The 72,089-nt window shown below is 38.1% G+C and overlaps 5 protein-coding genes, 3 long non-coding RNA genes and 1 pseudogene across 10 annotated transcripts in view; 6 read left to right on the top strand and 3 right to left on the bottom strand.

The window, feature by feature from the left end:
• Positions 1-981: 981 nt before the first annotated feature.
• LOC138943909 (uncharacterized) lies at positions 982-1,756 on the top strand. Its single transcript, XR_011448582.1, has 3 exons — positions 982-1,273; positions 1,353-1,535; positions 1,638-1,756. It is a non-coding gene; the product is annotated as an uncharacterized lncRNA (long non-coding RNA).
• Positions 1,757-2,854: 1,098 nt separating this feature from the next.
• On the top strand, positions 2,855-6,601 carry LOC138943904 (uncharacterized). 3 transcript variants are annotated; one of them, XM_070314812.1, is made up of 5 exons: positions 2,855-2,936; positions 4,442-4,674; positions 5,095-5,254; positions 5,588-5,769; positions 6,514-6,601. In XM_070314812.1, the coding sequence occupies exons 1-4, from the start codon at positions 2,864-2,866 to the stop codon at positions 5,734-5,736; spliced, it is 615 nt and encodes a 204-aa protein (XP_070170913.1). In that variant the 5' UTR covers positions 2,855-2,863; the 3' UTR covers positions 5,737-5,769; positions 6,514-6,601. The 3 variants fall into 3 exon arrangements, with proteins under 3 accessions (XP_070170913.1, XP_070170915.1, XP_070170912.1); XM_070314814.1 differs by lacking the exon at positions 6,514-6,601 and having other exon boundaries at positions 5,612-5,917; XM_070314811.1 differs by lacking the exon at positions 6,514-6,601 and having other exon boundaries at positions 5,588-5,917.
• LOC138943905 (uncharacterized) lies at positions 4,418-6,295 on the bottom strand. The gene is made up of 4 exons (XR_011448578.1): positions 6,144-6,295; positions 5,818-5,983; positions 5,088-5,235; positions 4,418-4,666 (listed from the first exon to the last, which is right to left on the bottom strand). It is a non-coding gene; the product is annotated as an uncharacterized lncRNA (long non-coding RNA).
• Positions 6,602-12,802: 6,201 nt separating the features above from the next.
• Positions 12,803-18,067, bottom strand: LOC138943903 (uncharacterized). Its single transcript, XM_070314810.1, has one exon. The coding sequence runs from the start codon at positions 18,065-18,067 to the stop codon at positions 12,803-12,805; it is 5,265 nt and encodes a 1,754-aa protein (XP_070170911.1).
• Positions 18,068-42,719: 24,652 nt separating this feature from the next.
• Positions 42,720-43,998, bottom strand: LOC138943908 (uncharacterized). The gene is made up of 3 exons (XR_011448581.1): positions 43,554-43,998; positions 43,095-43,244; positions 42,720-42,998 (listed from the first exon to the last, which is right to left on the bottom strand). It is a non-coding gene; the product is annotated as an uncharacterized lncRNA (long non-coding RNA).
• Positions 43,999-46,467: 2,469 nt separating this feature from the next.
• On the top strand, positions 46,468-47,300 carry LOC138943901 (uncharacterized; annotated as a pseudogene).
• A 1,401-nt stretch (positions 47,301-48,701) lies between these two features.
• Positions 48,702-49,325, top strand: LOC138943900 (uncharacterized). Its single transcript, XM_070314809.1, has one exon. The coding sequence runs from the start codon at positions 48,702-48,704 to the stop codon at positions 49,323-49,325; it is 624 nt and encodes a 207-aa protein (XP_070170910.1).
• Positions 49,326-50,168: 843 nt separating this feature from the next.
• Positions 50,169-50,907, top strand: LOC138943899 (uncharacterized). Its single transcript, XM_070314808.1, has 2 exons — positions 50,169-50,231; positions 50,398-50,907. Exons 1-2 carry the CDS (start codon positions 50,169-50,171, stop codon positions 50,905-50,907), a joined length of 573 nt encoding a protein of 190 aa, XP_070170909.1.
• Positions 50,908-68,836: 17,929 nt separating this feature from the next.
• The window catches only part of LOC138943898 (uncharacterized), a 5,265-nt gene continuing 2,012 nt past the window's right edge, over positions 68,837-72,089 (top strand). Inside the window, exon 1 of the mRNA XM_070314807.1 lies at positions 68,837-72,089. This exon is cut by the window's right edge and continues 2,012 nt beyond it. Within this exon, the coding sequence (XP_070170908.1) occupies positions 68,837-72,089 (3,253 nt within the window).

The raw sequence follows: 72,089 nt of genomic DNA, 5'->3' as shown, positions 1-72,089 counted from the left end.
CTCGATATTAGGCATCTTATTCCAAAAGAATTTGCAAGAAGACCGCGAGAAATTCAAGATTTTGCACAGTGGAAAGCAACCGAATTAAGACAATTTTTGTTATATACCGGTCCTGTTATATTACAAAAAGAAGTAAATCCTGATATATTTTCAAATTTTCTTACTTTACATGTTGCTGTTCGGATTTTATGTCAAAATAATAGTACAGTTGAATATATTGAATATGCGAATAAATTATTGAAACATTTTGTTGAATGTTTTATCAAAATTTACGGGCCCGAATTTGTATCCCATAATGTTCACGGTCTTCTTCACATAACTGACAGCGTAAAACAATTTGGGCCATTAGATACTTTTAGTGCCTTTCCATTTGAAAATTTTATGAAAGAATTAAAATCTCTTTTGAGAAAATCTGAGAAACCATTAGAGCAAATTAGCAATCGTTATGCGGAAATGAGTTTTTATAAAATCAAATCTGACGATGCAGATATATCAAAAATAAGTGTAAAGAATTCACACGAAAAAGGACCGTTGATATCAGGTTGTTTCAATCCACAATTTTTGAAGGTTGAATTTCCCCATTTTATTATTTCAATCAAATCTTCTGATAATTGTTGTCTCATAGAAAAAGATATTGTCTGTTTGGAAAATATCGCAACGTCGAGTGAAGGTAATTATATTGCAATAGGTCGTAAATTCAAAATTGTTGAAGAACTTTATAATAATCCATGCAGTTCTATTCATTTGGATATATTTAAAGTAAGTCAATTATCTGACATTCAAACCTGGCCTTTGCATAAAATCAGTCATAAATTCGTAAAATTGCCATACAGGAATGAAAGATATTTCGCAGTAATACCGCTTATAAGCACTACATATTAATAATATTTGTATATTGCGCTTTAATTTGTTTAATAAAAAATTAAAATAAATTCTGACAATAAAAGCAAAATAAAATATGACAATAAAATAAAAAATTAAAATGATTTCTGATACACAATAATCTATACAAATTGAAATCTTGTTTACAATATTACTCGTAGAAGCTCTTTTGTATAATTTCACAGGAAGATGTCGAATCGAGGATTTATCGTCGTAGAATTCTCCGATGGTATCCAAGTAATACCCAAAATTTGGTTACAAAGTGAGGATGTATGCAAATATCCTTCACATTTCAAAACGGATTTAAGACTGCGAAAGGCAATTGAAAAAGAGGAAATACCAAATTCTGATTGGCCTTCCTTTAAAATTAATCGGATTTTTGGCGAGTATTGTAAGTATTTCAATAAAATAGCTTTTATTGCTGTTAAGTTTTACCTATTCATAATACTAAATGTTTACAACATTTTCAGCGTCTTTACAAAAGGCTGATGCGAAAGCAGAAAAGGCCTTATACACGTCAGATATGGATACTGAGAAAGAAGCTAAATCTTATAGAAAATATAGAGCGAGGAAAGTTTTATCTTCATCCGAAAGCGAAGAAGAGTCATGCACAAGTGCAATTTTGCCACCTGCTCCATGTCCTCCTGCAAAACGTAATTATAAACAATTCTAATCGCGTATATATATATATATATAAAATTCATATATATCTCTCTTATATTTTAACATTATATTTTATTTTATCAATATGAAAGGTCAACGACTGTGCAATACAAACGAAACAGTACAATGTGAAAGTGCATCCATTACACGTTCTTGGGATTCTGCAAAAAAATACAAAGTATCATCACAAATTTCAAACTTGAGCTCCTACTCATCATCCTTGCAAGGTGAGCAAATTTATTACATATCTCCATGTAACAATGCATATAATATTATATAAAATTTCATACTTATAATTAATATTATCAGTAAGTATAAATTTAAAAATGTATACATAATTTTTTACATACAATATTTAAAATAATACATATACAATATTAATAATATTTTAAAAATTGTGTGCCTACATATTCTATCTATACATATATGGATATACGACGAAATATACATATATGTATATATAGAATAATATATATATGTACCATACTCATATAGTTTACATATATAACTTGTCAAAATTCCATTTTCTTTCTAACTCCTATTTTGAATGCTAAATGTATTTATAATATATTTTATGTGCAGATGCGAATGATTATGGTACTTTGTACGAAAGAGATGAAGAAGCGCTTAACATTGCTACAAGAGAGAAAAATCGAGACAATTCAATACACCGACATATGAATAAAATGGAGGAAGTTGGTCGATCTAACTGTACGCAAGGAAACCAATATATAAAGGAAAAGGAAAATAATAATTTAAATCATCAATTTTCACAAGCTGCGATTGGTAAGTAAATGTAATGCATATAAATATAATATATACACACATACACACGCCCACACACACACACACCACGCGCGCGCGCGCACGCCATTAATTTTATACATATATATTTCATATTTATCATTAATATTATCAGCAATTATAAATTTAAAAAAGTATACATAATTTTTTACATACAATATTTAAAATAATACATATACAATATTAATAATATCTTAAAAATTGTGTGCCTACATATTTTATATATACATATATGGATATACGACGAAATATACATATATGTATATATAGAATAATATATATGTGTGCACTCATAAAGTTTACATATATCTTGTCAAATTTCAATTTTTCTTCTAACTTCTATTTTGTATGCTAAATGTATTTATAATATATTTTATGTGCAGATGCGAATGGTTATGGTATTTTGTACGAAAGAGATGAAGAAGCGTTTAACATTGCTACAAGAGAGAAAAATGGAGACAATTTAATACACCGACATATTAATAAAATGGAGGAAGGTGGTCGATCTAGCTGTATGCAAAGAAACCGATATGTAAAGGAAAAGGAAAATGATGATTTAAATCATCAGTTTTCACAAACTGCAATTGGTAAGTAAATGTAATGCATATAAATATAATATGAACACACACACACATACGTACGAACACACATGCACGCACGCACACACGCACACGCATACGCACACGCATGCACCATTTATTATATATATATGGACCGTTTATTTTGAAAGTGGTGCGAGTCCATTTTCTTTTGTTTCGAGAAAATTAAATGTTAGCAGATCTGACAATTAAAAAATATAGGTTAATTATGTGAAGTCTGGGAATGTTTGTACTAATTTATCAATATGTAATTTGATTATATAAATTTCTTTTAGGCGAATTTAACTAAAATAATATATATTTCCAGGCTGCAAATGGACTTACACCACTTTCATAATTAGTCAATTGTAAATATCATTTAATTTCAATTTTGAAATAACAAATATCACTTAAAATATATTTCATATTAATCCAATTTTGTTTATAAATAATAACAAGAAATAAAATAGAATTTGTATTTTTTATTTTGAACGTTAATTATATTTATATATTGTTAAACTTAACACAAGATATTGGTATTATTAATTATTTATGCTCTTCATGTGGCAGTGTTTTGAAATATTCATGATGCACAGGAGGTATATAAGGTAATAGCTGCTGCATATCCTTATATTTTTCGTATGTAATAGGCCTGGCATCGTGATGGAAATTGGACTTACACCACTTTCATAATCAATGGTTACGCAATTTCTTTTACCGGCCAATTTTAAATTGAACAAAGCATTGGCATTTTTTAAGATATTAAATACTAACTAGTTATAAACAAAAAATTTACACTAAATTAAGAATAAATTACGTCATATCTCATTTTTTTAAAAAAAGGACTTACACCACTTTCAAAATAAACGGTCCATATATATATATTTGAAATAAATGGTGTACATATAGAAATTTTGCAACTGTAATAGAGTTTAGCAATTGTGTATTGTGAGCAGATTTAGCAATTGTAAGGCCTTTATTTATACGTGTTAAATTGTTTTCTATACAAATTTAAAAATAATAGGTATTACAACTTTTACCTATTTCTAAAATTTTTAATAAAATCTATTATTATTATTATTTTTTTATAGTTTTATATAACTTTTATATAATAGATATGCGAAAGATAACAATAATAATAAATATTTTCATATAGAACTATCAATTTAAAAAAAAATGCAATAATCTACATTTTATTTCTTTCATTAGTAAAATTGTATAGTATATCGAAATATAATATATGTTCTTGTCTGCTATATTTTTTGAAAAAGCAACGTATGTAATGCCACTAATTTATATGTTTTATATACAATTTATATATTTAATTTACTATACTTATTACATTTTATTATATTATTATATACATTTATATACATTTATTTATATATATTATATACATGTATATGCTATTTATACATTATAAGTGTATATATATATATATATATATATATATATATATATATATATACCATATATATATATAACCGTTTATTAATAATAAATGCTATTTACAGTGGATCATTTCAAGAGATTAACAAGAGAAATAGTGACTATAAAATATGATATGAGACAAGCATTGAGCTTATTAGATATTTTAGTTGAAAGAACTAATAAAAGCACAGAATGTGCAAGTACGAAATTTTCTTTTGGTGACGCTGAAAATCGGTTTCCGTTGCAAACTGTAGCCCAATTAGCGGAAGTTGAGGAGATTTTGAAAGTTTCAGATTCCCAACATAACACTGAAATAGTAAGTTAACGCATATAAATTTATATACAATATAATAGTCATATATATATATATATATATGTATTTCACAATTATTATCAAATCTTTTATAAGTACATTATATAATCAATCTTAGGTAAACTTTTCCACAGTAAAAACATTGTATGTCCTTTTCAGAAATTTTAATCCCTATTTTAATTTTATACATATAAATAATCCCAATTAAAATAATTAAGCGTAAAAAGCTGGTTTTTTTTACTTATAAGATTATCACATTTCATGAGATGTATTAATCATTTAAAATTATTATTAATTATTTATTAGATATTATCAGAGATATTAATCACTTAAAATTGCTATAGAAAATGATTGAAGATTGTTAAGAAAAAGACATTACTTTATTTAATCTAATAATATATTACTTTTACTCTTACCTTATAGCGCGTATATATCAAATCTATCGGAGGAACATGCGTCGATGATGCCGTAAAGAGAACGTTGTATAAAACATTCTCAAATAAATTGGCGGAGAAATATAACTGGGAAGGCCGACGCGGAAAAGAGCCACTGCATAAATTGGAACTAATAAAAGTTATTTTCAGTAAGTTATTTTCAGTTGTTTATATGTAAATACAACTGCAAAATATCTTCTGTTAGAAGATATTTTATTTTTTTTCCTCTCTATATGCGTGTAAAAATGACAGCTAATTAGTTTCAATAACTTGCCATGGAACATTCTGTATCATATATAGATATATTTATGATTATTACTTTAATCAAATTTAAAAAGTTTTTGATGAATTAAATTTTATTTCCATTTTTACATTGTATAACTTAGAAATAATTATTAAACAAAGATAATACACTATGAATTACTATAGTCATCAATCAATTAGTATAGAAGAAAAAGTTAAAATAATGAAAATATTTTTAGGATCCATACTTTACAATATCCCAGATTCCGATCAGGGCAAAATACAACGAAGGGTTATGGAGTGGTTTCGACATTCAAAAGCGAGACATGAAAATGAGAAGAAGCGGACCCATAGATGCGAAGGCAACGTTTCTAATTTATCAGAATAAAGAACTGGAAAGGTATATTAATAATGTCAAAAGGTATGAAATATTAATTATTTTAATCATTACTGGCAACATATTACATACAAATTCTATTGTACGTTGTGTTATAGAATTATTTGCATATTTCGCAGTTATTTTCACTTGCAATAATGTACGTAAGTTCGTTTTCAGCTCTTTTTATGAAACAGTCACTGATGAAATGCGATGTGCAAGTTTCCAATAGCTTATTATATCGCAAGTCTGAGACTTCCTAAAAAAAAAAAAAAATTAATCCAAGATATGAGTAGATATAGCGAAAAGATAAGAAGGGGAGAAATATATTATTGTTTTAACACACAATTTTCTAAACTCGTATTCAGAATAATGTTTATTTTTTATATGTTTAGATTTTTATATGTATCTATACTCACCATTCACGCTCATCACTGTATATTGAAATTAAATTTGCATGGCTCTTTAATTATAGATTATTTCCGACACTATTTGTACACTACTATTGCTTATGTTTCTGTAAAAGCCATTGGCTTTAAGTAGAATGGACTGGGTTTTGATATTCACTGCTAATATTGAAAATCAATAGTATATGTTATGTAAATTATAAATTTTCAGTATTGAGAGCCATTAGAAAAATATAAAAACAGTAAGATTTAGACGGTAAACAAATTGATCAATCACAATTGAGTACTCTCGAAATAACCCTAGTGAATCTCGATTATGATTGGTCAATTCGCTTACTGTCTAAAAATAAGCCTATTATAATAGATTTTACATATGTTTCAGATGTGCATGGACAATTTACATCCACATTTTAATTAATAATAAAAGTTATATAGTTTTTCGAGTTACGCGCATTATAAATATATTAAGATTGCATATAATAATCGAACATATGCATCTGTGTTAATAAAAATTTTTATTTTATGAAATTTTTATTGACACAGATTCGTGTGTTATCATCAATTACTGCAAAATATTTCTTATTTATATGATTTGTATTTGTTATTGGTTTTACAATAAATAGAAAAAGGTTTTTCACAATTTTTTCATTTTTGTGTGTTTACAATTATCTTCCTTTTACTATTAAGATGAAAATAGAACCGACTGATCGAAAAAGTGCGAAATCTTTTTAATTTATTAATTGTACCGTTAAAAATATTTGCAATTTTATTTCATATCGGTTATATATGATAATATATACAATTATAACTTAATTCAAATTTATCAATAAAACCGAAAAAATATTTTTCTTTTCTATAAAAAATTATATACAATACATTTACAGGCAATAACTAAAAAAAAAAAATTTTTTGTAGAGATTGTTGGATATGTATTATTTATTCATTTTTCTGTTTGCGTAAATAATTGTATTAAAAACAATTAATATATTTTTGATTTGGCGAAATATATTTCTTGTATTTGGTACAATTAGTACACACATAAAAATGAGTAAATAATATAAATTCAACAATTTATGAATGATAGTTTAGTTTCTAATTTTTGTGGAAAAAGCATCCATAATGAATCTATATAACCTCTAGTTAATGTCTATTATTTATCCATCAAAGTTCCACAAAATATCTATGATTACACCATATAACGTTCATGTTACATCTATGAAGACGTCTAATGGATGTTGAATGGAAGTAAGAAATGCGGAACTGTGGATGTCTAATAGATGTCTATAGGAGATTACATGGACGTCTAATAGAGGTTTTGAATCTCCATGATGAACGTCTACTGGACTTCCATTAGAGGTTTTTGTTCCGTGTGGGATGTACACATAAGATGTTAAATACAGACTGTACTCATAAGATGTTAAAGCCACTTAACAAACCTCCGGTTCTTGAATGCAAATCTCCAGTTTTTAACATGAAAACGGGGTTTAATTTTGGAAATAAATCATTTAAAAGTACATATGAAATGATGGGTACAACTCCACAAGAACTGGCTGAAATAGAAAAGAAGCAAAATGAATTAAGAAAAACATTTCAAAATGCAAGAAATTTAAATACTAAAAAAAGTATAGATTTAGAAGAAAAAAATAAACCAATAACTTCTAGACTGGATGAAACGAATAAAGAAATTAACATATTGATTGATAAACTGGACTCGAGTTTAAAATCTACACCTGAAAGGCACCTGAAAAGCGTCCAAGAGACGCTAAGTCCGAAGGACGCCACAGATGTACAACCTTATCAAGATACTAAACTTGAAGAAATAATAAAACTCCTTAAAGGTTATACAGAGACTGACGATAGTGATGAAGTATTTGAAGAGACCTTCGAGCGTCCTTCGGACTTAGTCTGTCAGACGCACCCTTTGGACGAGGTACAATCTGTTAGCTCGAGCCATTCACATCAAAAATCAGCTTTTCCAGTGTCACCAAGAATTAAAGAAGAAGGGGGCCCCTTATGGAATAAATATAAAAACCATCTTTATGATGAAACGTTTGGATTCTGGCGTGACAGAGACAATGATGATAGGTTAATGATAGGGAATAAAACTGTAAGAGTAACACAAAATGATAATCTTGTTTTTTATGATGATAATAATATAAAAATAGTAACTCAACTTACTAATCCTTTAATAAAATTATTAACAGAAAAAAAGTACCATATAATTTCAAAGATATTTATGGTGAAGATGCTATAAAAAAATATAAGAATATAGTTTATAAAACTAATGCAATATATAAAGATAATGATCCTAGTAAAGGACCAGCTTCAAATAAATATACAAAATGGGAATATATTTTGAGATATTTATGGGAAGAAATGAGTGAGTCAAAAATTAGAAAAGCACCTGAAAGGCTATGTCCAAGGGACGGAAGTAAAAAAGGAGGTGGTTTTATTAATAAATTTTCAAATAAACTAACTAGAAAGGTTCCAGAAATGCATTTACTGGGATATAATGCTTGTGGGCCTTTTACGAATGTTGAGGAGAGATTAAAAAAGTGGTGGAAAGGAATAAATCCTTTAGATGAACATTGCAAACAACATGATCTTTTTTATTATACAAACCCAAATGTAGATTATAGTGAAATAAAGAAAGCAGATAAAACTTTACAAGAAGCAGCGTGGATGAGAGTATTGTCACCAGATGCTAGTAAGTCGGAAAGATTTTGGGCGTGGGTTGTTACAAATGCCATGAAATTAAAAACAAAATTAGGAATGGGATACATGAGTAAAAAAGATTTGTTATCATTATTAAAGAGGGCATTGGAAATATATAAAAAGAATCCACAATTAGCTAAGAACATTTTAAAATATTATGAAGATCAAAATCATCCATATAAAACAACTGGATTGATGTCAAGCAAACCTTCGGTTCTTGAATGTGAAAAGGACGCATTCCGCAAAACTATTGAGAACTTAGTGGGTTTTCCTTGGTTAGCAGCTCTCCCAATGATTTTCGCTGGTTTATATTATCTTATGAGTTCGGGTATGGATATATATAGAACAGTTAAAGAGAACAAATTTCTGGATGAAACATTAAAAGAACAGATTAGAAATAATAAGGCATCCGAAGGACGCGAAGAAGGATTAACCCATGTAGATAAAACTCATGCAGATAAAATGATGCCATTTGTACATTATAATTTCGATATCCCACGTGAAGAAACTTTCAACACATCAAAATATCAACCATCACTCTTTAAATATCGTTATTAAATGGAATTAAACCTATCATCTTATCAAAAACAAAAATTGAAGAAAGCTTGGTTTTATGATACAGGTGAAAAAATTAAATTGAATTCAAAACATGTTAAAAAAACAAATACTGATTATTATGGACTATTTCCATCATTATCTATTAGAAATGCAAATAAAGTATTTAGACAAATGGAAAATAATAAAGATGCAGAACTCAACCTATCTAAAAAAGAAGTTGAAAATTTAATATTAAAAGCTTTATCAGATGATGATATAAAACAATATATAAAAAAACTTAAAATACCTAATTTTAGAAACGTCTATTTAAATTTAAATGAATTACCTAAGAAAATTAGAAAAAATGAGTGTGGTATTGTTAATCTTTTTTTTCATTGGGTTTGCTATTTCAAAAATAAAAATCATATATATTATTTTGATTCTGTAGGGGGAGATGCTCCTATAGAATTGAAAAATTATTTCAGAGGAAATAGACTCATTATAAATACAAAGAAAGTACAAAAGAAAAGTGATCCAGCTATTTGTGGTTACTTATGTATAATAGTTCTTTATTTGTTGGGAGTTAAAAAAATAAAATGGAAAGATATAATAAAAACAATTGGAATAGGTGATATTAAGGATGTTTTATACTATAAGCGTCCCTTGGACTAAGCCTTTTTAAAAGTAAATGACATTGATATATTACCTAAAGTGTAAGACAAAAACAAAATCAATGCGTGAGCATAAAGAAAATAAAAATGTAAATGAAGATTACATACATAAAATATAACATATATTTTAATAGCAAATTATTACAAATGTGATTCAAAAAAATCATAGTATATAAAAGCTCTCAAAAAATAAATCTTATAAATGGCATCAAAACATAGTTCACATCAAGACCTTTTGTTTGAAAAATATCATGATAAAATTGTGAAATTACAATACAAGTATATTTATCCTGAAATTAAAAGGCATGGCAAAGAATATGATTTTCATATAAAATTTAATGATAAACATGGTTTTATGCCAAACAAAACAAGAAATTTACCAAAAATACGAGTTACAAAGGAAGATGGAAGTGCTTATCCTAAAGGTACAACTAGCTTTTTAGTTAACAATTATTTTGCGTACATGTGGAGTTTGATTAAAGTTTCAATGTTTAATACTGAGTTGGATAATAATTATAACGTTGGTCATGTTAGTACATTGAAAAAGCGCGCTAATATTTCAAACGAAGGTGAAGGAAGTGGTCAAGCAAGTGGTTTTATTGCTGAGAAAAAATATGGTTTGATTAAGGGTGATGGTTTGTTTTATCCTACAATTGATATGGGAGATTTAATTCCTGGTTTCTTTGATGATATAAGTGGGCCTATATTTGGTGTAGACATACACATTGTAATGACTTTAAAAGATGATTTGAGTGACTCATTGTTTACATTTAGTGACGCCGAAATAGCCCCACCTCGCGGAAAAATTAATTTAGAAAGTTATCGTTTAAAAGTTTGGTATATTGAATATGATGAAATTACAACGACAAACTTGATAGACGAATTGAAACATTTTAGTTTAGCTGGTAAATATGGATTTACATATAAATGCTTTCAGTGTGTAGAATATCGAGGATTACCAGATTTAAATATTTTACGTATGCCCTTAAATGATTTTGTTTTTACTCAGAAACCAAACTGGGCATTTGTTTTCTTTATAAAAGATAAATTTCTGTACGACCAAAATGAGAATCCAACAAATTGGGACCATGCTAATATTAAAAATATTCAAATATTGTATGGAGAAGAAAGACATCCTTCCGAACCTCAAAATTATGAAATTGAAAAAGGAGATTATTATGAGTTGTATCGTTCAAGTTCAGAATACGATGAAGCATTATATGGTCCTGATAGAATGATTTCTCAGTTTCACACGGTTGGCAATTTTATAAAATATAATTGCTTTTTTAATATTGATTTGAGGAATAAACCAAAGAGTATTTCCACTGTGGAGAAATTACCAAAAATTTTAATTGCTGATTCTTCCAAATCTTTCAAGGGATTAAATTGTTATGTATTATTTGTAAACCAAAAGACTATAGCTTATGATATGGTTATTGTTCGGGAGTCGACCTCGACGAAGTCGCCCGAATCTTTAGAAACGCTCAGAGATGAGCGAGAAGCAGTGTGTTACGCGAATCCGTAGATCCGCTGGAGGATAAGGAGAATGAGAAACGATTTAAATGCGGATTATTTTGATTATTCGTTTATTTTGAATAATCGGAGCGAGCGACGGCACGTATTCCGCAACTCCGACGGATATCTTCAAAATGTCCTGTTCATGACCGCCTTCAACGCGTATCGGAAATCTTGTAGAGTTTCTTGCTAGAAGCTCTCACGAGAACGGATATCTTGCACGCGGCCGCTGGATGTTGCTTGGCGCTAGGCAGAGGACATTCGCGGAACGGTGAACGCGCGTCGACTCTCGGACTCCACACGCTTAACACTCACAAACTCGAAAAGTACATAACAGGTAGGAATACAGACACTGAGGCGTCTTTCGCACTGAGTTCGATTCTCGATAGTCTGCGAGAATGTCGATTGAGAATTTCCAGCGAGAATGACTAAATCGCATATGACACGATCGAGATTAAACAAAACAGCGCGAAGTTCACAATAAGTAGCGCGAAACGACACGAGCGAGTATATGACACGAGATATTATGATCGATTGCTATCGACCAGCTTGAATCGTCGTAAGCGGCAAAACTCTTCGGACCGATTTTGAGACGAGTACTCCCACTGAGTAAGCGACACGAGCTCGAATATGCGAAAGAATATCATACGAGAAATGATGATATTCGAAACTATGATCGATTGCTATCGACCAGCTCGTATCGGTGTCAGCGTAAGACTAATTCGACCGACCGCTGAAACTCGCGCTCTGCCGATGTGAATAACAAGTTTTTCCGATTTCGAACCTTCGAGAACTAGCTGTTTGTCACAGTTTTTCATTCTAAAAGGAATGCGATCACGCACCTTTTTCTTTGTTATGATCAAGCGATCACGCGCCGATCGGCTGATCGCGACGATGCTTACTCTCGCTCGTGTTTTTATTTTTCGAGGCAATCGTGTTAATTTAACGGCGACGTTCGTCGATTGAAATTTAGACATTGAATGTTTCAATTTTGAACATACCGCCCGCCTTGGAACGATAGTTCCAAAATAATCGGGATAACAATGGTAGTAAATGATAAGAGCGCACGCCACGAGTAACATGAGACACATGAGCGAAAAGACTAAAAGTTACGCGACGAGTACTCTGCGTTGATACCACTGCTTCGCCTTGGCGGAATGACGCTCGCATCTTGACAATTTTGATCTTATTATTATGAATTACAATAAATGGAACGCAACGCAGAGAAGGTTTCTAATTGCTCGTTGCCTCACTATTGACCGGTAAAACGCACAACTTTACGATCGGTCTTTTAAATTCGGAGGTGGCCGTCTTTACGGTGACGACCCGTACGAGGTCGTCGGAGCCGGGATGACAGTGTGTAACTCGACCCAACTCCCATTTGCAGGGGGGTAAGAGCGGATTTCTCAACAGAACGAGTTGCCCGGTTTTGATCGGCGGCTTGACCTTTCGCCACTTTGCTCTTTGTTGTAACGTGTTTAAATAATCGTTACTCCATAACTTCCAAAATCGCTCGGTAACGTTTCGGACGAGCTGCCACCTCGAAAGCCGATTTTCGTGGAGATCGAGCAATGATGGTTCCGGGTTTACAGTAAGCGCTGATCCGACAAGGAAGTGGCCGGGGGTCAGACTTTCGTAGTCCTCAAGCGTATCTGACAGGGGCGCAATCGGCCTAGACTTTAGACACGCTTCGATTCTGCATAGTAAAGTCGAGAATTCCTCGAATGTGAGCATGTGATTCCCCAAAACGCGACGCAAATGAGTTTTGACGCTCCGTACGCCCGCCTCCCACAATCCGCCGAAGTGTGGGGCGGAGGGAGGAATAAAATTCCACGATATTTTATCGGAGGCTGTTAAGTTCAAGAAATTCGGATTGCGTACTGCTGACTGGTACGCGACGGTCATTTCTCGGTCCGCTCCGACGAACGTGGTCCCGTTGTCCGAATACATTGATTGTGGTAGTCCGCGGCGAGCGCAAAATCGAGAGTAAGCATTTAAAAATGCTTGAGTGGAATAGTCGCTTACTAACTCCAAATGTATTGCTTTTGTCGCAAGGCAGATAAATAGTGCGATATATGCCTTACGCGACGTAATACCTCGTCCAGCGGAAGCGCGAACTTGCACGGGTCCTGCGTAATCCAGGCCGCAATGCAAAAAACAGCGGACTGTCGCTGTCACGCGAGTTTCGGGAAGATCTCCCATGACTTGTGTGGGAGTGGCGGCTCGTTCGCGAGCACATACAACACACTTGTGAATGACAGACTTTACCATGTTACGAGCGCGAAGTATCCAGAAATCGCGACGCAGAATATTTAGCGTGAGTTGCGGTCCGGCATGTAACGCTCGTAAATGAGTTTGATTCACAATCAATGTAACGAGAGGATGAGATGAGAGAAGCGTCGGATGTCGAACTGACGTTGGCAACGGGGCTTTGTTAAGTCGTCCACCCACACGTAGAATCCCGTCCCGATCGAGGAACGGTCGAAGTGAGAGAAGTGAACTTCTCGACGAGAGGCTCTTATTTTTTGAAAGCGTGTTTATTTCCGTCGGAAATAATTCAGCTTGAATTTTCTTAATCCAGAAAAGTCTGGCCGTGTTACAATCGGATGCAGAAAGAGCGATGCTTCTCGATGCTGGATATTGAGACGACAGGAGCGAGAACGTCGACGAGCGGTTACGATTACACAAGCTGATGAATTTAAGTATATACGCGGTGACGCGAATAAGTTTGGGCCAAGATGAATATCTTGAGGCGAGGTCCCACGTAACGTGAGGTTGAGAGCATTGAAGAGAATTAATTTTTTCTTCAAGAGGGGCTTCCGGTGAAAAGTACGATTCGTTGCGCGGCAATTGATGGGAAGTGGATTGTAGCCATGGAGGGCCTTGCCACCATAGCTCCCGATGAATAATTTCATCGCCGTATATTCCGCGCGATGCGCAATCCGCAGGGTTTTCCTCCGTTGGCACGTGTCGCCATTCGACGTCTGGAAGACGAGTTTGAATGTCATTTACGCGATTTGCGACAAAAGTCTTCCATCGGGATGGAGGTTGACTTACCCATGCGAGCACGATCGTAGAATCTGTCCAGCAATAACACGGAAGATTTTTGTAACCGTTCGATTCGCGAACAAACTCGACAAGTCGCGAGAGTAACACGGCTGCGGATAATTCCAACCGTGGTATACTGAGAGGTTTTAACGGCGCGACCTTTGATTTTCCGACGAGCAGCGTTGTCGTGATGTTGCCTGCTGACGAAATGGTTTTAAGATAGACGCATGCGGCATAGGCATATGTAGATGCATCAGCAAATCCGTGTATTTCGGCGTGATTTGTGTCCGATCCGAGACCGACCCAGCGCGTTATTCGCGAATTACTGAGATGCGAGAGCCGAGAGTAAATTTCTATCCATTTAGTTATGTGTGGCTCGGAAATAACATCATCCCAATCGATTTTTAGTCGCCAGAGTTGCTGCATAAAGATTTTCGCGGTAATCGTAACCGGAGTGACCCAGCCGAGTGGATCGTAGAATTTGGCGATCGCGGACAAGATCTTACGCTTGGTCTCTGGGACATTATCCGTCAATGATACGCGAAATTCAAAAGTATCGTTTGTCGGATTCCATCCGATTCCGAGTATTTTAATTTGTTCGTCTTCAGCCAGAGGTTTTTTCGTTGCTAAACCGTGATCCGCTCTATCGATATCCTCAAGAAGAGAGGGTGAATTGCTAGCCCATTTCCGTAATACGAATCCGCCGCGTTTTAACATTGAGTTTAATTGATCGCGCGCTTGCCGAATTCGAATCGTATCGTCAGCTCCGAATAGCAAGTCGTCGACATAAATGTTATCGCGTAGGATAGAAACCGCGAGCGGAAATTGCTGACCTTCATCTCGGACTAATTGTTTTAATACCCGAAGGGCAAGAAAGGGCGCACAGGCCATTCCATACGTCACCGTGAGAAGTTGATAATCGATAAGCGATTCCGATTGCGATCGTTTCCACAAAATAAGCTGATAATTAGTATCGCGAGGATCGACCAGAATTTGGCGATACATTTTCGCGATGTCGCATGAATACACGTACTTATAGCGTCGCCATTGTAATATTACCGACATGAGATCGGTTTGTAATTTAGGACCAGCGTGTAAGTGGTCGTTTAGAGATGTTCCGTTTGACGTAACGCTTGAAGCGTTGAAAACTACGCGAAGACGCGTGGTTGAGCTGCTTTCCCGGATCACCCCGTGATGCGGGAGGTAGACAGCTGGTTCTTTGTCACCTTGCGGCATCGGCACTGGCCGCATGTGCCCAAGACGTTCATATTCGGAAATAAAGTCGAAATATTCTTTCGCGACCTCGGGTTTATCGCGGAGTCTCCGGACTAGCGAATTTAACATTTTTTCGGCGCGAAATCTTGATTTACCAATATCGATCGGAGGGCTCGTTTTGAATGGCAGGCGTACAATGTACCGGCCGTCGGAGTCGCGATAATGCGTCGAGCTGAAATGTTCTTCACACTGTTTTTCTTGCGGCGTAAGAATTGATTGTCGTGGGAGTTCTTCAATCTCCCAAAAGCGACGAAGTTCCTCTTCGAGAGAGGGAGAGCTTATAGTATGATGAGCGGAAATGCGACCGCGATCGCAATGACCGAAAGTCATTGTCGATTGAGAGGGATCGTTCCTTTCGAGCGACGTGAGAGGTCCCGAGATTATCCATCCGAAAATGGAATTCTGAGCGAATGGTTGCCCGACGCTTCCTCTGCGAATACCGTCGCGAATGATATCGCTATAGAGATCGGCTCCGATTATGATATTTATAGGATCGGAACTTGTAGGATCCGAATCTGCTCGCGGTAAGTCGGAGAGGTACGACAGTGACGAGAGATCCACGTGTCTTCTCGGGGTGTAAGAGGTTAGCGACTTTAGAATGAGTGCGGTTGTGGACAGCGACGGAGCGAGAGATTTTCGATGAGAAATAAAGATGTGTGTCGCATGTTGAAAAGTCCCCGCGTTTATCCCGCCGACGGCGGAAACGGAGATCGGCATGCGAATTCGTTTTAAGCGCAAGATTTGCGCTAAACTTTCCGAAATGAATGTCATTTCAGAGCCCTGATCGAGGAGAGCTCGAACGACAGCGGTGCGGCCCGACGGACTGCGAATTGTTACCCAGGCCGTCGCCAAGAGCACGGGTTTCCGTCGTCGCATTACAGTTGAGGCGCTTAACGAATTTACCTCCGGCGCCGCATCCGACGCTTGAGGCGACGAGCAATTAGAAGGTGCTTTTTTCAAAGCACTTGAGCTAGAGTCCGAGTCAACGTGTAGCATCGAATGATGCCTTTTGTGACAAACCCGACAAGAATATTTACTTCTGCATTCATGTATGGAATGCCTTGCGCTCAAACAATTGAAACAACGTTTTTGTTGCTTGACGATATCGCGACGTTGACTCGCATTTTTGCTCCCGAACGTAGGACATGCATGAATAAAATGTCGAGCTGGACACAGCGAGCACTGCGATTGTGCATTAGCGGATGCGGTTGCGGCATGAACTCGCGAGGCTGCGATTGGTTTTACACCGGGTTTAACGGCTGACACTGGAGCGGATGCCATTAAAGCGCGAGTGCGAGACTTAATAAAGTTGCTTAAAGTCTCGTACGACGGCGGGACATCTGTATTGCTTATGCTTATTTCCCACGCTTTTCGCGTTAACGGATCTAATTTTTGTACAAGGATATGAACGACAAGATCTTCCCAGAGTTCCTCCGGTTTTCTATCGAGGGCTTTTAATGATGCCATTGCGATACTAGCTTTGTCGTATAAAGTCTGCATTTCGGTGGCAGATTCGCGCGAGATGGATGATAAGCCGAGCAATTTCGAAAGATGTTTGTTTATCGACCGCTTTTTGTCGTCGTACCGTGAGGTCAACGCTTTCCACGCTATCTCAAAATTCGCGGCCGTTATAGAAATATTCGCGATACAGTCCAGCGCGCTACCCTTAAGACACGATGATAAGAAGTGCATGCGAGCGAAATTATTTAGATCCGAGTTTTCACGAATTAGTGTTGTAAATCGATCGCGAAATTGTTCCCATTCGTCGTAATTGCCGTCGAACGGAGGCAATTTAATGGGCGGAAGATGCGATAACGAAAACGCGGACGCGTCCGCGTGCAGCCTCGTCGAGGAAAGAGATGGGTTTGGACTCACGACCGGCTCCATTTCCTCCAGGATTTCCGCCATGTGGTCCAGAGCATTTTGGTAGGCTGCGTAGGTCGAGTCGAAATGATTCTCTTTGAAGTAGCTAAAGGACGACCGGGTCGCTTCCGGGATCCTCTGCATTACGTCGGCATGTCCGTTAGAGAATTGAATCCAGACTTCCTTTAGCGATGAAATCCTCGAGCGCACCTTAGCTGGAGTTAGATTGCTTCTCCCGATTTTTTTGAAGTTCTCGAGGTAGCGTTCTATGGAACGCTGATACTGCTGCTGAAGTATGAAGTGCTCTGCCATCGTGAATGTGTCAAACTATCACTCACTCGCGAACGTATCCTCCACACACGCTCCTATCCGGCTCGAAGGACCAATATGTTCGGGAGTCGACCTCGACGAAGTCGCCCGAATCTTTAGAAACGCTCAGAGATGAGCGAGAAGCAGTGTGTTACGCGAATCCGTAGATCCGCTGGAGGATAAGGAGAATGAGAAACGATTTAAATGCGGATTATTTTGATTATTCGTTTATTTTGAATAATCGGAGCGAGCGACGGCACGTATTCCGCAACTCCGACGGATATCTTCAAAATGTCCTGTTCATGACCGCCTTCAACGCGTATCGGAAATCTTGTAGAGTTTCTTGCTAGAAGCTCTCACGAGAACGGATATCTTGCACGCGGCCGCTGGATGTTGCTTGGCGCTAGGCAGAGGACATTCGCGGAACGGTGAACGCGCGTCGACTCTCGGACTCCACACGCTTAACACTCACAAACTCGAAAAGTACATAACAGGTAGGAATACAGACACTGAGGCGTCTTTCGCACTGAGTTCGATTCTCGATAGTCTGCGAGAATGTCGATTGAGAATTTCCAGCGAGAATGACTAAATCGCATATGACACGATCGAGATTAAACAAAACAGCGCGAAGTTCACAATAAGTAGCGCGAAACGACACGAGCGAGTATATGACACGAGATATTATGATCGATTGCTATCGACCAGCTTGAATCGTCGTAAGCGGCAAAACTCTTCGGACCGATTTTGAGACGAGTACTCCCACTGAGTAAGCGACACGAGCTCGAATATGCGAAAGAATATCATACGAGAAATGATGATATTCGAAACTATGATCGATTGCTATCGACCAGCTCGTATCGGTGTCAGCGTAAGACTAATTCGACCGACCGCTGAAACTCGCGCTCTGCCGATGTGAATAACAAGTTTTTCCGATTTCGAACCTTCGAGAACTAGCTGTTTGTCACAGTTTTTCATTCTAAAAGGAATGCGATCACGCACCTTTTTCTTTGTTATGATCAAGCGATCACGCGCCGATCGGCTGATCGCGACGATGCTTACTCTCGCTCGTGTTTTTATTTTTCGAGGCAATCGTGTTAATTTAACGGCGACGTTCGTCGATTGAAATTTAGACATTGAATGTTTCAATTTTGAACAGTTATGAGTAGAATGATAGTTCAATATTTTTAATTAATTAAATTAAAATCTTTAGATATACATAAATTTATAATTTATAATTGCTAATAAATGCTGTACAAACTGAAAGGAAATTTAAAAGATGGTGTATCTTTTAGTTTTGATAAACTTAAACACATAAAGTTTGGTGAAATAGGGTTGGTAGATATATATATTCCTGGATATGATAACACGTCAGAAAGTCTAAGCGTTAAAGGGGTGTCTGAAGGGCACCTTAAAGGCGCCGAAAAGGTATTTGAAAGACTAAATCTAAAGGATGCGTCTGAAAGACTAAGTCCGAAGGACGCTAAGTCCGAAGGACGTTTAGTCCAAGGGACGCTTAGTCCGAAGGATGCGTCTGAAAGACTAAGTTCGATTATTGAGTCGGGTAAAGAAACTGTATTCAAAGGTGAAAACCAGAAGGGAGTCACTCTTAGTTCAGGTCAAGCATCTGAAAGACTAAATCTAAAGGATGCGTCTGAAAGACTAAGTCCGAAGGACGCTAAGTCCGAAGGACGTTTAGTTCAAGGGACGCTAAGTCCAAAGGACACCATTGATATGTGTGTATATTCAAATTTTGTGGAAGGACCAATATTTAGATTTGTTGTAAATAAATTACCTGCTTATATTAAACCTATGCATGTAATGTATTTTCATTTTGAAGATAACATAGGTCTATTTGATAAATTAAAACTTTCGAAGGAGAAGGTCTGAATTTAACTCAGGTCAAACCCTTAAAAAATGTGAGCGTAATGATTGACTTACATGAAGTGCACCCTATGGACTAAGCGTCCTTCGGACTTAGCGTCCCTTGGACTTAGTGTCCCTTGGACTTAGCGTCCCTTGGACTTAGTCTTTCAGACGTTCTTTCAGATGTCCTTTCAAACGTCCTTTCAGGTTTTATCTAGTATTCTTATAACCAAAAGGAGACATTTCTATATTATTATTTAAATATACTTTATCGTCGTATGCTGATAATGCTATTTTATTTGTTTTAATAGTGTAAAGTTTCAGTTCTTTTGATGTAATATTGTATACAGTTTCAGTTGTGCTTTTACCTTCAAACAAACAGTTTTTGTACATATCAAATTTCATTTTTTTTATATTTGATCTTTTTATTCCTTTACATACTTTTTTCTCTTTTATTTTTGTTATAAACTTTTTAGTATTTTTGCAAAACTTTGTTTCAGTTTCGTCATATCTAAAAGCATACATTTTTTATCTCAATCCAACCTATTCTCTTAATGGTATTCCGAGATATTCATCTTTGAATAAACCGATTACTTTTTTATTTACTTGTGGCATCCAATTGATTTTATAATCACTCGTATCAAAGTATTGTATAAATTTTTTTATATCCAAGTAAAGATCATCTGTTTCCACATAAATAATAAATGAATCAGTATCAGTTCCTAACAATTTAGCTTTATCACCATAATTCTTCTTCAAAAAATTATAATAAAACTTATACATCAATAACTTTGATAACTCTAAAACAACAAACCCACCATATATGGGTTTATTTAATGTTATTTCTTTCTTTTTTCTATATACAAGCACTTTATCATCATCTATTATTTGTTTATCTTCATAATTTTTACATCTTGCAAAATTTTTATATGAATAAAACAGGTCCACCTGACATCTGTTTCTTACCTGTTCCATTTGTTTTCCATATACTGAATTATTCATGAGTTTAAAAAAGTCCTTTTCAAATCCATTTTTAGCTTCTTGTCTAAGTTTTGTGTTTAAGTCAATGTAGGGTTTCAACCAAGCTTTTTGCCTAAATGATATTACTTTTTTTATGTCTTTTAAGATTATTCCTTGATTAAGGCATTCTTGCAACATTCTATAATCAATTAAATAATTATTCTTTGATTTTAACGTGCACATAAGTTTAGTGCCAATTGGTATTTTACCTATTCCTTTAGATATCATTTCTTTTTGATATTCGGATTATTCATCATAACTAGGTACATAATGTTCAGGTAACATTGGATAATTTTTAAATTTGTCATGTAATTCCAATGGGATATCTAAATCAACGAGAAACGAATAACCATATTCTCCGTCATAGGGTAAGCTCTTAATTGTTTCAATAGTGAAATCATTTACATCTTCATATTTAAATTCTCCTATAGGAAGGGGTTGACTAAGCGCATACCCATATAGATTATTAGCATCCAAGTATAAAATATAGCTAACATGTTTTTTACTGTTATATATACCTTTTTCTATCGCTTTTTCTTTGGGTAGTTTAACAGTCTTTCCAATTTTATTATCATAAAAGTAACAATTATTAGCTGGTGCATATCTATGTGGAATCATAGATATTCCACCTCTTATTCCAGTTTCATATGTTTCGTATATTTCCCTATCTGATAATAATTCTAATGTTTGTTCAGTGTATTTTAATGAAGCATTATTAGCAAAATGTGGAGCAGATATATAATATACAGGGTCAAGACCATATTCTTTATAGAATTTTTCTCTGAAATTGTCAAAAACATCATGTAATAAAACAGTATCTAATTTCAAGTATAAATTATGATATTCTTTTATAGTTTTGCATTTAAAATGTCTGTATACTTTATGTGCAAATTTAAGCTTAGAAGGGCTCACATTTTCATCATTTAAAGTTGAATACCATTCTTTATTTTTGCTGGGTAAATATAACTCATACATTTTAGCATAAGAGTCCATCCATTCATACATATAAATTCCCTTTTGTAAAACTAAATGTAAGTCTTCTTTTTTAAATCTCTTTAACATAGTTTTAAATTTGGAATAATCAACTGGTTTAAATACATTCCCATTACACTTTTTGCATCTCCCAATCATTTTAAGTACATCATGTTCGTTTATAGGAAGTAACTTCATATTTGTTATTTCTTGGACAGATTTGCAATGTGAACAAAAACAGTCGTTTACATCGAGTAAGTTTTTAATTAATGAATCTAAACTTTTGTCCATAAATCTAAATGTATCAATGAATCTCACCTCCATATGTATATTATTAATATCTCCTTTCTTTTTAATGATGGTTTTCGAATTGCATTCTTTACAGGTTTCAATAATTTCATTCTTATATTTTTTATTACATTCTTTACATTTTGATACGTCATACTGTTGTTCATATTGATCAACAACTACGTTATTTATGGAAATTGTAACATAATTTTCTTTTGTGTTTGGTATTATATTTAGGGCTTTTTTATTTTTCCGTGTGTATTTAGCTCCTAGTTTAAGAATCCATCTTAGAAATAATTTAGAATCATATTTCAAATTATGAAATAATATTGGTACAAAATTTGGTAATTTTAGTTTCAAGTTGCAGTTGGTATAGACTGCCCCGCGATAACGTCCTGTATAGTGATCATGATCTCTTACTTTACTTTCCTCGTCAGAAAATGTATCATTACAAATATGACATTTTTTAGCTTTTCTGAAATTGTCAATATCTTCTTTTGTCATTGCTATTGGTTTATTTACTTTTCTAAGTTCATAATATCTTCTTGCATATTTAACGATAAGGTTGTTAAATTCATTCATTAACTGTTCAACACTTCCATTATTTATTAATTGTGTTTCGTCTATTGTATCAAAGCAGAAACTATTTGACTTATGTTCATGAATGACATTCTTCATAATTGATTTTTGTAATGTTGCTTCGAAATCTGAACTAACTGTATATGGATGATATTGCTCTGCACCTATGGAAAAATATTGTCTATTTAATTTAGTGGGCATTTTTATTTTTTGTTTTTCATATATACACAAAGCAACATGATCATTATACTTTTCTTCTTTCTCAAATGAATCATTGCATTTTTCGCACAAGTATCGCTTTCTACATTTTTTTATTATTTGTCCTTTTAATAAAGCACTCATATTTTTAATTCCAACTACATGCTCTTTGTATATTAAAAGATTTGTACATTTTCTATCTTTATAATTATCACTTACAATAGCTTGACCAATAGTAAACGACGAATCATTATTCTCATCTACTCTAAAAACATTTATAGCTATATTAAAGAAATCTTCGTATTTTTTTATATTTTCTTTTATAATTTGTACAGGATAATTCATATTTAACACTTCATACCTCGATATATCATATTTGGAAGATCTGTTAGGGTCTTTATTAACTGGATTAAGTATACTCTCTAATGCATACTCAACATCTAAGATTTTCTTGCTTCTCGCATTTAAATTTATTAGTTTTAGTATTGTTAACATTAATGCAGCATTTTTTTGCTATAATATAATTAGGTAATTTAACATAAGTTCCACTTCGAATAGGGGTGTATTTATCGGATTGTAAATCAAGTTGAATAACTCTATCGAATGTAAACTTGGTGTTTTTTGCATTAAAGCTAGCAAATTTATTTAAAATGATATTATGCATAAAATTGATTATATCTGATATATATGATATCCTCAGATAAAATATGCTCAACGTTACTATGAAAATAATGTGTGTGTAAGTCAAATGTTTCACATTCAAGAACCGAAGGTTTGTCAAATACATTACCACATAAATCCAATACATGATATTGCACCTTTGCAACTAATTTGACTGTTACTGCTGTATGTTTTCTAAATCCAGTTCGTATTTTATCTTCTATGTATGGTTTGGTTCTTCTAAGAAACATACCTAAATCACAACTATTTATATCCGAGTAGAATGAATAATCAACAAGCATCCCAGTCAGCCAGGTCTGTTCTAACAGATATTGCCAAGTGCTTGCTACAAATTATTGTCAGCAAAAAGGCTACAAATTTGGTACAAGAGTTGTTATTACCGATTAAGCTGGCAGATTGCCGGCAAGAATCAAGCAAAGCTTGCTAACGTAACTACACAGCAAATTGGAGGCAGAAACCGAGCAAAGCTTGCTGACATGACTGACATCAGATTGTCGGCAAAAACTGAGCAGGATCTAGAGTGCGCAATCTGATGGCAAATTGGCAGCAAAAACCGAACAAAATCTGCAGCTTATTACAAAGTATTATAAAATAGTTCAGTCGCTTATCGCTATGCGGCGCGTTATTCCTTATCTATACCCGTATTCAAATTCTTGTCATGAGTGTATATAAAGCCTACAAAATGCTAATAATATTATAATATATATATTTCTATCAGTTCAATTTTTGACACAATTCTTATACAGGAAATTCAGATATTGAATTGATTTTTTGCAAATCGGACAGAAATTGTTCGATTTTCACTTATTCAAACAATTTCTGTCCAAAAAGATCTTTAATTTTATAAATTAAGTTATTTGAATTTACCTATATGTTTTAACATATTAATATATGATTTTATATAATGTCTAATTATCTAATGGTCATTTTATGACCAAAACTTATCATCATTTTGTTACTTAGGGTTAAGGCTTTAAATCTATTTAAATATATACATTTATATAAATGGCCAAAAGCTGCAGAATTTGTACGGTTTTTGCTGACAATCTGCTATCAGATTGTCTTGCGCAGATCTTGCTCGATTTTTGCCATCAATTTGACGTCAAATCATGTCAAGCTTTGCTCGGTTTTTGCCGTCAATTTGCTGTCAGGTTATGTCAACAAGCTTTGTCACCAAAACACAAGCTTAATGCGGACACAGATGGCACTGGATTTGTTACCAAGTTTTGAGCGAATTTGATGCCAATTTGGCAATAATTTGTTATCAAATTGCTTACTGGGATGTTATTCCACACGCCTTTAGCTCTAACAATTTTTACTTCTTCTTCTTCATTGCAATAATTATTTGGTAATTCTTTAAAGTCTTTTGATTTATTTATAATCCCATCTTTCCTTTTTCTTGGTTGAGAAAAAATATTTTCATGAAAAGGAAATTGTTCAAATAATGATCCCATTTATTATGGGAAATTTTTATCAATATATTTTTTTTTTTTTGAGTTTTAAATTTGTGAAAGTTGTGAATGTAATTCATCATTTTCTCGTAATATTTTAATAATAAATTTCTGTAATTTCATATGCCATTCTAGTTTAAAATGTCTAGTCATGCATCGTTTTGGAACTTCTTTTAAACATACATCACAAGTAATTTTTTCATTTCGAAGTTTCTTACATTCATAATACGTGTAACTGATTCCATATTTTAATTTTTTTGCTTTAACAAAATCAGAATGTGGTTTATTGATTTGACACGTGGAACATTTTCTTTCCATTTATTACGGGAAATTTTTATTAATTCATCACTCTATTTTGTATACACTATAAAAAGAAAAGGAAATAAAGTTTATGTTAAATGGCTAGGCTTTGATAATACACATAACCAATGGATAAATAAGAAGGATCTAATCACTTCGTAAGCGTCCTTCGGACTTAGCGTCCTTTGGGCTTAGCCTCCTTGGACTTGTATTATAATTGGTCTTAATTTATAATTAGTCTTGATTCAGAATTTAACACTCTTGGAATTTAGGATTTTTGCCAATATTTTAGAAGTTCTTCTTTTTTTGTTGCTTTTATGAATGATTTTGGTGTTTGTTAGTTGATTTTGATATAGGAAAAAATCTGCGCTAGAACATACCCTTTTGTATACTACTCGCGTGCATAAATATATTTTTATGATCGTAAGTAGGTAATGGGGTTACCTTTATTATATCATATATTGGTTGTGAGATTAGTGGGAATCGCAATACAGTAAATATGATTGATCCTTCACGGTATGCAGTTATTTTAATATATTCTTCTATTGCTAACCATTCATCGTTTCGGATTTCGAAAGGAAAATATAAACCGTGAGGTAATTGGATCGCTGCTTCTTTTAACTGTGTCATAATATCGCTAATAGGTGTTAGTACGGGGTGCATCGTGCCCTTGCGTACATACGTAAGATATTCTATTACATCTTCCGCATCTCGAATTAAATCTGTTATCATCGCGATGATTACCGTAAAATGTTCGGTTATTTCTTCGCGAGTACTGTATTCTCGAACATAATGGTTTAATAGTTTACCGTTATGATCTATTATATTTTCTAGTTTATCTAGATGTATTAGTACTATTTAAAATTTTTATTTGATTTTCCGCGACATGTTAAATGGTTTGCTGATTATTTTGTAGGAGATTTAATTGTTCATTTATTAACTCTCTATCATTCGCATCCATTGTACCGAACAATGTTTTCGCTATTGTGCCTATTTCGTCGACGAGACCTCTACGTCCGTTCGTCCGTGTCTTATATGGCGTATTTATTAGAGTCATCAATTTTGTTAACTGTTTCGACTCGTTTTTTACGATTTCCTTTAAATTGTCGCAAGTAACTAACGATAGGATTGCGTAATAAGAAGCTCGTGTATCAGGGCCGGCTTTTCAACCCCTATTCCGTATGTGCTGAAAGAAAAGACAAAGCGAAAGATCAAGTGCTCGACGCCACGAAGAACGCGACGGGGGCTAACAATGGCCGCGCCGAAGCCCTTCTATGGTGCAAACAATACGGCTTACTGCAAGCAACCACCAGAAGAACCCTAAGACCAACTCCAACATTGCATATACGTATAGTATACCGATTCAGGGCCGGTTTCGAATTTATTTTACATTGCAAATAAAATTGGATTATATACCAGCACTCTCATCGCACCTAGCGTGACTATTTCGTCGCCTAATAAATTTAAATTTAAAATATCTTTCCGAATGTTTTCTTATTATTGTGCAAAGAGATGAACAAAGAAACACATAATACACATATGTTATGTGGAAAGCTGATTAACAATAAAATAATTCAAATATAAATTAATAATATATCTTACTAATTGGAAATTGTATGTGTGTGTTTCATAGAATAATGATTCCTTCGTCTATGACTTGGATTAAAAAGAGAGCAGATAAAGAAATGCGGAATAAAGAAAGTTATATGAAAAAGTTTATGGTGGAATTCCGATTTTATTTGTTCGCACATCTAGTTGGTTTGTTGGATGTATTGGTTTATTTGCCATGCTCGTTTAGCATTGTTATATCTAATTTAATAACTAATTTCCACGTTTTTGTAGCTTGTTGTAATTGTCCGATTTTCTCGAAATATATGCCGGGGTTGTATAGGAATTCTTGGATTTGGTAAGCCGAATCTGTTTCATGTTGCCCCGTGCGACTCTCGGCCTGTCGGCTGTTCCAGCTGACGAGTATCCTGCAATTTTATATTAAAATGTTTCATATAACCGTCTTATCGGCTCTTATTTTATGAGTTTCAGCTTTCTTCTTGCTAGCTCTTAGCGTCGTGTGGTTTTTTATTCAGTCGCGTTTTATTGAGTATCCGACTAACATGGTTTGCGTGAATTTAGTCGATCGTTCGCGTTATCTGCCTTCTTTGGAGGGCGAGGTTGACGATACTGGTGATGGTGCGGTGTTAGTTATTGTGCCTCAAACTGATATGAATATGGTGGACGATGGGTTCGACGATGCCTTTTGGGTTCCTCGTTATGAACCTCCTGATGGGTTCATTCCATTGTTGCGTCGACTTTGGTTGGATGTGCCGGTACGCCTTCGAGGGCGCGTTTTTCGCAATCATCTCCGTCCTATCTTCCGTAACTCCGAAGGGCGAGGTCGGGCTACGGTTGAGCAAATGCGTCGCGCTTTCGATCGAATGCGGTCAATTGGTCGTTCCAGTAACTAATAAGTAAGTTCTTATTCTAATTTTCTATAAATTGTTTTAATTTATTTGTATGCATGCGCACCGCTTTTCTTCCTTTCTTAATTGTATAATTCACGTCTGAATTTTTCTGGATTATTACGTACGGTCCGGTCCATAGGGATTCAAGTTTCTTGGATCGTCCGCGTCGGAGCGTCTCGTCGTATACAAATACTTTGTCGCCGACTTTAAATTTGATTTCTCTAGTACCTTTGTCGTACTGTTTTTTGGCTTTAATTTTTTCTTCTTTAATATGCTCTTTTGCGAGCTGACTCGTTGCCCTTAATCTTTCTTTCAATTCTTGCGCGTAATTGTCGTAATTGTATGTCGGTTTAGGCGGTCTCGTCAGTGACGTAGGTAGATCCGCTTGGTGCCCGTACACTAATTCGAAAGGTGTATACCCCGTAGCTGTATGTGGCGTCGTGTTATACGTAAACATTGCGAACGGTATCCATTCGTCCCAGTCTGTCTGGTCTTCGTTTATGTAGTGTCTTAAATATTCCGCTAATGTTTGATGCGATCGTTCTAACGCGCCATTACTTTCCGGATGATAGGCAGTTGTCTGTATTTTATTTATTTTTAGTAATTTACATGTATTTTTGAATACTTCGCTGAGGAAATTTGTGCCTTGATCCGTTAAAATTTTTTCCGGTATTCCGTGTTCAAGTACAATTTTTGTAACGAATTCCTTACTGACCGTGTTTGCTTCTTGGTTTGGAATCGGTATCGCTTTGCTGAATTTCGTTAAATTGTCTTGGAATGTTAAGAGATATTTATTTCCATTTGTTGTAATTGTTAACGTCTCTGTTATATTGCAATTCTGCTCCGCTCGCGATAAAACTCTGCTGGCGTAAGCAATTGGTCGGTCATTATCTACTTTTCCTTGTGACAATATTGCTCCCATTGCACAGTCGGAAGCATCTGTGGTCACTATAAATTCTTGATTGAAATCTGGATACGTTAGCACTGGCGCAGTGATTAATTTTTCTTTTAATATTTCAAAAGCATTTTGCTGTTCCATTGTCCACTCAAATTTTTCCGTTTTCTTTGTTAATTTCGTTAGTGGCTTGGCTATTTTTGAAAAATCTTCTATGAATTTTCTGTAATATCCGGCTAGTCCTATGAAAGATTGTATATCTTTTACTTTCTTCGACGTCGGAAATTCTTTTATTGCGGTTAGCTTTCACGGGTCCGGAGATATTCCATTCTCCGAAATAATGTGACCTAGATAAATTACTTCTTTGCGCAAAAACTCGCATTTATCTGATTGCAATTTTAGATTATTTTCTCGGAGTCTCTGTAGTACTTCCTTGAGTCTTCTATTGTGGTCCTCTACGCTCGATCCGTATATGACGATGTCGTCTAAATAAACTAGACATTTAAGTTCTTGCATTCCTGTTAGAATTGAATTCATCAATCTCTGGAATGTTGCTGGCGCATTTTTCAATCCAAACGGCATTCTATTAAATTCATAGTGTCCGTAGGGCGTTGAAAAAGCTGTCTTTTGTTTATCTTGCTCAGCCATCGGTATCTGGTAATATCCTGACGCTAAGTCTAGTGTAGTAAAATATTTAGCGTTTCCTAGCTGGTCCAGTATATCGGTGATATTGGGCAGTGGAAATGAATCGCCTATTGTTAAATCGTTTAGCTTCCGAAAATCTATTACTACTCGGAGCTTAGGTTTTTCGGATGCGTCGGCCTTTTTTAGTACCACCAATAAGGGTGCGTTCCATTGACTCGCGCTTGTTCGGATTATGCCATTTTTTAGCATTTCTTGCACTTGTTTATTTACTTCCGTTTTGTGCTTCTCGGGAAGACGATACGGTCTCGTGTTCACCGGCGAGGTGTCGGCGCGCGTGTTTATCTCGTGCTCTACCGTCGCGGTGCACGTCAGTGGTTCTCCGTCCAACTAAAATGTATCGTAATATTCTTCGCATATCCGTAGGAGTGCCTGTTTTTCTTCCGTATTTAAATGTTGCGTGCGTAGTAGTTGTCATATTTGTCCGTGTCTCGAGTTAGTATACTTAAAATTTGTTCTTGTTTCCACCGTATGTATTTTAGATTCGATCTCGCGTTCTATGTTTTCGAGGGTGACGTTTGGCGTCTGTATCTCGACTTCCATATCGGTTGTATTTATAATACTAACGGGACACGTGTAATTTTTTGGTTCTACTAAGCAGTTTCCAAGGTAGATTCCTGGAGCTGTTTCTGCTCGTACTATTCCTATTCGATTTTGATTTGTTGTCGCTTTTACGATGGTCTCGCTGCGCGGTTTTAGAATCGTTTTGTTAAGCGAATGGAACTTTAGTACGGCGTTTCCTATTTTTAATTGATTTTTATTATAATCGCAGGACACCGAATGTTGTCGAAGGAAATCAATTCCTAGTATTCCTTCATATTCGATCGGAATGTCGTCCTTTACCACGTAAAATGCATGTTTTACCTTATGGTTTCCTATCTTGATTGTGACGTACATTTTTGACGATGGTATGTATTTTATGTCCGGTTATACCTGTGAGCGCGATTTTATCTTCGTGTATCAATGCGTCGTCCTTTAAATATTTCAATTTTATTAGTGAGATGGTCGATCCTGAATCGTACATCTGTATTTTTTCGTTTTTCGCTTATCGCATTGGTAATGTTATTAGCAATAAGTCCGTCTTTTTCTTTGCGTGTGGCATATCATTAATATGCGTAACGCGATACTCAGATGTAGGTCGCGGTTGTCACTTTCTCGCTTCCTCCTGCTCGTCTTCGCTACTGCTACTTGCGCTATCGGCGTTTCCTTTTTGTTGTCGCGATTTCTTTCGATCGCGTATATTTTCGTCTCGCGTTTTTGCTGATTTCCGACTTTTAGTTTATTTGTACTATTTTTCGGTTTCCTTTTTAGACTCCAGCATTCGTCGCGGCTGTGTCCTGTTCTTTTGCAATGCGAGCAGTATTTACTTATCGCGTTTATTCGCGAGGGTTTTTCCGGCTTCGGGAGCGCGTATCGGCTACTACGGCAATCGCGTCCGAAATGCCCGTTTTTTCCGCATTTAAAGCATTGAGGTGTCGGATTTCGACTATTTCGCGAGTAACTAAATTCGGTTTTATTTTTATTAGCAAAACCACTTGTTCTCGCTGTTCCCGGTCTGAGTTTTTCTTCGGCGCTCGCGCCCGTTATCGCTTCTTGGAGCGTCGTATATCGCTGTGCGCGTACGAGCACTTGTAATTCGTCGTGTAGCCCGATCTGGTAATTTATTAATGTCTGCGCTTGGATTGTTTGTTGAATCGTGCGTTTTGATAATGCGGAATGCTCTTTTCCTTCGATCATCGAATCGTATAATTTCATCGCTAGTTGATCAACGCGTTGTCCGAACGCGTGCGCAGTTTCATTCGACTTTTGTTTTAGCGAGTTGAATTCGATCTGTAAATGTGTCGTGCTTTGTTTCGACTGGTAACAAGTCTCGAGTTGCTGCTTTAATTCGTCGAACGTTTGTATATCTCGCGTCTCAAAGTCCTGCATCGCTTTCCCTTTTAATTTTGTAAATAAGATTGCTTGAATTAACGATTCTTCGTCTGCGGGGTTTATGTTCTGAACAGCGCATTTGCACGCGTTTAAAAATTCTTGCAGTTTATGTCGCGAGGTTCCGTCGAACTCGGGGATCATTATTCTCGCTTCCTTTAACGGTAGATAATTCGGGGCGACGCTTCGTCGATTTCTGATATCGCGTCCCGTTCGCCCATATGTTGTTTCAAACGCATTGTTATCGTTTTCTCTGTTAATGTCTGTATGACGGGGTAATTGCGCGTCCGCGCTCTCTAGTCGCGTTACTCGTATGTTTAACGAATGGATGTCCGCGCGTATTTCATTCAAAATGTGGATTATCTATGTATAATCTTTTTTTCTTCGCGGTTTGTTTCGTGGGGCGGTGTGTGATCAGCCTCCACTATATTTCGGTTCATTTGGTGAATGGATCGTCGCATTCTTTCTATTTCCTCGTCTACCGCGCTTTGTGGCGGGTTCGCGGGAGTGTTTTCTTGCGGATTTCGCGATTCGGCCATATTACTTTTTTATTGGCTATAAATTTCTTCCGGATCGAATAGATCGCTCTCGTAGGAAGTTAATGAAAATTCGCGCCGTAGGGATACTCTACTTGGAGTTCTACTAATATACGTCAGTTGAGTGTCGTCAGTGGGGTCAGTCGTATTACGCGGGAGTAGGCTTTCGTCAAAATTGTTAAACGGAAATTCGCGTTCTGTGACTACGTTAACTCGGTTTCGCTTTCGCTCGAGTATTGTTTTTCTAAGTTTCTTCGCGTTTAATCAAATTTTCTCGCGGTGTTAAGCTTAATTTAATTGCTCGTCGGGCTGGTTCACTCAGTAACCACGATCGGTTCGCTATCGGTTTCGGTATATTAGAACCTTCGGACATTCACGCTATTATATTTATTAAATTTTTTCGGACTTACAATAGTATAACGGCTCGCATGATCGCTCGCTGTGTCAGTAGGTTGCTGACGCTAGTCCTTCGCTCGGCGGCTGATACGGCTGATGATGCTCGTCGTACGGCGGTCGTTGTCCGGCGTTGGTGTGTTGTCTGTAGAGTTATCGTAGGTCGCGATGCTTGGCGGCTCACGTTTCTGCTACAGCTGTTGTGGCGATGCTCGTTCTGTTGTCCGTGCGGTGTCTTCCGTTGATTGTGGTTTCTGTCAGCTTACGTTTTACGTGTGCTGGCGTGCCTGTCCTGTTTACACTCTGGGTGCCTTGCAGGTCTTGGGGAAGGCTTAGCTGCTGCTTCCGTCCGTCAACTTCAATTGAATTGATTGTTGGCGTGCCCGCTTTTTAACACAACCGTGTCTTTTGCAGGTCTTGCTTAGTTCTGGCGATGCCCCGGCAGATCCCACCGCTGCCACCAAATTATGTTGTGCCTCCGGAGAGGCACGGTAGTTGGGATCGTTTGCCGGAAGGAATTTAGGAATTCGGGCTCCGCCTGAGAACTTCACTGTTTTTATTTGTTTAAAATGACACCTTTTCAGTTAAATAAATATATTAATATCTATTTTATTTGTGACTTGGCTTGATTACAATGTTCCCGCACTTTCGCTCGCGTCGCGTATCACGATAACGGATATCTTAACGTGCGCGTGTCTAGAGTCGAGTTTCGGTCTCGAGACTCGCCTCTCGCTTCTTCGTATATATTTTTGCCGACTGCGTGGCTATTCAATATTATAATAATTATTGATACTCGTTTTGACATTCGCGGTTGTTAGAGATATTGCTCGCGTAAAGGAATAAAGATTGCCCGCGTAATATTAATGGTAAAGACTGCCCGCCGTTCGTTAGCGGTGGGCCTTTTTATTAACTCCCTTTGGCTACCCGGGAGGGAGTCGTTTAGCGACAAGGCTGTGTGTCGTGTCGCTGGATTTTGGCAATATCCGCATGCAAGCTAAGAAGTTCTAAGTAGGACTTCTTTGCTTGCACTTTCGCAATTTCTTTATTCCTTTTTATTTCGCCTTTAAGTAGGACTTCTACGTTGCATTTTCGCAATGTCCTTCTTCCGTTTGCCCCGATTTTCGCGTTTTTGCAATGAAATGATTGCACGGTCGCTCGGGCTTAGCGCGTGGCTCGCGTTGTCAGCGCTTTGTTCGATCAACGCTCGTAACGTGATCTGTATTCGCGTTACACGTTGAGCAATCATATAAAATAATATGTATTTAGAATAATATATTTAATAGTTCGTGTATAGCCTGTTCGGGCTATAACATTAGCAATGTGTCCAAAGTTGTTGCAAATTTGACAAGTTACGCGAGTTTTGTTTTCCGTATAACGTTGTTCGTTCTGTTTCTTCCAGCAATTATTTGCAGAATGGCCGGGTCTTTCGCACCATTGACAAATTACCGAGATTTTATTGTTATTAGTATTATTCTATCGGCAAGATTTTGCATCATGACCGGATTTTAAGCATAATTGACAAGTTATTATTCTTCCTTGAACTACGTTTACCGGTCGGCGGATTTGTGGGTCACGGAAACGACACTTCTCTGCTCCATGCCCGCGTTTTTTACAAATTTGACAAACTAATATCGCGGTTCCTAAATCAATCTGGTTATTAACTTGCTGAGATGTTTGTAAATATTCTCTACAGTTACTACCTACATGTCCTTCCTTATAACAGATTTGACAAGTTTCCCTTAGGCTGTTAGTTTTTTGTCTACCTGCTATTCCCTGTCGTAAATCTGTCATTGCTCGGAGCTCTCTCTCTATTCTTATAGCGTCGGCTGTGGTTGCTTGTACATCTGGTAAATTTCTTGAAACTCGTTGCTCGATTTCTGGTATTAGCCCTCTAATAAAACACTTGCACATGTCTTTTTCTAATGATGCTTTAATACTTTGGTCAGATAACACGTTTCCAGAACTTCTATATGCTTCTAAAATTTGTTTCCCAAGAATTTTTACCCTATTTGCATAATTAATTACATCTTCATTACTCTTTTGATATATGCAACCTAATTCTCCTTGTAATTGATAAACGTTTTTTACAGGTCCATAAATTTGTTTTAAATATTTAGTTAAATGAGAAACGCTATCAAAATCTTGATCTTATATAGTGCGGCGAGCCTCACCTATTATCCTAGTTCTTATTATTTTAGTAAACTGTGATTCAGCCTCATTAGGCAACATGGATTTCGCTTCTTCACATCCTTCAATAAAATAATTTAGTGGAATGTTTTGACCGTCAAAATAAGGGACGGCTTTGACCGCGTATTTCAAAGTAGCGAAAGGATTATTTTGAGTCATGTTGCCGCTGGTACCGCTCGGGTCTTTCTTTTTTTCGGATTTATTAAATTCAGGTGTAGTCTTATCGCAGGAATCGGCAAAATGAGATTCGGCCGCTGACTCGCTAAACTTTTTTTCGAAATCTTTTTCAATTACAGTTTCGTCTAACGAAAAATTAATTTTTTTAGTGGTTTTGTTAGGAGTGGAAGTGTGATGTGTTTCTGATTTGTTAGATTTTGTTCGATTGTATGTTTCCTGAGCAAGTTGAAAATTTCGTTCTACTTCGTCTTTATCAGCTGTACCTCTTGTCCCTTTACTCATTCCAGTTTAAAAGATCGCACATTACGATCCCGGACGAGTCCCCAAAATTTAAAAACAGTATGTTACGTCCAGAAAAAGGATGAGTCGACGGAAGGGCGTAACAACTATCTTTTAATTATCCCGAAATCAGACGCTTTGCGGCGTAAGAATCGGGTCGAACGAACTCTTAGGTCTGAAAGCCAGGTAAACGACCGTTCGGGTCGCTATTACGCTGTTTATTCAGACGTTCGCTCAGTGGTCCCTTTTCGGTCAGGGAATTTAATCCCTTTCACGCGGGATGGGACCTAGTGCGATCTTCGTACTGGAAACGAGAGAGGGATTAAGAATTGTTTAATTAGTTAAATAAAATATAATTTTATTCATTAGAAAAATAAAAGGTTCGAATACATGATATATATATTTGTAGAAAGTGATAACATTTATCGTGTGAATGTGAGTGTTTTGTGTGGTTGAGCTTATCGCTCCGCGGGTGTTACAATGGTTCTATTAATTTCTAAATATTCTATTTATAACATTCTATTTATTTCTAAATATTTTCTATTATCTTTCAAAAAAAAATAAAAACATAGTGTAAAAGTAGGTCAGTTAATGGGTTATTGAACGAAGGAGATATGGAGATCTTTAAATTGTGTTAATCTTGATAGGACGATGCTGCTTCCAAGTCAGGAAGCTCATCGATAAATTCTTGGATTGCTTTGTGTATGTAATCCAATTCAGGAGACTGAGGAGAGGGAGGGAGAGAATTATCGAGAATCACTGTTGAAAGTGAAGAGAATGATCGCGGGGAGGGCGGTCGATTTGGAGAAGGCAAGGAAGAATATTCAGGGGAGTAGGAGGGAGAAAAATAGGGAGGAGAATTTGGAGTAACGAGGTCGCTAGAATGTCTATAGGTGTGTGTGTAATCGTAATCGTGGTTGTTAATTATATTAATTATTCTAACAATTCCATTTACTTTGATTAAATTGCTGTTGATTTTAGCGATATATTGGTTAGCTATCCTAATCGTTTTTGAGTCAGCTTGCGCCAACGCTCTCCGAGTCCTGTGATAAACTCGATGCACGTACTTGGTTCGCGAACGAAGTCGCTTGATTGAAATACGCAAAGTGATCTTTTTCACTATGGAAAATTATAAGTGATGATTCCTGGTTGGAATTCGCGTAAGGGAAAATTGCTTGGTAGCGACTTACTCTTTTTAAGTAGAGGACAGGCGGGCAGCGTAACTCGTAGATCGTCATTCGTGGTCGAGAGAGATGCTGTTGAACAAGACGGGCTGGACTGATTTGTTAACCGGGTGACTCTGATAAAAACTGAGAGAGCGGAGTCTCGCGGGCTCCCTTTTTATAATTCGTCGATTGGTCGAAGGTGAACATTTAAAGTTTAAAACGTTATGTGATGCAATATGTTCTACAATATTTACCGAAAGATTTATTTTTATTGTCAATCGACGATCTTGCCGCAATTTCGCGGAAGGAAGGAATCGTGGAGTCGGCAGGACGTAACAGAATTATAATTCAATTTTTATTTTCGTACGTACATAACACACACACACACACACACACACACATACATGCACGCACGCATGCACGCACACAGACATACGCACACTCTTCCTTTCTTCCTTTCTTATTGTTACTAAAATAATATTAATAATGTTATATATGAATGAATATATAGTTACATCTTCTGGCTTATTATTTTTTTCTCTATTTACTTTTGACATAGCACTTGTGATATAAATCTTGTGATAATTTATCTATGAAGTGAGAACTTCGATCGATGTGCTTCTATGGCACGATGACACGAAATATATTACATCATCAAGAAAATGATTACGTCCTTTGTTTAATAATTTCTTTGCAGCGCCACCGAAATTATTTTATTCGGTGGCACTAATTTATCGACTGTAATCCACATGTAATGTCATTATACTTTTAAAGTCGATAATGCAGTTTGTAATTGAAGATTTACAAGGATGATTTCATAAATTTACGATTTACCATCGGGATAATCGATATATTTACCATCGGAATTATTGATTATATGTTTGTTAGGATCTCTGCGCAGGGCCAGTAATTTACATTATAACCTAATATGTCGATCAAATAATCGTTAAACGTTTATAAACGTCAATCGTTAAATAATCGTGTAACGCGGTCACCTCGCTCGACGCTCGGATCGGCTCGTCGGTGTCCGGGTTCGAGAGGAGGGGAGACTCAAGCTTACGAAAACACAATATCAGTAGAAAAGATAGTTTATTTAGATAAAGATATGTACAAAGTAGTGTGCAGGGCCAGGCGATGTTGGTCAGCGTGCAGAAAGCTGGTGTCAGGCGCGGGCGTGCAAAGCGGTACGCGGCGAGAAACGCAAGGCAGTACGCGGCGAGAAACGCAGCTTAATCGCGATGGCGCGGCTTTATTTACAGACGAGCTTAAGATTACGGCGCGGTTATAACTAGCAGGCTCTTAGGACTAGCAGGCTTATTTCTAGCGGACTTATTATTAACAGGCTTCTACTATGACGCGGTTAGAACTAGCGGACTTACGGCTAACGGTCTTAAGGCTACGACGCGATATCTACAGGTGGCTTATTACTACGGTTAGGCTAGGTAGCTTGGTATTGCCGACAGGTCCGAGTGTCACGTCGGGTCCGGCCTTGGCAAAGGAAACCGGCGAAACCCGATAGGGCTGAGCGAAACCTCAGCCCGGCTAGGTGCTAGGAGCCGGCGAAACCCGACAGGGCTAAGAGAAACCTTAGCCCGAGAAGCGGTGACAGGAGTCGGCGAAACCCGACAGGGCTAAGAGAAACCTTAGCTCGAGGAGCGGTGACAGCAGTGTAGCCAGAAACAGGTCCCGCGGCTCACGGCTCAGCAATGGAGGGGATAACGCACACAAGCGCGAACCGCGTACATGTGCGCTCTGCGCTTCGGTTAGTTTCGGAGAGTAGAGAAGAACAGACATATGTTTTCCGTCTTCTTCTCACTTTCTACCGAGCTGGCAACGAAGGCAATGTTGATCGCTTGGCTTATTACATACGACAGCGTTAAATGCTTTTCCGACTCGTGAATTTTTATGTATATATATGTATATATATACATAGTTATATAAAACATTTTTTCGTTATGCTATATTAAGTTTTATTATTTATTATGATATGGTAAAAGTGATATATTTACGTGTAAGGACATATGCGATTTCTTATTTCTTTAATTTAATAATTACTTTATTAATTATTTACATAAATATATATTTGTGTAAGATTATAAATATTACAATAATATAAGAACAAAGAGTGAATGGACTTCCACACCACCCATGAGGTTCCACTAAAGGCGCGTTAGATTTTTTTATTATGTGGATCTTCGCCTGGAGCCCTATTGTACCACATTTTATTGATGTCTCTTATAGACATAATATTTTTTTACATATTTACTTTATTATGTCTTTTGCAAACATAATGTCTATTACAGACATGAAAATTTTTAGACGCGCCTTTCACAAATATGGTGTCTTTTGAAGACATAATATCTATTACAGACATGATATTTTTATAAGAAAATAAGTAAAGCAACTATGTTTATTATATTATATGAATAATAATGCCCATAAAATACAAGTCATTATCTTCTGAACATTATTATTGCATATTGGTAGATGTTTAGGGACCAGCAATATCACAAACATCTGCAGCAAATAATGTAAGACTGCTTTTTTGTTTTTTAGGAGGAGTGTTACATAATTTGTCCGACGACAAGAGATAAATGCTTCTTATCAATCTCCATGTTTAGAATGGTTTCTTTTCTTGTTTTCAATGCTGATTTCAAAACACAAATAGCATTTATAAAGGAAGACAAAAGTTTATTTTGTTTTCTTGTTTTTAAATCTGTTAAAACAGAAAACATCCTTTCTGGATCGGCATTCGAATTTGGGAGTGATCTAACAGCATTCAAAAGACGTTTGAGATTGGGATATTTAACAATATTAGTGGAATATTGACTTTGTAAAATTTGTTTCCACATATCATCAAAGCTTAATTTTAATAGCTTTTGCTTTTCTGTTATTGTAAAATCTAGATGTAAAATAAGCCATTCTTTCTTCAAACCGTTTTCGTCAAACCCGCCAAGAGTTTCAGCGATAAAAGAAACATCATTGAATGATGTTTCTCCATCAATATCTAATAATACTAGGTTATGTTCGAAAACTTTTAATTTTGATAAAAAATTATCATTAATTGGTAATCTTTTATAAATTTTCTCGGCGGCAGTTACATAAAATTGCAAACAATTCTTTCGAACATTTGCAACTGTATTTGCATGCCCTTCCTTCATTAATTCATCGAGGTAGTCTTCACATTCAGATCTTAAAGAAACTTCTTCTAACAGTTTTTGATTCTCCTTTTCATCAAATTTAATATTATTACATAAATTATTCAAATGCTCTGACTTTAAAAAATGTTTGCAAACTGTGGTTAAAAGTTCTACTGACTTTGGCTGCAATAAATGTATTCTAGTTTACACATCTTGGAAAAATGCATTAAATGAATTTAAAAAATTTAAAATATGCTGTAAAAATAAGAAATAGGCTTTTATATCTAGATTTTGCATCATAGATAATAAATATGTTCCAGACTTTGTTTTTTCGCTTATGGTAATTTCATTCAGAAATAAGGGCTGTGCATCTATTTGTAAACACAAGCAGAAATCTGCTCGAGAAAAACAATATTATTGTTGAACATATTGGACAATATTTCAGATAAATATCATTAAAAATAATACCGGTAGTCTAAAGGAAAAATTTATTTTAATTGATGAAAGATTTATTTTTTAAATTTTATCATCCATGTATCTTGTCCGTAAAAGATATTACATAAGATATAATATAAAGTAGATATGTAAAATATATTATTTCTATATAAGACATGAATAAAATGTGGTACAATAGAGCTCCAGGCGAAGATCCACGTAATAAAAAAATCTAACGCGCCATTAGTGGAACCTCATGCGTGGTATGGAAGTCCATTCACTCTTTGTTCTTATATTATTGTAATGTTTATAATCTTACACAAACACATATTTGTGTAAATAATTAATAAAGTAATTATTAAAGTAATATAAAGTAATTAAAAAATTGCATATGTCCTTATATGTAAATATATTACTGTTACTATATCACAATAAAACTTATAAACTATAGCCAATGCTATACTAATATAGCATAACAAAAAAATATTTTATATATATATATATATATATATATATATATAAGTTCACGAGTCAGAAAAACATTTAACGCTATCGTATGTAATAAGCCAAGCAATCAACATTGCTTTCGGCTGCGTTCCAATATTCACTGCCAGTACTGAAAATCTATAGTGCACGTGACGTGGACTATAGATTTTCAGTACTGACAGTGAATATCGGAACGCAACCATCGTTGCCAGCTCGGTAGAAAGTGAGAAGAAAACGGAAACATATGTCTGTTCTTCTCTACTCTCCGAAACTAACCGAAGCGCAGAGCGCACATGTACGCGGTTCGCGCTTGTGTGCGTTATCCCCTCCATTGCTGAGCCGTGAGCCGCGGGACTTGTTTCTGGCTACACTGGGTGACAGGAGTCGGCGAAACCCGACAGGGCTAAGTGAAACCTTAGCCCGAGGAGGTAGTAGGTACTGGTCAGGTTGGTGTCGGGAGCTGGATGTCGGGACAGGATCTGGTCCCGATGCCTCGGCCGGCCGGGGCCTCCTACCATACCGTCGGCCCGGGAGTGGGGTCGATTCCGCGTGGGGACCGTGAGCGAGATAAGACGAGTCGAGAGCGAGAGCGCATGCCCAGCGAGATAGCGCGCCTAGTGTGAGCGGGACGGTGTGTGTGGCATGCGCGCGAGCGAGAGAGCGTGCGCGGTGGTTGTGCGAGCGGGATAGGTAGAGTAGGGTAGAGTAAGCGAGGCGGACATGTTATCGTATATACATATATATTTTTTGCCGTAGTAACGGCCCTGCCGTTACAATCGTTTCATTGATTATATGTGAAATCGTGTGAATATTATATACTTTCTAAAAAAGAAGAAAAAAAGAAGAAAAATTTCAAGAAAAAGATTCATTTTAAAGTATGCTTAATATACATATATTACTTCTTATGTAAATTAAGGGCGCTATTTTATATGGTTACCGATATCTTTACGTTCTATAAGTATCGTTGCGCATATTTTTTGATATGTGAAAATATAATATAATATATAAATATATAAATATGCGACATTTACAGAACCTACAGTTATCGGTAGCCGTGTACAGAATAACGTTCTATAAAAGTTTTTAATAGAATCTTCAGGAAGTTGAGTTAACATGATTATTAAAATAAGCAATATTATTTTTTCTATTTTAGGATCTTTGATTATTTTTGCTCAGAAAGCAAAGTTAAAGCAAAGTGATTATTAAGGTAAGTTATAATTTTTTTCTTTTTGCAATATTATATTTTTATTATTGATATGATACTCTATTGTGATATTATTTGATACTACAATATATGGTACTTTCTTATATTGACTATAATAGAAAATTATTATAAATTATATACTATCAACTAACATTTTTTTATGATCAGAAAATTGAGTTTGAACAGATGATTATGAATATTATGTTAATGATAAAATAAAAAATAATAAATTTTCATTATTTTATTTTTATTATATTTGAAATACTTGATATTATCTATTGTTTTCTAATTTCTCTTTTTTATCTGATTTTATAGATCTTTTCAAAATAATATAGAAATATATACATTTCGTTAAGCTAGTAATGTAACAATATATAAATGATACTTATGACATAATATTTTAAAATCATGTTATTTTTATCAATACTTTTGAATATCTTTCTAAACATTATTAATAAAACAAATGTTAGATACAAAAAAATCATTTAGTTTCAAATATATTTTCTATAATCATAATCAACACGATTCTTTTCCAGGTATATAAAGATTTCGAGAGGAATATTCTGTATGTAGCAGCACAATATTTTTCAAAGTGGACCTTTCCAAGCTTTATTCTTTTAAGGCTCCTGAGTAGTCGCCGCGGCCATATTGAAATGATGACATCAGAAGCGAGAAATGACACGCTGAGAATTCTTGCGTGCCATTTTTAAATAAAAAGATATTTTAAAGAAACAAGACTACAGATCGCTTTAATATACTCGTAAAATTGTCCGAAAATTAAGCTTTTCCTTTGACAATTAATAAATAACCGTAAAAAGCGTGTCAAAGTAAGCCTAGTCATATGGGAAAACATGTAGTTTGACAGCTGCCGAAAGAAGTGGAAAATGTTCTTTTTACATAATACTTAACTTGCTAAGCTTAGTTTTCGGACAATTTTATAAGTTTCACAAATACGTTGCACATCACAGCATTAGCATAAAGTGAATAATTACGAAATGGCACGCAAGAATAATTTGGGCTGCCAAAACGCCACTTTCCACGCCTCATAGTTCATCGATTTGCAGCGTGAGGCGCTGCATAAAAATTCTGACATGTGGGTAACATGTTGATAATTTGTCGGTAACATGTAACATGTCAATTTAGCTATTCTATACATTTATTATTATGAAATGTATTATATGTATTATTATATGTGTAATCAGTTTTAATCGTACAACGTATGATCGTATGATTGTACGATCGTATGTTGTACGATTAAAACTGATTAAACATATAATAATACATATAATATATTGTATATAATTAAAACTAAGAAACGCACGTCTATGAACAAATGTATATAAAAACAGAAGAATAAACACTTCGTAATTTATAAATTTTTACTTATAAATTATTATAATTAAAAATAAATACAGGGCCTGTAGACCCTCCTGCCCTTGCGTGATTCAGGTTCCATCCGGCATTGGCACCGGATCGGTGTCCTCGTCCTCTCCATCCTCCTCCTCTCCATTTTTCTCCTCTCCATCCTCCTCTCCATCCTCCTCTCCACCCTCCTCTCCATTCTACTTCTCTTCGTCCTCTTGATGAGTAGTAGCTACATAGATAACACAACAGTTAAAGCAATAAATTAATAAATTAACAAAATGATTTTGAAACTTTATAATCTATTCTATTAAAAAATGTAACATACTTTTTGTTCCTCTCTTTTAATTTTCTTCCTTCTCTTTTTTTTCGTTCCTTATATATTTTTTTTTCATTTTTTGTGTCCGTAGACGATTCGCTTGATTCCACAATCATTACTTCTTCTTCCTCTTTTTTTTCATTCCGTTGTTCCAATTTTCTAATTCATTCATGTTTATTAAATATTAATATATGTGTTATTTAAAGTAAACCAGTAACAAAAAAACAACTATATGTGTAATTTATAAGAGTCCTGTATATAAAAGAGAAGCGAAATCAGCCTTTGTGAAGGCTACCATTTTGAACCCATCGTGAGACTCAGCAACGGTAGCCTTATATCAAAAAGAGAAGCAAAATCGGTAGATGGTAGCACGCATTGACGCCATATTGAGCCTATAGCGATTTCGCATTTCTTTTATACAGGATTATAATTTATAATAATCTAAAAATAAAATAATAGTGCACTAACCTTTCTTTTTCCAGATTTTTTTCTTTTTCTTCCTTCTTCTTTCTCTCTCTTCTTCTCTCTTCTTCTTTCTTTCTCTCTATCTCATTCCTTCTCCTATCCACTTCCTTCTTTTTAAGTTTACTTTTCTCAATCTCCCTTTTTTTCTTCTCATCCATATTTCGCTTCGTAGCGCTTCTGTCTTTGCTAGACCTATTTGATGCATAATACATACATACACTAATAAATATTGCGACACTGCACAGTGCACTTTAGTTTACTTGTTTTATACAAATAGTATACAAATAGTAACATACTTACATCTTATGCGACAGTAAAACATCGACTGATCGCGCTACACAGGGCTGCGTTCTGAAACATCGCCCGTGTGCACACGAGCGCTATTCTATCTTCGTTATTTGATAAAACTTGAACAAAGATAGAACGATGTTCGTGTGAATATGGGTGATGTTTCCGAATGCAGCCCAGTGCTGCCAAAAATGATAAGCATATACCATTGAAATAGATTTATATAAATACACACATACACACACCGATACTTATCGCGCCGCCTTTCTTCGCGTTCTTTTGTTCTGCGGTTTTTGTGGCATCTGTGCGTTACGTAGACGTAGAAAATCGAGTGCTCGACATCGAGTGATCGAAATTAAGTGATCAAGCAAATTAGTATTTACGGTTCACGGTGTTATATGTGCTTCTTCGTAATTTGTTGTGCGAAAAATTGCTAATAATTATGGAAGCGCGTAAAACCGGTGAAAACAAAATGCATATAAGATGTGACAATTATGGACGAATGTATGGAAGGAGTCGCAATACAAAGAAGTATCAAACATCGTGTAAGCGGCTAAGCAGCCGAAAATCACGGATTAATATAAGGTAATATTGTATCTTACAAACTTGCTGTCTACAAACGATTCATTAAGTTAATAGAGTAAAGATTCCACTTTGCCTTTGCTAACAGAAAGAAAAATTATCGTACATAATAATGAATTACAAGAAATAAAGTCTACATGCGGGATAGACGCGCTAGTTAAAATAAATCGGGGATGACAATGCTTTTCGCGAACAAATTGAAACGATCCCACACTTTATGTATTTCTTAAATTATGTAGCAAGTGTCTTAAACAATTAATTTCTTTTTTATCCTAATTGGATAAAGTTATTTTCTAAATAATTTTTCACTGATTAAGAATATTAATTAATGTATTATAACATGATTAATATTTGTTTATATTTACACATAACCATTATTTTGATCCACTTGCTATATTAAATAGCAATCCTTTATATTCTATGCAGTCACTTGCAGAAATGCCTCACATTATTCCTTCCTTCTTTAATCAAATTACACTTACTTTAATTTATATAACAATCACTGCACGTCATTTTATTGAAAGTGAGGTGTCAAATTCACATAGGTTAAATTCTGGTTCTCCCTTGTACGCAAAAAATTCAATTGGCGCTTTCTTACTTCGATAAAAAAAGTTATTTTTAAGTGTAACTTTGTTGTTAATAATCGGATTGAGATAAATAAAAAAACGTTACGAAACTAAAAGTTTCTAATTTTAAAATCTCCTACTTAATTTCAATCTCTTTTTATTCGTTACAAAATTATGTTGTTAACAAGTTATGTACGAAAGTGACCCTTTAATTTTTTTGACTGTAGTACAAAGTTATAACAAATATATGTATACAGGATATCTGACAAATAAGTGACCAAATGAAAGGTGGAGATAAATTGGGTCAAACTGAGTCGAAAAGTCCTGAATCATTTTTTTTTATAATGCTTAATAAAGGAGTTATTATTGAGTAAAGTCTGGCCAATCAGCGCCGATCTTTAGCCAGGCGTATGTCGGTGAGCCGCGCGTCATGAAGTGTGCGCTGCCGCATATTATCAGGCACGCGGCTCATTGACATGCGCCCGGCCAAAGATCAGCGCTGATTGGCCAGACTTTACTCAATAATAACTCCTTTATTAAGCGTTATAAAAAAATGGTTCAGGACTTTTCGACTCAGTTTGACCCAATTTATCTCCACCTTTCATTTGGTCACTTATTTGTCAGATATCCTGTATACATATATACATATATATTTATTTGTAGGAGACAGAAAATAATAAATAATTTAAATAAGGAAAGAATTACAGAAGAAATAAATCATGAAAATATCAATGAAAATATCAATGATGTAATACATATTAATGAAATAATACAGAATAATACTAATGCAGATATACATGAAAGTACAATGCAGATAGATCAAGATGAGCGAGCTTTACAGGATGTCATTATGTATGACGAATTAGCTGCAATGGGTATTGAAATAGATACTGATGAAGAACAAATGACATGCACATTAAATGATACTGAATTGGAAAATATATTAGAAAATGACAGTGAAACTGAAGAAAATGACACTTTAATAATAGATAGTAATATAGATGCATGCCGTGTAAAGAGTGGCAGTATGCCAGGAAAATGTATCGTAGATTTTGTCAATTTTTTTGAACAATTACATGAAAAATTTGACAACCACTGCCGCGGAATAGAAGGCAATTTTCGCAACTTAACATTTATCGGTGTCCATGCGCACAAACTGAAAAATCAATTCTTTTTCAAATGCCGAATGTGCAATTTTGAAAGTTCTATTTGGAGTGAGCCGCCTCCTGAAGAAAGTCTGGATGTAAATATAGGAGGTGGCATGTGGCTGGCACTATACTAACTGGTGCAGGATATACACAGTTAAAAGAAAGCTGCGCTGCTATGAATATTAAGTGTATGGCAAAAAAAACGTTGCATTCGCAAAAGTTGCTCAAGAAAGCATGAATGCAGCTGCGAATGAAGAACGTGAGTTAGCATTACAACGCAATGATATAATAAATGGAATACCACATATAGCAGTAATAGGTGACGGAAGCTGGATGAAAAGATCTTACAGAACAGGAAGGTATGATTCTTTATCAGGTGTAGGCACAATATACGGTGCGCGAACGGGCAAAGTGCTGCACATGTCTGTAAGAAATAAATATTGTGCAGTTTGTGTAAAAACAGAGAAGCTTAAAAAAGACCCTGCAAGTCATAAATGTTATAAAAATTAGGGTAGAGATTGCAGTTCAACAAGCATGGAAGCAGACGCGATTGTGGAAGGATTTAAAACAAACATAAAAAAGCGCGGACTAATTTATTCTACATATATAGCGGACGGAGATAGCAGCGTATATAAAAAAATTATACAGGCAAATCCATATCCCAATGTCTTCATAGAAAAAATAGAGTGTCGGAATCATCTATTGCGCAATTTGGCATCAAAGATAAAAGAAATAGCGAAAACAAAGGGACGTTTTGGTAAATTAAGAAATGTTATTGATAATCGTGTACTTCGAATTAGAACAGCTGTGTCAAAAGCTGTGAAGTACCGTTTGGAGGAGCAAAATACAATGCAACAAAAGATTACATCTCTAAAAATAGATCTAGATAATATAATAAGTCACATTTTTAGCGAGCATAATGAATGCGCAAAAATAGGATATTCTGCGATGGATCACAGAAAGAAAACGAAGAGAATTATATTCCACAATTGAAAAAATGTGGATTGTATGAAAAGCTGCAGAATGCATTAAAATATATTAGGAATATATTAGATTGGAATGCCAAAAGTTTATTGCAGAATAAAGACAATAACTGTTCAGAAAATATTGCGACTTTTGCGCAATCTCCTCAACATCATCTCACTCACTCTAGCCCTTCTCTTTAGTGTTCTTTCTCTCTTCCTTTTCTCTCTTGTACGTGACCTCAACCCAATCCCGATGTCGGTCTTATCAATCTAATCAGCATCGCGCCATACTACCATCCAATCATAAGCACGCTCTCAGGACCTTTTCCGCGCTCCTGCGTCGATATCGACCCTTCCGGTGATCCTCGATCATTCCGTGAGTAACGGTCTTTCATAGCGCACGCTGTTTTTAGAAAAGTCTACAAAGCTCTCGGAATTTGGTTTGCAATTCGGATCGGATCTAGAAATCAATCTCACGGTGTTCTCAAGGATCTCAGTGACCATAAGGACATTATCAACCGGAAATCAATCATCGAAGTGCGGCTCGGACCAACGTACTTGCGCGTGGATTCTAAACGTTCTTCCCGACACCCCCCGAAACCAGAAACTCCTCGGGTACTTTATCAAACATTTTTTGGTCCTTCGAGCCGGAGCGGTGGGTGCGGTAACGAATAAATCTGGGTGCGGACTTAGAAATTCGGTTGTGTGCTTTCCACGTGCTAACGGCGAAAGTTCGAGAACGATCCGTGTCGTGCTTTTTCTCTCGCTCTGACTTCCGTCGGGCTCGGTTGCTCGTGCGTGTTCGGCGAAGCTCGGACGGACTCGGGCGCTCGGTAACGGATCTCTACGACACGTGCTCAGGCTCACCCTCTCAGCGGCCATCTTGTGAGCCTCGTGCGCGCGATACGGACGGCTCATTGAACGCTCTCTCCTCAGTGAATTTGAAAGAACATATCTGTGCGCGGACTTAGAAATTCGAGTGTGCGCTTTCCACGTGCTAACGGCGAAAGTTCGAGAACGATCCGTGTCGTGCGTTCCCTCTCGCTCCGACTTCCGTCGGGCTCGGCTGCTCGTGCGTGTTCGGCGACTCTCGGACGGACTCGGACGCTCGGTAACGGATCTCTACGACACGTGCTCAGGCTCACCCTCTCAGCGGCCATCTTGTGAGCCTCGTGCGCGGGATACGGACGGCTCATCGCACACTCTCTCCTCAGTGAATCAGATCGAACATCTCTGTGTGCGGACTAAGAGAACAAGTGTGTGCTTTCCAAGTGCTATCGGCGAAAGCTCGAGAACGATCCTCGGCGCGCTCTCTCCCTCGCTCTCAGACTTCCGGCGCGCCCGCCAGTTCGTGCGTGTTCGGCGACGCTCGGACGGATTCGGGCGCTCGGCAACGGATCTCCGCGACGCGTAGGGCGCTCTCTCTCGCTCCCGTACCAACGCGGTGCTTTGACTCGCTCTCTCCCCGGCCATCTTGTGAGTCTCGTGCGCGGTATACGGACCTCTCCTTCTCACCCTCGGAGACGCATTGCTCATCGGACACTCTCTCTTCAGTAAAGTTAATCAATTAAACATCAACTGACAAAACAAGCATACCTCATCATGTCCAATCTCGAAGCAAGGTTCTCTTTGCAGCTGAATCGGTACAACTACATCAAATCTGTAGCTTTCGAGAGTAAGGAACCGACGTTCCCCACTCTCCAACTGCAAATGCTCAGGGTGAAACTCGACTTCATAGACAGCAATTGGCAAAAGTTTGAAGCGACTCACGAGCGAATGACGGAATCCAAGGCTGAACTCCTGGATCACGATTACTTTCAAAAAAAGATATACGATCAGTATCTTTTGTATTATGCTGACGCAAAAGCCGCATTGCTCACGCAGATTGACGAAAAGGAACGGACTCATCCTCTCTCTGGCTCGCAGTTAGCCAACCTCTCAATGGGCGGGCAGACATCAGCGCGACGGCATCTTCCGGAGATAACTCTGCCACAGTTCTCGGTTGACTTCTCAGCGTGGAGGCAATTCCACGACTTATTCTCATCGCTGGTTGGCAGGAATGCTGACATCTCCAACGTGGAGAAAATGCATTATCTCCGGACCAGCCTCATGGGCGAGGCGGCTCAACTTATCTCCAACCTTCCAGTGTCAGAGGACTCATTCGCCTCCGCTTGGGACTTGCTTGTCAGTCGCTTTGAAAACAAGCGGCTTCTCATTTCGGCCTAGGTGGATAGATTATTCCGCACTAAGACTATCTCACAGCGATCCGCCAAGGAGCTCAACACACTCCTCAACACCACAACGGAAGCGTTCAATGCCTTGGAGTCTCTCGGAGCCCCTGTTCAACACTGGGATCATCTCTTGGTTCACCTCACTGTCCAACGGCTCGACCCAAGCACCCGAGAGGCATGAGAAGTCAAGCTTGGCTCCACTATGGACCCCCCATCATACAAGGACATTCGCATATTTCTCACCGGCCGCGCTCGAGCCATGGAAAGTATGGAATTCGGAACGTTGAGCGTCTCTCCAGCGGACAATCCAGCGTCCCCGGCATTACGACACAGCAGCAAACCATCTACGGCCACCGCTCATGTGGCTATCTCACCCCCCTCCGGGACTTCGGAGACCTCTGGATGTGCACTGTGCTCTGGCCCTCATTACATTGTCTCTTGTCCTCGTTTCAGAGATATGTCTTCTCATCTGCGGCGCAACATAGTAATCGACCGTCGACTCTGCTTTAATTGCTTGGGCAGGCATAACGCACTCGCCTGTCAAAACTCCAAGAGGTGCAGAGACTGCGGCAACAAGCATCATACCATGATACACATGGATGGTCAACCTCCCCCACGTCGGTCAGCTACACAAGGCAGGGTAACCTCCTCGACCGCAGCTCCACAGATGCCGGCGCTAGCCTCACCAACTGAGAGCACTACATCAGCGGCTTCGGAATGACTCACGCACGCAATCCTCGCTCCATCTCACTCGGCAGTTCTCACTCGTCCGGCAGTCTTACTCGCTACTTGTTGCGCCATCATCCGATCACCTGGCGGCTCGCCTCACTCGGTCAGGATGCTCATCGATCCCGGATCGGAACTCACCTTTGCTTCTGGACAACTTATCAAAACCCTCCAGGTACCTCGACGGCACGCCTCTGTCCCCATCATAGGTATTGGCGGATCTCAGTCGGAGCGAACTCGGGGTGTCGTCCCCCTAACACTTCACTCAATTTACTCTTCGCAATCCATCAAGGTTACAGCTTACATCCTCAAGAATTTGACAACCTCACTTCCGTCTATAGCGACAGCAGAGCATAGTTGGCCTTCACGGGCTCCAGCTAGCGGATCCAGATTTCCTCACCCCCGGACCAATAGACTTAATCCTCGGTGCCGACTCCTACGGACTGTTCATCCAGCCCGATATCATTAAAGGGTTGAAGGAGGAGCCCATCGCTCAACACACTATTTTTGGATGGATTGTCCTCGGTCCGACTTCTACATCATCAGCCACAGCTCACAGTTCTCATCATGTCGCGGTGGATCATGAGCTTCACAACCTGCTCACAAAGTTCTGGATCCAAGAAGAGGTTCTCTCATTTTCCACAACTCAGCTCAACCCTGACGAAGAGGAGTGCGAAACTCATTTCAAGGACACCCATTCGCGAGATAGTGCTGGGCGTTATGTCGTACGGCTCCCCCTCAAGTTCCAGACCAGCCATCTAGGGGAGTCGCGAGCAACTGCTCAACGTTGCCTGCAACGCATGTTACGGCGCCTTTCAACGGATCCGACCTACCAGAATCTGTACTCATAATTTATTCGGGAGTACGAAGAGCTTCAGCACATGGTCAGGGTTTCCCCCTCCACTCCAGAACCATCGCCGGTGTTCTACCTCCCTCACCATGGAGTCCTTAAGAATGACAGTATCACCACCAAATTAAGAGTGGTATTCAATGGGTCCAGCCTCACCAGCACGGGATCTTCCCTCAACGATATTCTGCACACGGGTGCGAACCTCCAACCAGACATCTCAGATATCTTACTCTGGGTGCGACGACACCCGTACATTTTTATCACGGATATCACCAAGATGTTCCGCCAAATTCAGGTTCATCCAGACGATTGGGATCTCCAACGGATCTTCAAAATATTCAAGTTAATTAAAACTTACTTGTTACATTTCTTCTTACACGGTGAAGTTTCATCAGCATCTTGAATCGGAACGTAATAATTCATGCGGCTTCCTTCAGTGGGATACATTTTTATATGAACCTTTCACACATGTGGTTGATGCAATACTGAACGTATTGAACATATTTAAAATATGTACTAGTGTTTCAAAATTGCAATGTGGTGGGAGATTATTGATGACGCGATATTTTTTTCAATTTTTCCATTCAAGCGCCGATATACGGCTGCTTCGCGATGACATCATCACCAGGTGTGAGATTTAGCCGAATGCACAAAAATGCAACGTAATATAAAATTTGCAAGCGCCGATGTGCGGCTGCTTCGCGATGACATCGCCTATAGATATCAGATTTCAAACGCGCGTGTCAAAACATGACAAAATCCTATAATATAAGGATAATCCTCATGATTAAATTGCACTAACATTGGACAGCTGCATGTAATTTGAAACTTTTGCGATACATCTGGGATTTGACATCAGCTCTAGACGACAAAATACAATAATCGACATTAGCCAAAATGTACGTGACAAATCGCGAAATAAAGATTTAGACACACATGATGGAAAGAAACATCAAGATAGAATATAAAATCATGGTAAAGAGGCACACCCTGTCAGTATTTTCGCCAAGAGTTCCGAGACAAGAGCTGTTAATAAGCACATCTTGTTAGCAAAAAATTTTTTGTATAAATTTGGAAATATGGCAGAAAACAATGCCGAACGAAATCTACGCGAGCAATCTGCAAGGGTGAATTCGATAGAGGAGTACGTTGCGTGGGAGCAACGATGCGACGAATATATCGAATCATTAGAAGGACAAAGTCGAATCAAACGTCCACGATTATCGATTGGGATTCGACAATCGCTGATTGCCCGAATTGCACGACTCGAGGGATTGAAGAACTCGTTACGCACACGTTTTGTATACGCGGGTGCAGGATGCAGCACGCGGCAACACGGATTAATTTGGCGAGAGATCGATACGGCATTCGAGAGCCGCATATTGACTGGTGCGGTTATAAATCATAATCACATCGAGCCTCGTCAATTTTTCGGGGATGCTAAAGACATTGTGCTCGAACACGTGCAAACCATGCTGAAAAAACACTTTAGTGTGAAAATTAATACAGTGTTCAATGGTGAATTTGTGACGAGTGATAAACGCGCAAATAAAAGTATCAATACGAGAAACTATGAACTCTTTCGCACATCCGATTTACGCGAATGGTACGAGCGGCGCGTTGTCGAGCCCACTCTAGCATCGCTCGAAGAATTTCAAGAACGCGATAGCGGGTGGGCATTATCGCGAATACTCGATTTAAATGTAAATATAAATAAATATAATCCATTGCGCGCGGGATGTCACATAAAATTACCGCGAGAAATAACGATGAAGAGAGCAGTAATCAACGTGAAATCTAATGACAATGCGTGTTTCGCGTGGTCTGTGGTCGCAGCTCTATACCCAGCTGAAGATCATATTTATCGGGAATCTTCGTACCCGCATTACACGACAGTGCTGAATCTCCAGGACATTGAGTTTCCAGTGAATGTGAATCAAATTAAAAAATTCGAACATGCCAACAATATCTCAATCAATGTATATAGTATCGAGGAAAAGAACATTGTCCCGATACGTCTGAGTGAGCTGAAAAAAGACAAACACGTCAACCTGTTGTACGTGGAAGACAACAACGTTGGATATTTCGCGTGGATCAAGAATCTATCCCGCCTCATGAGCTCGCAATTGAGCAAAAAAGAACACAAGAAATATATCTGCGATCGGTACGTATATATTTAATAATATATTAAAGAAATCTTTGAACAAAAATTAAAAATTATTTCTTTTACAGATGTTTGCACTACTTTGGCTCGAATAACAAGTTACAATCACATACGGTGGACTGTCGCGAGATGAACGAGTGCGCTATCCGATTACCGAGTGATAAGGACAAGTGGCTCACGTTCAACAACTATAATCGGAAGGAGCGGCTTCCTTTCGTCGTGTACGCCGATCTGGAGTGCGTTTTAGAGAAGACGGAGGAAGAGAGAAACTACCAACATCACAAAGTATTTAGCTTAGCATATTATGTACATTGTTTGTACGATGATTCGTTATCCGCGTATCATTCTCGTCGCGATATCGATTGCATATCATGGTTCGTCGAAGAACTTAAAAATTTAGCACTGCGTGTAAAAAGTATTTTATCAGCTAATGTCCCCATGGTAAATTTAACATCTGATGAATGGGAAAATTTTCATAGCGCGACACAATGCCACATTTGCGAGAAACCATTTGTACAAGACGATACATGCGTACGCGATCATTGCCATCTGACCGGGCGATACAGAGGTCCCGCGCATTCAAATTGTAATCTAAATTATAAAGATTCTTTTTGCATTCCAATAGTTTTTCATAATTTATCCGGTTACGACGCGCACTTCATTATCAAGGAAATAGCTACAGCGTTCGAAGGGGGAATCGAGTTACTTCTAATAACAAAGGAAAAATATATATCATTTACGAAAAATGTTAATCTTACTGAAGAGAAATCAAAACATCATATTAAATTGCGTTTTATCGATTCGTATAAATTTCTCACAGCTAGTCTCGATAAATTGGCATCATTCTTGAATAAAGACAAACTCAAAATTTTAAAATCTGAATTTCAAAATTTATCGAATGACAATTTCAATTTATTAACACGGAAGGGCGTCTTTCCGTACGAATATATTGACTGCGTCGACAGGTTGCAAGATACGTGTTTACCGCCGCGCGAATCATTTTACAGTTCCTTGACCGGTGACACGATATCCGAGAGCGATTACGCGCACGCCGAGAACGTGTGGGAGCGGTTCTCCATTCGAACGCTGGGCGAATATAGCGACTTGTATCTCAAAATTGATGTCTTGTTATTAGCAGACATTTTTGAAAATTTCCGCGAGAGTTGTATTAAAAGTTATGGGCTCGACCCCGCGTATTACTACACTCTTCCCGGATATACGTGGGAGGCCATGTTGAAGCATACAAATATTACATTCGAATTGCTTACGGATATCGACATGGTTTTATTTATCGAACGCGGAATACGCGGTGGTTTGAGTCAATGTTCCAACAGATACGCACATGCTAATAACAAGTATATGCAGTCGTACGACCCATCGAAACCTTCAACGTATCTTACGTACTTTGATGTAAATAATTTGTACGGATGGGCAATGTACCAACCCTTGCCCTATGCAGATTTTCGATGGGTCGACGACGTATCCGATTTTGATACATCATCGATCGCGCTCGATTCGCCTATAGGCTACATCCTTGAAGTCGATCTCGAGTATCCACAACGTGTTCACGATGCGCACACTGATCTACCGTTTTGCCCGACACGCGACAAACCACCTGGTAAGCGGCAGGATAAGCTGCTCGCAACCTTATACGATAAGAAACGTTACGTAATACATTACCGCAACCTGCAGCAATGCACGCGACACGGACTTCGCGTTACAAAAATACATCGAATATTACAGTTTTCGCAATCTCCATGGCTTCGCAGTTATATCGAACTTAATACACAATTCCGAACACTCGCGAAAAATGATTTTGAAAAAAATTTATATAAATTAATGAATAATGCGGTATTTGGCAAAACGATGGAAAATGTGCGCAATCACGTTAATATTAAGCTCGTGACACATTGGGATGGAAGATGTGGCGCAGAGGCAATGATCGCAAAACCAAATTTTCATAGTAGAAGCGTGTTTTCGGAGAATCTGATCGCCGTTGAATTGCGCAATCTCGAGGTGAAATTTAATAAACCAATCTACGTGGGTATGTGTATACTCGACATATCCAAGATATGTTTGTACGAGTTTCACCACGATTATATGATACCTATGTATCGAGAGAAATGTAAAGTCATGTACACTGACACCGACAGTCTCATATATCACATCGAGTGTGAAGATGTATATGAGAATATAAAGTGCAACGTTGACAGATTCGATACCAGCGATTATGCGGTGGACAATGTGTACGGTATACCGCTCGCGAATAAAAAGATACCGGGTTTAATGAAGGATGAAAATAATGGTGCCATCATGACCGAATTCGTCGGGCTTAGGGCAAAAATGTACGCGTTGCGAGTAGATGGTAAAAAAGACACAAAAAAGATAAAAGGTGTCAAGAGTAACGTCGTCGCGAGAACGATAACGTTCAACGATTACACGCGGTGTTTGAACGAAGAGATTGAAATGACGCGTCAGCAGTCTTGTATAAGATCTAAATTACACGAAGTATACACTATTCGCGAGACAAAAATTGCTCTAAGTCCGTACGATGACAAGCGGTATATCGTACCCGAAACCACCGACGCGCTACCGTGGGGACATTACAAAATACCGTTGTAAATAAAAATCATGTATATTTATTGTAAATAAAAATTGTATATTTATTGTAAATTAAAATTATATGTATATTTATTGTAAATTATATGTATATTTTATAAAGTGTACAATTTTGTTTATATATTTGAAAAATATCTTTAATATTATGTATTATTATTGTTAACGTATTTATAATATATTATTTTTATGTATCCAAGAATTGTGTGTTGCATCAAATCCCAGCCATTTCACATAAACCTCATCGCCCTTTTTGCGTATTACCTTTTCCACGAGATGTATGTCGGGATTGGCAACGCGTTGTAACTCGTATTCGTAAAATCCGCCGGCGACGGAATTTCCGCGCGAATCTTTGAGTGCATAGGTCACGGGATTAGTTTTCTGCACTTTAACGATCTTAAACACTTCGGTCGACCAATTTGGTGTGTAACCTTTGTCAAAGATGGTCTTAAATTTACTCACGCGTACCGGATCGCTTACTTTGAATCTTGCCGGTGCCGCAATCTTTACGTTGCTGTATACCGTATTTAAAAGTTTATCGGCGATCGCGGGGGTAACATCGATAGGTCTCATGCCGATAGTGCGATGTTTTCGCGCATTGTACTCTCTAACGAGCCGGGACAACGCGTCGATCCACTTGTAATTTCCATTAAACGTAAACATTTTCCACATATTGCTCTTTAACGTTCGGTTAAATCGTTCCACGACCGAGGCTTTCATAATAGAGTACGTCGAATAATGATTAATGCTGTGTTCTTCACGAGTTTCTGTACATTTGTGTTGTAAAATTCTTTTCCTCTGTCGGTTTGAAAATTTTTCGGACTTCTTCCATCGTCTCGAATTATCTTTGCGATAGCATCAGCCGTCTCGTTTCCACTCTTGCTCTTGAGCGGTACAGCCCACGCATACTTGCTCAACACATCGATAACTGTGAGTATGTAGTTGTAACCTTTGTTGAATCGTGCATATGGACGCATCTCGACCACGTCCGCCTGCCACAGATCGTCGTATCCGCGTACTATGACACGTCTACGTGTGAAATTTTTTCTCGCTGGAGCATGCAATTCTTCCACGAGCAGCTGTTTTTCAGAGATCTTTTGCGACATATTTGATCGAGACATAATTTGCAATAATGAGATAATTCCTCCACATATATTCTTTATATATCTTTCTTCTCATGCGCTGAATTAGATGTAGTCTGCTCGTGAGTTGCATACCGAAGCATTTTCTGCATCTCATCCATCATTATTTGCAGCGTTTGCACATTCGTCTCGAGCGTGATTATTTTTTTCTCAAGTTCTTCCTGTCTGTCTTCCAAAAGCTTGACACGTATTTCCGCGTACTGTTTGTTTGCTGCATCAGTATCATCTTCCGGTTGCGCTACGCGTCGTATCTTGCGCGACCTTGCGTCAAAGCCGGAGGCTGTCTGACACAGAGCGTTATCGCGCACGTAATTTCTTAGTAATCCATTCCATTGATAGTATGAGTTGTTGGGTGTTCCCAACGACAATCCAAATTTATTAATCGACATTTCGATACAAACAATAATGACAGAATGACTCGTTTCGCCGACGCATAGATTAATTTATAATAAGGCCAGCTTCGCAAAGTTCCTCGATAATTGATAATATTTCATTGTCGTGGGCATTGTTGCCGGCTTGACGCGAAGCTTCCAGCAATCGCAAGCGATCTACCAACTCGTTGGGATCATTCCAATGCACGTAATCGATCTTATTATCGTTTAACGTCATAGCGCGCGGTATGTTTATACCTCTTCCAGCTTTTTTTCCAGGCGCTATTATATTTTTAATAGAGATTAATGGTGCTATAATATTTTTATACTTGTATCCCTTGTTACTTAATACTGGATTACGCATATCATTGCCACGTCTATGTGCATTTGTCGCCAGTAATATATTTTTGTATTTAATTTTATCATCATCATTGTATACGTCACCGTCGGGTATTCTCTTGAAAATCAACTCATAGAGACCTGGTGTTCCCATGTATCTTATTCCACCGATAATTATATTGTCATCTTTATCCACATCAAAAATTTGATCACCAAGCATCATTCCTTCGTTGCAAAATTTAACACCGTAAACATAATCCATACTGTTATTTTTATCTTGACTCAAAATAGCTCCAACATATATTTTGCCCTAATGGACCCAGATGTGTGCGCAATGTATTTTGACCCTCGGACGTTTGTAGCAGATGTTGAACCGATGTCACAAGCGTTTCAGGCGTGGTTTCGAAAACTTCTTCCACATACGGAGACGATCTTTCGTGCAATATTTGACTCGATTGTACATCTTTTATCGGAGTAGAAGTAATTACATTCGATAATTGTTTCATTCGCTTACGTTTCGATTGATTTGGAGTAGAAGTTATTAGCGAACCGTTCAATGACATATGTGACCTTGTTCGCTTTGTTCCAGACTCTTTTTTCAGATGCTTGTCTTCGAGCATACTCGATGGTTCAATTTTCGCTTCATTAGATTCCACATTGATTGTATTTTCGACAAGTTGTTTTAGAGGTTTGATAATTGGTTTAAAGTGCCTCTCCAATGCGACGTCTTCCTCCATTTGACCGGTTTTTAAAGAACGATATTTTTTGCGGATTGATTCGCTCGTTTTTATAATCTCTCTCGCAATCTTCTCACGATCGTCACTGTCAATCGTCGTCGTCATGTTGCGCTCGGACGAAAATTTTTTAGACGTTGTTCGATCGATGTATCGATAGCGACTAACCACTTTAGGGTATTGCAAAATCGTTAAATCCTTTTCGATATCTTCCATTAGTCTGTAAACTGTCTTTATCAATCACTACAAATCCATACTTGTGTTGCCAACATTTCTGACAGAATGCGCGAAAATCGCTGTAAGACATGTCAGTATTTACATGATCGTTGTATACATGTTTCAAGTTTGTACCATCTTGTTTAAATAAAATCAGTAAATTTGCATTGTCCCGTATAAGATGCTTGGGTATCTTGGCATACGTTTGACAAAGATAGAAATAGTCGACGCTTGAGTGTCGACCCATTGCAAAGTACTCTCTTATCGTATCTTGCTTATCGCACGCCACGTCGTCAAAGATAAAAATGGAATTCGGAAGCGCCTCGCTCGGTGGAATAACGTCACTATTATTAGAGAATGTAAAATAGCCAATTTCATCGATCGATAATAGCAAATTTTCCAAGTATCGATATTTCGGTTGTTGAAGCGATTTCGAATATACGTACACATTCTCGAAATGTACACCGTGTGGACTTTCTATCAAACTTATCAACACGTTAGTCTTACCGCAATTCGAAGGACCGCAAATGATACCGCGTATAGTAGTCGGCAGCATGTTTCCATGCTTGCGTATTTCTTTCTCGGACATTACTCGTGTTTTATCGTCAAAATTTATCACTTTGATTATCGTCGCTTGTCGCGCGAACCGCATGTCTGCTCTCGCAAATCTCAAATCAGATTTTGGAAAATGAGTCATCGGGGCCCTATTTATAGAGGCGCACCGAATCGAAACCGCTCAGTCTCAAAAATGTTTCTTCTTCTATCGGTTGACAGCGATATTCTCGAGCTTACCACCGAGCAGTTACAGATTATCTCCAAGATTGTTTTACTGCGAGACTTTGGTAGCTACGTGGAACAATTATGGGACAAGCTTCCCGAACATATAAAAGCTGACTCAGAGGTTCAACAGTATCGTCGATGCACGCGACATTATAATTTGTCGTGGCAACAAACACATTTCGACGGTCCAACACCGTTAATAAAAAATTGTGACAAATGTCAGCAAAAATTATAAGAGGTAGCGGTTTGTTAAATCGTGCGATAAACGCACTTCCTATCGAATCACATATTCCAGGCTATCAGTTTTGCGGACCAGGAACTCATTTAGAAACACGATTGGCTAGAGGCGATATCAATCCATTGGATGCCGCGTGTCGCGAGCACGACATAGCTTATTCCCGAAGCAACGATCTTGGTCAACGACACGTTGCGGATAATATACTCGCCACGAAAGCGCGAACGCGTATTACCGCGAGAGATTCGACTCTTGGCGAAAGAGCAGCCGCTACAGCTGTTTGGGCGGCTATGAAGGCAAAGACAAAATTCGGTATGGGGCTGAAAACAAAAAAATCATCGATGAAGAAAAAGACTGCGAAAAAACGAATACTTCTTATAGCGAAGCGCGGTGGTATCTTACCAATTTTACCATTATTGGGAGTTCTCGGTTCGTTGGCTGGCGGAGCAGCGGGAATCGCGAAGGCGGTGAACGATAGCAAGGCGACGCAACGTCAGCTCGAAGAAATGCGGCGTCATAATCGCACCATGGAAGGTCACGGACTTTATCTCGCTCCATATAAGCGTGGACAAGGGTTCTCAACAGCAGCCAAGAAAAAAAAAATGTCAAAATAAAAATGCCTGCCGGTGTAAGAACCAATGTACAATTGGAACAGCTTGCAAGACGTATGCGTATACAATTTTTTAGAGGTGTTTTCATGCGCAATAATTTACCGATAAACGGTGTACGACGAAATGAGAGCGGTATCGTCAATTTGGATGAGGTCGATGGTTCCGGTACTCATTGTGTTGCGTATGCAAAGAGGGGAGATCGTGTAGTATATTTCGATAGTTTTGGAAATCTGCGACCGCCCAAGGAATTAGTGCGATATTTTGGACAGAATGTTGCAAATATAGAATACAATCACACGGCCTATCAAAATTATAATCAAAGTATTTGTGGACAATTGTGTCTTGGATTTCTTCAAACGGTCGATGATCGATATAAATTTAAAGCCTGACAATTCACCATTGCGACTCAGTATTCGTTTGACAGTTTTCCAGCATGTCACTTACACTTACGTTGACCGGCAAGAGTAGCGCGCTTGCTGTAAGTTACTTTCCGGCTATAGATTTAGACGATGGCGATTACGAGCTTGGTTTAACGGACTTTGAAACGTATCATACGATATCGAACGTGAATTCTTGGAATAATAAATTTTATTTTGATAACGACGATAAGGAAATTACGATTCCCGAGGGATCGTACAAATTACACGCTATAAACGAATATCTCCGACATGCAATTTTACGACATCGACGCGTAGTTGATTCCAACGATATTGTTGATGACGAAGAACACGATGAATATCCAATAACGCTTCGCGCTAATCATAATACGCTAAAAAGTGAAATCAAATGTGTCTATAGAATAAATTTTAGTAAACCGGGCAACGTTGGATCGTTGTTGGGATTCTCGTCGAATCGTATATTACAGCCTCGGAAATGGCACGAATCGGATGTACCGATAAATATTATTAGCGTAAATATTATTCGTATAGAATGCAGCGTAACCACTGGCGCGTACAGCAATGACAAGCGCGTATACACGATACATGAATTTTCACCGAGCGTGCCGCCAGGATATAAAATATCGGAAACGCCAGCACAGATCATTTATCTACCGATCGTCGCACGGAGCATTACTGATTTAACGATACGCATTGTTGATCAAGAAGGACATTTGCTCGATTTTCGAGGAGAGGAAATTACCGTAAGATTGCATATACGGCGGCGGCAAAAATAAAGCCTTTGACAAATGAAATGCTTGTGTTGAACGGAAGCACGGAGCACGCGAGAGACAATATCTTTGCGAGGGACAATATTTTTGCGAGAAGGCGAGTGGCTGCTGTATCGTTTGACAATAATCAGATATCTGGTTACGCTAAAAAGAAGCTCAGCGCGTTGAATCGCGAGTTTTTAAAATCATTGGGATTCGTCGTACGAAATACATAACAATATGATTGACATCTTGAATATCGGAGATGAGCCGATCTTTGACGACCGTATCATCAAGATTGAGACTCATACGTATAATCCATACGCCAACACAACGCTTGGATATAGCGACGAGATACGGATACCGATACAGCATCAAGATTTGTACACCATGTGAAAGTTTTCTATACGTCGAAGGAAAGTTGATGGTGCGTAAAGTAGCTGAAGAGGAAAGAGTGGTATTGGGAAACAATTGTGTCGCGTTTATGTTTGATGAACTTCGATATGAACTCAACGGTGTGGAGATTGACCGCAACAGAAACGTTGGAATAACTTCCACGATTAAAAACTATATCTCTCTAACAACCGAGAAAGGTAAAATCTTGGGGAATGCTGCGTGGAATATGTCACATAATGCTGTTGAATCTTACTTCAATTTTTGCGTGCCGCTAAATATACTATTGGGTTTTTGCGAAGATTATAAGCGAATTGTGATCAACGCTCGTCACGAATTAATTCTGATACGTTCGCGCAACGACAACAATTGCATATTTGGACATGCTTCGACTGAAGCTGATATCGAATTATTCAAGATACAATGGCGTATGCCACATGTAATATTGAGCGAGGTCAATAAACTATCCTTGCTGCGCGCGTTGGAAAGCGGGCGATACTTGAATATCAGTTTTCGCTCTTGGGATCTTTACGAATTTCCTCTATTGCATAATACGACCAAGCATTCGTGGACCGTGAAAGCCGCCTCTCAGCTGGAGAAGCCGCGATACGTGATCTTTGCGCTGCAGACTGGTAGAAAAAATGCTGTGTCAAAAGATATTACTACATTCGACGACTGCAAATTGACCAACGTTAAACTCTATCTAAACTCGGAATTTTATCCCTACGATGATTTGAATTTAGATTTCGATAAAAATAGATTCGCCCTCTTGTTCGATATGTACTCTCGTTTTCGCAAATCTTATTACGGGTGTAATAATGATGATGTGCTATTAAACATTCCAAAATTTCTACATTGCGGTCCTCTCGCAGTTATCGATTGCTCGCGACAAAACGAGTCTGTCAAAAATTCCACCGTGGACGTGAGATTAGAGTTTGAGTGCAAGGAGGATATACCGACAAATACTACCGCCTATTGTCTCATCTTGCACAATCGCGTTGTCGAATATTGCCCATTGACCAACGTAGTTCGTAAAATTACCTAAATCAGCAAATATCCCCTCCAATGTCAAAATATATAAAGATTGAGATTTTGGCGATCGGCAACAGTCGTACATCGTTCTTGCAATCGTACGGTAATATTATCAGCATGATCGCGCCAACGTTTGTGGATCTGCAGAGATTCATTATCGGGAGAAACTTTGTCGTGAAGGAAGTAGCGATATTGAGAAATGGATCTGTTCTCTCTCATTACTTTTTTGCAAGTCCCGTACCATGGCGTGCGCTTACAAAATCTGAGAGATGTCAAGCTTCATGGCTAAGCGGACATCACCATGGACTTCAATGGGAGGATGGAAACATTCCATACAGCTTCGCTAGGCGTTTGATTACGAGAGCTGTGATGGGTGCGACGGAAGAGGAAGATGGAGCATCTCCTATCGTGTACGTTAAAGGATGCGAAAAACGAGAATGGTTGGTCGATATACTTGACGATGATGCGAGAAACGACGTTATTATTGAGACCTTGGATGCGGATTATGAAGATATCACTTCGTTAAATAAGCTAGATGTTACTAATACTATGCGCTGTGAAAAACATTTGAAAAATTGCGCTTTACAAAATGTATTTAAAATATTCAATTGGTGGACGAATCATCATAAAGATTCACCCAAACATTATTTAGAATAAACTACTGTTAAAATATATTTTATTCTCTCTTATTCTTCCCTTTTCCTCTTTCATATCCCAGTATGCGAGTATTAAATTTCAGTACGTGACGTTAGATAGCGGCGTCAGCCACCTTATCAGGCTACGGATGTTACATTTCAGTACATGCACATAGACTTTAAATATTTGAATGGTGTACAAATAATTGTTTTGTCGTTCGTTAGCCGTTCAATAGTCGTTTATAGTCATTCGATTGCCGTTCGATAGCTGTTCGATAGCTGTTCAATAGTCGTTCAAAACCGTTCGATAGTCGTTCAAAGCCGTTCAAAGCCGTTCGATAGCCGTTCAATGGCCGTTCGATAGCCGTTCAATGGCCGTTCGATAGTCGTTCGATAGTGGTTTACATATTATAATATATTATTCATATTTAAAAGGCTTTAGATATTTGCTCGTGAAAACATGCTAACTTTTGTTTTCTTATCAAGAGCTGAGAGTAAGCGTTCTTCGTAAGTGATACATCTCCTACTATAAAATGTTTGAGACAATGTCTATCCCGTTATGTTCGTCACAAAGTGTTTGACAGTCAGAAGTGAGTGACTTAAAGAACGACGAATAAAAATGTTTCGTCTTAATCTGGTAAGTAATGTTCAGTGTTTTGGCATGTGTGTGCGACATTATGTGTGATATGTATTAATTAATAATATATTTCAGTTCGTGCAAATTGATGTCATCCACCGCCGATACATGCGGTGGATGAGAGGAAATTTGCGCTGGGCGCACGCAAGCTTGTGGGGTGACACTCGCGAAGCCCGCGAGTGTGCATGCGTGCACCCAACGCAGTGCGAAGACATTTTTTATTTACGGCCTCTTTTCGGTTTGGAGCCGTATGAAGAAGAGGAGAATTGGGAGCCGGAGGAAGAGGAAGAGGAAAAGGTGTCAGATGAGGAAGAAAATTTAGAGGAAGAGGTGGAGGAGGATTGGGAGGAGGATTGGGAGGAAGAGCTTGCGGCTCCAGGAGGATAATGTAAGTATCTATTTAAAAAAATATTATATTAATATAAATTTAATTTTTAATATTTAATATTTTTCTGTTTCAGAAGGAGCGCCGCCTATATATATATATATATTTTTATTATTATTATTTTTATTATTATTATTTTTATTTTTATTTTAACACACACACACACACACACACATTGTAATATACACAATTATGAAATAAACTTATTATTATTATAATTGTAATTAAAGTATCAATTATTTCTACACCTTCTTCTTTCCTTTTCCTACATGCATGCCTCGCGCTATCTCTCTTTATCTCTTTCTCCCGCGAACGTCATCCTTTTCCAACACCAATGCGGACGCTATCCTTCTCCCTCGTGCCTGTGATCGCCTCGCGCCGCCTCGCGCTATCTCATCGGTACATGCATGCCTCGCGCTATCTCTCTTTATCTCTTTCTCCCGCGAACGTCATCCTTTTCCAACACCAATGCCACACCTACTCGCGGCATCGTACCTTCGCGTTCCCTCTTCCCCGCGACCCGCACCTACCATTCCGCCGCGGTCCCCCTTCCCCTCTCCGCGGCCCCCGCGCCTACCGTTCCGCCGCGGTCCTCCTTCCCCCTCTCCGCGGACCCCGCGCCAACCGTTCCGCCGCGGTCCCCTCCCCCTCTCCGCGGACCCCGCACCTACCGTTCCGCCGCGGTCCCCCTTCCCCTCTCCGCGGACCCCTTGCCTACCGTTCCGCCGCGGTCCCCTCCCCCTCACCGCGGACCCCGCGCCTACCGTTCCGCCGCGGTCACCCCCGCGTGACGTCATTCCCACCCCATGACGTCATTCCCACCCCCGTGATGTCATACCCCCGTGACGTCATACTCACCCCCGTGACGTCACCCCCCATGACTCCCCCGCCCCGACGTCATTCCCACCCCGTGACGTCACCCCCCTCCCCTCCCGTGACGTCACCCCCACCCCCCGTGACGTCCCCCCCGACGTCATTCCCCCGTGACGTCACACCCCCCCGCGCCGATTTCCCCTCACCCCTCACCCCCCCTCAGAGGACCATGGCTTAGAACCGGCCTAGATACTAATGTTCCCTCAAAATTAAACAATTTTTTAGCTATATTTTTTGTATAACTATTTTCACGCGAAGATATTTAAGTGTATCAATTATTAAAAAGTTTATATATAATTTATAAAATTATCAGATTATTGGGAATATACACAGGGTGTTCCACCAAAAGTGGCCACCCCTTTTTATCTTTTAAACAGAAAAAGATAGACCATAATAAATATATCAAATTAAATGGTTCAAAGTAAATTTTATTGTGAGCAAAGTGGTTGCTTCCAAAAACTATCTGTGTTAACGAACGGAGAGGTATGCATAATTTTTTTTATAATAATGTGAATTTTTGACACGAAGAAGATTGTAGCGCTATTTGACACGAATACATTGATGTATGATATAATGTAAATATTTTACATGTTATACGAGTTTTATCAACTTAAAATATCGTGGATGACATCTATCTTTTCATTTTCGGCCCTGCGATATGGCCAACTTCGGATTAAGTATTATGATCAAATGATAACATGATATATCAATCAAGTCAATCTGCACGAGTCAGAAGTTGGCTATAACGCAAGGCAGAAAGTGAAAAAGTAGACGTCGCCCGCGATATTTCAAGTCGATAAAACTCATATAATATGTAAAATATTTACATTATATCATACATTGTTGTATTTGTATTAAACAGCGCTACAATTTTAATAATATCGAAAAATCCACATTATTATAAGAAAATTATGCATACCCCTCCGTTCGTTAACACAGATAGTTTTTGGAAACAACCACTATGCTCACAATAGAGTTCAGTTTAAACCATTTAATTTTATATGTTTGTTATATCTATCTCTTTCAGTTTAAAAGATAAAAGGCCACTTTTGGTGGGACATCTTATATACAGGGTTTCCGACAAGTAAGTGACCAAACGAAAGATGGAGGTAGATTGGGTCAAACTGAGTCGAAAAGTCCTGAACCATTTTTTTTATAATGCTTAATAAAGGAGTTATTATTGAGTAAAATCTGACCAAACAGCGCCAACCTTTAGCCGGGCGCACGTCGGTGAACCGCGTGCCTGGTAGTATGCGGCAGCGCACACTTCACGGCGCGCGGATCACCGATGTATGCCCGGCTAAAAATCGGCGCTGATTGGTCAGATTTTACTCAATAATAACTCCTTTATTAAGCATTATAAAAAAAAATGGTTCGGGACTTTTCGATTCACACAGTTTGACCCAATCTACCTCCATCTTTCGTTTGGTCGCTTACTTGTCGGACACCCTGTATATGTATATATATGTATATATATAATATTACTAAATAATCTTATATATAATAAATAGAAAATATGCAAAATATTCCTCTCCTTCTATTATATATATGTATAGGGTACTATATTTTTACATTACAAGGAAGAAAATGTTATTGTTTATTAATTATTTAGGATGTTCAAATTGTTGACCATCTGTATTAATGCAATTTTAGAAACATATTCTTAATGAATGATTGATACATATAAACATATTTCTTAAATAGTTAAGGGGAGTGGATATTTTTGAACCTGCAAAAAGTAGGTATGATAAATCGCTTGCAACATTTTTTTGAGAGTTCATCCACTCTAATATTTTTATACGTATTTTATACATTAAATAATAGAGTTGATTTATGTACAAAACAATATATAATTCTATTTAAAGAAATAATGTTAAAGGGGAAATAATGTTAAAATGCCATTAAAAAAGGCATGCTATAAAAAATCTTACATGCATCATATTTCCTCCCTGAAGCTGTGAAACTTTTGTTTAAAATTGCATGCATAATAGAAATAATTTCGGTTATAAAATTAAGTGCTCTCTTTATATATATATTTTAATTTCAGTTAAATTATCGATTTGCCAGTGCAATTAAAAAAGAAGAGTAAGGAAAAGAAAGAAAAATTTCAAATGTTAAAATTACATTATTATTAAATTAAAACAGTTTAAATTGTTATTATAAATAATTACAAATAAATTATCTCAATTAATAAAATAATCATTTTCTGATGATAAATTATTTTGCCATTCAACAGCCTACACATAAAATTTCGAGATGCGACTAACGGCATTCTTTTCTTAAACTTAAATTATTCTTTTATTGGTTGGATCTTTGAAACAGAAACAAACAAATTTATTGATCAAATGACGACAAAAAAACAGATTTTTTTTAACAATGACAAAATAGATTTTCTTAGAAAAATTTAGCTTTAGTTTATAGAGAAATTAATTACAAACAATTAAAAAAAAAATCTTTGATATCTGTATTTGTTCAAAATTGAAACATTCAATGTCTAAATTTCAATCGACGAACGTCGCCGTTAAATTAACACGATTGCCTCGAAAAATAAAACCACGAGCGAGAGTAAGCATCGTCGCGATCAGCCGATCGGCGCGTGATCGCTTGATCATAACAAAGAAAAAGGTGCGTGATCGCATTCCTTTTAGAATGAAAAACTGTGACAAACAGCTAGTTCTCGAAGGTTCGAAATCGGAAAAACTTGTTATTCACATCGGCAGAGCGCGAGTTTCAGCGGTCGGTCGATTTAGTCTTACGCTGACACCGATACGAGCTGGTCGATAGCAATCGATCATAGTTTCGAATATCATCATTTCTCGTATGATATTCTTTCGCACATTCGAGCTCGTGTCGCTTACTCAGTGGGAGTACTCGTCTCAAAATCGGTCCGAAGAGTTTGCCGCTTACGACGATTCAAGCTGGTCGATAGCAATCGATCATAATATCTCGTGTCATATACTCGCTCGTGTCGTTTCGCGCTACTTATTGTGAACTTCGCGCTGTTTTGTTTAATCTCGATCGTGTCATATGCGATTTAGTCATTCTCGCTGGAAATTCTCAACCGACATTCTAGCAGACTATCGAGAATTGAACTCAGTGCGAAAGACGCCTCAGTGTCTGTATTCCTACCTGTTATGTACTTATCGAGTTTATGAGTGTTAAGCGTGTGGAGTCCGAGAGTCGACGCGCGTTCACCGTTCCGCGAATGTCTTCGGCCTCGCGCCAAGCAACATCCGGCGGCCGCTTGCAAGATATCCGTTCTCGCGAGAGCTTCTAGCAAGAAGCTCTACAAGATTTCCGATACGCGTTGAAGGCAGTCATTAACAGGACATTTTGAAGATATCCGTCGGAGTTGCGGAATACGTGCCGTCGCTCGCTCCGATTATTCTAAATAAACGAACAATCAAAACAATCCGCATTCAAATCGTTTCTCATTCTCCTTATCCTCCAGCGGATCTACGGATTCGCGTAACACACTGCTTCTCGCTCATCTCTGAGCGTTTCTAAAGATTCGGGCGACTTCGTCGAGGTCGACTCCCGAACATATTGGTCCTTCGAGCCGGATAGGAGCGTGTGTGGAGGATACGTTCGCGAGTGAGTGATATTCTGACACATCCACGATGGCAGAGCAATTCGTACCTCAACAGCAACTTCAATATACGATTGACCGCTACCTCGAGAATTTCAAGAAAATCGGACGGAACAATCTAACACCAGCAAAGGTGCGTTCCAGAATCTCACAGCTTGAAAAGTACTGGAATCAATTCTTCAACGGACATACGGAATTGGCGCAGAGGATCCCGGAAGCAACCCGGTCATCCTTTGCATACTTCAAGGACAAGCAGTTCGACTCGACGTCCGCAGCTTATCAAACCGCAATGGACCATATGGCGGAGATCCTGGAGGAAATGGAACCGGTTGTGAGTCCACACCCATCTCTTTCCTCGACGAGGCTGCACGCGGACGCGTCCGCGTTTTCGTTATCGCATCTTCCGCCCATTAAATTGCCTCCGTTCGACGGCAATTACGACGAATGGGAACAATTTCGCGATCGATTTACGACACTAATTCGTGAAAACTCGGATCTAAATAATTTCGCTCGCATGCACTTCTTATCATCGTGTCTTAAGGGTAGCGCGCTGGACTGTATCGCGAATATTTCTATAACGGCCGCGAATTTTGAGATAGCGTGGAAAGCGTTGACCTCACGGTACGACGACAAAAAGCGGTCGATAAACAAACATCTTTCGAAATTGCTCGGCTTATCATCCATCTCGCGCGAATCTGCCACCGAAATGCAGACTTTATACGACAAAGCTAGTATCGCAATGGCATCATTAAAAGCCCTCGATAGAAAACCGGAGGAACTCTGGGAAGATCTTGTCGTTCATATCCTTGTACAAAAATTAGATCCGTTAACGCGAAAAGCGTGGGAAATAAGCATAAGCAATACAGATGTCCCGCCGTCGTACGAGACTTTAAGCAACTTTATTAAGTCTCGCACTCGCGCTTTAATGGCATCCGCTCCAGTGTCAGCCGTTAAACCCGGTGTAAAACCAATCGCAGCCTCGCGAGTTCATGCCGCAACCGCATCCGCTAATGCACAATCGCAGTGCTCGCTGTGTCCAGCTCGACATTTTATTCATGCATGTCCTACGTTCGGGAGCAAAAATGCGAGTCAACGTCGCGATATCGTCAAGCAACAAAAACGTTGTTTCAATTGTTTGAGCGCAAGGCATTCCATACATGAATGCAGAAGTAAATATTCTTGTCGGGTTTGTCACAAAAGGCATCATTCGATGCTACACGTTGACTCGGACTCTAGCTCAAGTGCTTTGAAAAAAGCACCTTCTAATTGCTCGTCGCCTCAAGCGTCGGATGCGGCGCCGGAGGTAAATTCGTTAAGCGCCTCAACTGTAATGCGACGACGGAAACCCGTGCTCTTGGCGACGGCCTGGGTAACAATTCGCAGTCCGTCGGGCCGCACCGCTGTCGTTCGAGCTCTCCTCGATCAGGGCTCTGAAATGACATTCATTTCGGAAAGTTTAGCGCAAATCTTGCGCTTAAAACGAATTCGCATGCCGATCTCCGTTTCCGCCGTCGGCGGGATAAACGCGGGGACTTTTCAACATGCGACACACATCTTTATTTCTCATCGAAAATCTCTCGCTCCGTCGCTGTCCACAACCGCACTCATTCTAAAGTCGCTAACCTCTTACACCCCGAGAAGACACGTGGATCTCTCGTCACTGTCGTACCTCTCCGACTTACCGCGAGCAGATTCGGATCCTACAAGTTCCGATCCTATAAATATCATAATCGGAGCCGATCTCTATAGCGATATCATTCGCGACGGTATTCGCAGAGGAAGCGTCGGGCAACCATTCGCTCAGAATTCCATTTTCGGATGGATAATCTCGGGACCTCTCACGTCGCTCGAAAGGAACGATCCCTCTCAATCGACAATGACTTTCGGTCATTGCGATCGCGGTCGCATTTCCGCTCATCATACTATAAGCTCTCCCTCTCTCGAAGAGGAACTTCGTCGCTTTTGGGAGATTGAAGAACTCCCACGACAATCAATTCTTACGCCGCAAGAAAAACAGTGTGAAGAACATTTCAGCTCGACGCATTATCGCGACTCCGACGGCCGGTACATTGTACGCCTGCCATTCAAAACGAGCCCTCCGATCGATATTGGTAAATCAAGATTTCGCGCCGAAAAAATGTTAAATTCGCTAGTCCGGAGACTCCGCGATAAACCCGAGGTCGCGAAAGAATATTTCGACTTTATTTCCGAATATGAACGTCTTGGGCACATGCGGCCAGTGCCGATGCCGCAAGGTGACAAAGAACCAGCTGTCTACCTCCCGCATCACGGGGTGATCCGGGAAAGCAGCTCAACCACGCGTCTTCGCGTAGTTTTCAACGCTTCAAGCGTTACGTCAAACGGAACATCTCTAAACGACCACTTACACGCTGGTCCTAAATTACAAACCGATCTCATGTCGGTAATATTACAATGGCGACGCTATAAGTACGTGTATTCATGCGACATCGCGAAAATGTATCGCCAAATTCTGGTCGATCCTCGCGATACTAATTATCAGCTTATTTTGTGGAAACGATCGCAATCGGAATCGCTTATCGATTATCAACTTCTCACGGTGACGTATGGAATGGCCTGTGCGCCCTTTCTTGCCCTTCGGGTATTAAAACAATTAGTCCGAGATGAAGGTCAGCAATTTCCGCTCGCGGTTTCTATCCTACGCGATAACATTTATGTCGACGACTTGCTATTCGGAGCTGACGATACGATTCGAATTCGGCAAGCGCGCGATCAATTAAACTCAATGTTAAAACGCGGCGGATTCGTATTACGGAAATGGGCTAGCAATTCACCTTCTCTTCTTGAGGATATCGATAGAGCGGATCACGGTTTAGCAACGAAAAAACCTCTGGCTGAAGACGAACAAATTAAAATACTCGGAATCGGATGGAATCCGACAAACGATACTTTTGAATTTCGCGTATCATTGACGGATAATGTCCCAGAGACCAATCGTAAGATCTTGTCCGCGATCGCCAAATTCTACGATCCACTCGGCTGGGTCACTCCGGTTACGATTACCGCGAAAATCTTTATGCAGCAACTCTGGCGACTAAAAATCGATTGGGATGATGTTATTTCCGAGCCACACATAACTAAATGGATAGAAATTTACTCTCGGCTCTCGCATCTCAGTAATTCGCGAATAACGCGCTGGGTCGGTCTCGGATCGGACACAAATCACGCCGAAATACACGGATTTGCTGATGCATCTACATATGCCTATGCCGCATGCGTCTATCTTAAAACCATTTCGTCAGCAG

The sequence above is a fragment of the Polyergus mexicanus genome, unplaced genomic scaffold, assembly GCF_030449975.1.
Source record: "Polyergus mexicanus isolate NDT 795.1 unplaced genomic scaffold, iyPolMexi1.0 SCAF_53, whole genome shotgun sequence".
Classification (NCBI taxonomy): domain Eukaryota; kingdom Metazoa; phylum Arthropoda; class Insecta; order Hymenoptera; family Formicidae; genus Polyergus; species Polyergus mexicanus.
The sequence above is the reverse complement of the archived record's forward strand: the minus strand, read 5'-3'. Positions and strand labels throughout refer to the sequence as shown.

Coding starts and splice junctions, on each gene's coding strand:
- LOC138943904 (XM_070314812.1), top strand. CDS start 2,864: ATGCAAAGAAACCGATATGTAAAGGAAAAGGAAAATGATGATTTAAAT. Junction 2,937..4,441: donor GTTTTCACAAACTGCAATTG/GTAAGTAAATGT, acceptor TGCTATTTACAG/TGGATCATTTCAAGAGATTA. Junction 5,255..5,587: donor ACTAATAAAAGTTATTTTCA/GTAAGTTATTTT, acceptor AAATATTTTTAG/GATCCATACTTTACAATATC.
- LOC138943903 (XM_070314810.1), bottom strand. CDS start 18,067: ATGGCAGAGCACTTCATACTTCAGCAGCAGTATCAGCGTTCCATAGAA.
- LOC138943900 (XM_070314809.1), top strand. CDS start 48,702: ATGTCCAATCTCGAAGCAAGGTTCTCTTTGCAGCTGAATCGGTACAAC.
- LOC138943899 (XM_070314808.1), top strand. CDS start 50,169: ATGCTCATCGATCCCGGATCGGAACTCACCTTTGCTTCTGGACAACTT. Junction 50,232..50,397: donor AACTTATCAAAACCCTCCAG/GTACCTCGACGG, acceptor TTCCGTCTATAG/CGACAGCAGAGCATAGTTGG.